At 39.8% G+C, this 72089-nt stretch overlaps 1 protein-coding gene across 1 annotated transcript; it reads left to right on the top strand.

Moving 5' to 3' along the window:
- The first annotated feature begins 33804 nt into the window (after positions 1–33804).
- LOC104244550 (protein DAMAGED DNA-BINDING 2) lies at positions 33805–41363 on the top strand. The gene is made up of 11 exons (XM_009799997.2): positions 33805–34177; positions 34267–34357; positions 34621–34748; positions 35390–35512; positions 35624–35712; positions 35835–35955; positions 36516–36607; positions 37998–38127; positions 38295–38543; positions 38658–38854; positions 40783–41363. The coding sequence occupies exons 1-11, from the start codon at positions 33959–33961 to the stop codon at positions 41006–41008; spliced, it is 1665 nt and encodes a 554-aa protein (XP_009798299.1). The 5' UTR covers positions 33805–33958; the 3' UTR covers positions 41009–41363.
- Positions 41364–72089: the final 30726 nt, after the last annotated feature.

The raw sequence follows: 72089 nt of genomic DNA on the forward strand, positions 1-72089 counted from the left end.
GGGAATTATGTAAAGATCATAGATTTATTAATCGTAATTGGTTTTTCTTGCATTATTTGATAATATTAAGTCATTTTTTGTTAGATTTGAGCTGTGCGGAAGCGAATATTAAGAAAAAGGCTATTTTTGAGTGTTGATTTGGCCTAGTTGAGGTAAGTATCTTCTCTACCTTTGTGTGGAGGAACTACCCTTTAAGATTTGGGTTGATTGTGCCAATTGAAGTATGCAAAAAATGTGTACACGAGGTGACGAGTGTGTACACATGCTTATATGTAGTATTTGACCGGTTTAGACTCTTAGGTTACTTATAAAAACTTAATTGAAGTTAATATTAATTGTTCTATGTTTTGTTGCCAATTTCATTCTTACATGCATTAATTGAAGTTATTATTATATGTTCTAGTTCCCATTGTCAAAGTTACTCCTATATGCACTTATTGTAGTTGTTGTTACATGCTATTCTTTCCATTATTGAGTTATTCTCATGCATTTAGATGTAGTTTCTATTCTATGATATCACTTTCATTGTTTAGCTTATGTTATGCACTTGGAGTGAAAGTTGCCATTTCTTAGAAATACCTTCTTTTGTGAGCTATTGAAATTGTAGTTGTGAAAGTTAATAATACATTGAGTTTGAAGTTATCAAGATATCTTTCCTTGTTGAGTTATTTTTTATTCATTTTGTTATTATGGAGATTTTTGTACACATTGTCATTGAGCCGTAGACTATATGTTGTGGTAATATCGCTATTGTTGATTTTTGGCAATGTTGTGGCATATGGGCACGTGTGGTGCAAGTTGATTATTTTTTTGTGATATTGATGCGCATACGGCCGTATAAGGATAGGGGTTGATGTGCATGCGGCGAGATAAAGTGGGATTTATACGTATGTTGCTAGTAAGGGATTTACTTGATGCCATGCGGTAAGATAAAGGGGTTAAAGCGCGTGTAGCTATTTCAGAAAAAATGTTTTAAAAAAAATTAAATGCAAGGCTCACGCGGTGATATAAGGGAGCTTGTCATTATGACTTGTGAAGTGTGAATATGAGGCGTGGTACCTCAGTATGATTCTTATTGTACATTCTAAGTTGGAAAGGCTTGATGATTTGAATAGTTGTCGTTCTTGTTTCCTTATTATTCCATTAGTATTTTGATTGTAATTGGTTACTTGTTGTGTTATCACATGTACTCTCTTATTTCCATTTGTTGTTTCATTCCTATTGTTATCCCTGTATTGATAAATTACTTTATTGTCCTTTAAATGGCTTTATCTCCCGTTATTGGATTTTGAGATCAAACTGGGTATGTTGTTGTTGTATCTCCCGTTATTGGATTATATTATATTTTGTTCAAATTTCTTTTGTCTAGTAGGTATCTTGACCTGGCCTCTTCACTAATCTACCGAGGTTAGACTTGATACTTATTGGATACCATTGTGGTGTACTCATACTACACTTCTGCACATTTTTGTGCAGATCCAGGTACATCCACTCGAGCCGTATGCTAGTGATTTGATTAGTTACTTTGGAGACTTCAAGGTATATATGCTTGACGCTCGCATGCCTCAAAGTCACCTTCTGCCTTTGGCAGTATTACTGTTTATTTTCAGTTCAAAACAATATAGTATTTAGAGATTCTACGTGTACTTCTGTTATAGCTTATGACTCAGCTCTATTGGTTTTGGGAGATATTTGATAGTTGTATCGTTTTGGTTTTATTATGATAGTTTAATAGTTTAATTTGGTATTTAAGTTGTTATTTCTGCTAATTTTTAATGTATATTAAGCTTACCTAGTCTTGGAGACTAGGTTCCATCATGACATTCAAAGGTGGAAATTTGGGATCGTGACACACCTTCCCCTTGAGATAACTTGAACCCTTACCTAGAATCTCAACTATTTCGCAGACCATAATTACAGTGTACATTACATAGTGTAGTATAGGTGTCCTAGTATACCTTAAATACTAGGTGACGACTCTAAACCTTAAATAACATTGTAGAGTACTATAAGTTGCATTTTGTTTTGACTCGTGCAAAATGGAGTGCAACAGTTACTATTGGTAATGATGGGGTATTGAGGCTACATGGTTGGATCTGTGTTTCAAATATGGATGAGTTGTGAGAGTTGATTTTTGAGGAGGCCCAAAGTTTGTGGTATTTCATTCATTCAGGGGCCGCGAAGATGTACCATGATTTGAGGCATCACTATTGATGGCAGAGGATGAAGAATGATATTGTTGGGTATGTTGCTCGGTGTTTGAACTATTAGCAGGTGAAGTAAGAGCATCAGTGACCTGATGGTTTGCTTCAGAGGCTTGATATTCCGGAGTGGAAGTTGGAGCATATCACTATGGATTTTATAGTTGGACTTTTACGGACCTTGAGGAAATTCGATATAGTATGGGTCATTGTGGACAGACTGACTAAGTCTGAACACTTCATTCTAGTCATGACTACATATTCTTCAAAGCAACTGGCTCGAATTTATATTTGGGAGATTGTTTGACTTCATGATGTGCTTGTGTCTATTATCTCGGATCGAGGCACTCAGTTCATATGGCATTTGTGGAGAGCAGTGCAATGAGAGTTAAGCACATAGGTCGAGCTGAGTAAGACATTTCATCCAGATACGGACGGGCAGTCCAAGTACACTATTCAGATTTTGAAGGACATGTTACTTGCCTGTGTCATTGATTTCAGAGGTTCATGGGATCACTTATACCACTAGCAGAATACGCCTACAACAACAGCTATCAGTTGAATATCCAGATGGCTCCTTATGAGGCCTTATATAGGAGACAGTGTCGTTCTTCAGTTGGTTGGTTTGAGCCTGGGGAGGTGTCACGACAAAACTCTCGCCGGAGCCGCGATGACGCGTAACGCCACATACCAGGCCAGCCAACAGTTCACATAATAGCTAAGAATTTTGATAAACATGGTTTAATAAACTTAACAGCGGAAATATTATAATTATCTAATGAAAACAATAACAATACTGATATAACCATCCCCAAAATATGGTGCCAAGGAGTACATGAGCACTATTGAGTATCAAAATATAAATCAAATCCTTAGTACAACTGTTTGGACAATAGAACAGTAATGAGAAAAATGAAGGAAAGAGAATCAAGGTCAGCGGGTGGCATAAAAACTACCTCGAAGTCTCCAAGCACAGTTACTAGCACGACTATAGCAATCACCGCGTCCAAATGTACCTGAATCTGTATACGAAGTGCAGAGTGTAGTATGAGTATAATCGACCCTATGTACTTAATAAGTAACAGAACTAACCTTGGGCTGAAAGTAGTGACGAGCTCAAAAGAAGACAGTCAAAACCAATATAAATGACAACACGATGAGAATAGCAATAAGTAACTCAAAGTAATCAATTATCAAAATCTGCTCGTCCATATTACAGGAATTTAGACATACTTTCAAGTATAATAATTAAATCCCAACACTGATAAGAACATGTCAGTTATAGCTAGCATGAGAAATGATACATCTCTAAGCCTACATGTCAAATAGGCATGTCAAGTGAATTGTTTCAAGGTAGTATCCTTAAGTACTCTCACTCACATCACTCTCTAGCTGTTTATCTCAAATGCCCACCTCATCACACACATACACAATCACTCAGCATTGTATGGGTGCCTGGCATCAATGCCCCTCACCAAAGCACATGTATATATATATCATTGTGTCAGCGCTCACTACTGGTATGTCAGATTCCGGAGGAGAGGATCCTACACAAGCTTTAATCAAAGCCTATAAGGCCTGCTGCAACGTGCAACCCGATCCACATAATAATAATAATAATAAATAAAAAGCCAATATGGCCGACTGCAGCATGTAGCCCAATCCACAATGACACTCTCAACACGAATCTAAGTCCCACCTCAGCCATCAACCTCTCAAGTCTTAAAGGCTCACAATCTCATACTCACTCAGCCTAACAACACCACATATGGTAAAAATAATGATAACATGCACTATAACAATGAATGAAGAGCAGAGACTATGATATGCAAATAAAGAATAATGACTGATTGTATAATTAAAGTTTAATCAGATGACCTAAAACAACAGAAATAGCCTCATCAGGTCTTAATCGAATAACTACATAGCCTAATATGATTTCTAACACGAATCATGGCTCAATTAATCTAACAAGTAGGGAAAATATGGATTAAACAAGACATGATAGAAACATAATACAAAAGTCAACCTGGATCATGATTACCCCGGTGCATGCCCACATGCACGTCACCTAGGATGTGTGTCACCTCCACATATCACAAATAACATGGTTCCCAGGTACAAATACCTTCAATTCCAAGTTTAGAAATGTGAATTACTTCAAAATGCGCAAATCAATACTCCAACAAGCCTTTCATATGCGAGTCGGCCTCCGAACGACTCGAATCTAGTCACAAATAACTTAATATCATGAAATAATGCCGTAGGAAACAACTTCAAACAATAAAGTTTCAATTTTTTCCAAATCAAAAGGTCAACCCCGGGCCAGCACCCTAAAGCCCGATTAAACTCACAAAACCAAACACTCATTCAATTACGAGGTCAACCATACCAATTTCATCTAATTCAGACTTCGATTCGACCTTCAAATCCTCAATTTTCACTTTAGGAAGTTTTTACTAAAGTCCCCATTTCTTCACTTTAATTAGCCATTTAAATGCTAAAAACAAATATGGAATCATGAAATAATATAAAATCAAAGTCAAAAACATTATCCGATCCAAATCTTGAAAATGCCCTCCAAAACCGAGCTCTCTAATTCAAAATGTGATATAATAACTCTAACCCTCGAAATGGAATTTAAACATTTTGTCCATGTGTTTCCCTTTCGCGACACGATCGTGAAATACAAAGTTCACCAACTACTCAATCCTCTTGCACAAACGTGATAGATTCACTGTGAATGTGATGCCCAATACCCCAAAGCTACGCGATCGCAGACCTAACCACGCGATCGGGAAGAATAAACGTGTGAAATCCTTAGGCTCTCCTTTACTTCTATGCAAACGTATCTCCTCACTCTCGTTTGTGATGAACAAACACTCCCAGGCTTCACGAACGCATCCTCCTTTTTGCAAACGTGAAGTACAAAGACCCACCTGGCAGCAATAACTCTACGCGATCGAGATCGCGACCCACTCTTCGCGATCGCAAAGAAGGAAACTAGAAGTACAGATTCACCAGTTCCTCGAGTCCAAAACATGGTCCGACAACCATCTGAAACACCACTGGGCCCCCGTGACCCTATCCAAACATACCAACAAGTCCTAAAACATGATAAGAACTTACTTGAGGCCTCAAATCTCATCAAACAACATCAAACTTACGAATCGCACCCCAATTCAAGCTTAATGAAATAATGAACTTCCAACTTCTAAAACTAATGCCGAACCATATCAAATCAACTCCAAAATGACTCAAATCTTGCAGGAAAGTCCCAAATGAGACAACGGACCTATTCCAACTCCCGAAACCAAAATTTGAACCCATTATCAATAAAGTCAACTCTCGGTCAAACCTCTCAATCTTCCAAACTTTCCAACTTTTGCCAATTCAAGCCAAAACAGCCTGCGGACCTCCAAATCCAAATCCGGACATACACCTAAGTCCAAAATTACCATACAAAGCTGTTGGAACAATCAAAACTCCATTCCTTAGTCGTCTACATAAAAATCAAACTCCGGTCAACTCTTTTAACTTAAGCCTTCAACCTTGGGACTAAGTATCCTAATTTAGTCCAAAACTTCCCCAAAATCAATCCAACCACCCCGGAAAGTCACGTAACCACAAAGAAATATAGAAGAGGCAATAAATAGGGGAGAACAAGGCTACAATACACTAAATAACTGGTCGGGTCATTATAGGAGGCTAGGTTGTTGGGAACTTATTTGGTCCACTACTTTGGGGAAGGTGAAGTTGATTCAGGAGCGACTTTGTACCGCGTAGTCCAGGCAGAAGAGTTATACTGACAGAAAGGCTTGTGATACTACATATACGGTGGGTGAGAAGGTTCTACTTAGAGTTTCGCCCATGAAAGGTGTGATGAGGTTCAGAAAGAAGGCAAGTTGAGCCCTAGGTATATTGGACCTTTTGAGGTGCTTGAGAGAGAGGGAGAGGTAGTTTACAACCTTACCTTGACACCATTCTCTCGGGATTTCACCTAGTGTTTCATGTTTCTATGCTCCAAAAGTATTATGGGGACCCGTCACATGAATTGGACTTTATCGCAGTGCAGTTTGACGAGGATTTGACTTATGATGTGGAGTTGGTGGCCATTTTGGATCGGTAGGTGAAAGTTAAGGTTGAAGAATATAACATCGGTGAAGGTTCATTGGAGAGGTCAGCCGCTCGAGGAGGCTACCTAGGACACCAAGTAGGAGATGCGGAGCAGATATCCTCACCTTTATGAGACTCTAGGTATGATTTTAGACTCGTTCGAGGATGAACGTTTGTTTAAGAGAGGGAGAATGTAAGGACCAAACCAGTTATTTTGAGTATTTCATCCATGTTTCCCCTATTTGATGTTTTATATATATGTATTTATAGTTACGTGACTTTTCGGGGAGGTTGATTTAGTTCCAGAGAAGTTTTAGGGTGAATTGAGACACTTAGTCCCAAGGTTCGAAGCTTAAGTTGTTAAAGTTGATCGGAGTTTGACTTTTGTATAGACAACTCCGGAATGGAGTTTTGATGGCTCAAATAGCTTCTTATGGTGAGTTTGTACTTATATGTATGCTCGAATTTAGATTTGGAGGTCCGTAGCTGAGTTTGGTAATTTTTGGCAAAAGTTGAAGGTTAATAGGTTTGACCCAGGGTTGACCTATGGATATCGGGTTTGGATGTTGGTTCCAGGAGTCAGAATAGGCCTCTTATGTCATTTGTGACTTGCATACAAAATTTGAGGTTATTCAGAGTTGTTTAGGCTTGTTCGGCGTTAGTTTTGAATTTGGAAATTTGGATTAGTTCCTTAGGCTTGAATTGAGGTGTGCGTCATGTTTTTTATGTTGTTTGGTGTGATTTGAGGACTTGAGTAGGTCCGTGTTATATTTTGGGATTAGTAGGTATGATTAGACGAGGTCCCGGGGACCCCGTGGGTGTTTCAGATTGAGTTCAAGCCATTTTTGGATTGGTTGTATTGTAGAAGGTTAATATTTCTAGTGTTTTCGCATTTGGGGGGGGGGGGGGGTTATCCGCAGATGCGGTCGTTTGAGTGTAGATGCGAAGGGGGATGCTGGTAGAGGAAGTCCGCAGGTGCGGACTATGGGGCGCAGGTGTGCAGCCGCTAATGCGGCCAGTTGTTCACAAAAGCGTACTCGCAGGTGCAAAGGAACGATCTACAAAAGCGGATGGTCGGGGGATCAGGTTTTTGAAGATGCGGCGTCGCAGGTGAGACTATATGGACCACAAGTGCTATTTTGTTGGAGAATCTTTATATTCGAATGGTTTGGTTAGTTCTCTCATTTTTGGAGTTGTAAAGCTCGGTATACGACAATTTTTGTATTGCTTTTCATCACAATTGAATGGGTAAGCAATCTCTACTTAATTTTGGTGTTAGTTATTGATTACACATTGATTTACACCTAATTTATACGAATTTAAGGTGGGATTTAGGGGGTATTTGAACTATGTTATTGGAGAGTGAGATTTGATAATTTGATTTGTGGTTGGAATTGGATACACATATATTTAGACTCATATCGGAATGGGTGATCAGAATTTGTGAGTTTGGTCGGGTTTTGGAATGCGAGCCTGGGATTGAGTTTTTGGGTTGACTTTTTGATTTTAGTTAAAGATCTTAGCTTTATTATTTGAATTTGTTTTCTATGGCTTTTATTAATGTTATTACGTTATTTTGGCTAGATTCGACTCGTTCCGAGGTTGATTCACGCGGGAAGGGCTTCCTAGAGTACTGATTTAGCTTGCTTGAGGTAAGTATCTTACCTAAACTTGGTTGAGGCACTAGTTGCCCGAGTTATTTCTGATAGCTTCGTGTTATATGTAGTGCACGTGTGTGTGGATTGATCCCATGTATGTGCACCGGGGTATTATTCATGCTCGAGTTAGTGCTTAGGCTATGATATGCCTTGATTTGATTGTTAAGCCTCATGCTATGATGTTCCTCCTATTTGTACGCCTTTTGTGAGCTATTTGTACCATATTTGAGGTTACATTGAGGTTACTCTCCTAATTGAACCTGACAATTGCTACTCTCGTAATGTATTTGTCAGATTGAGCTATGATAGCACACTTTGCATATCCATACACCTTATAATATCATTTATACTAGTCCAGGAGTATGAAATTTGATATTCATTAATCAGGTACATGTATTCTTGTATATTCGCTTTCTATGTGATATGATCTGGATAATAGCATGTGATCATGCTGGACGAATTGTGATTACTGGCACGCAAGTTGTTCGTGCGATTGATATTTTTGGCACGTGAGTTGTCCGTATGGTTGATATTATTAGCACGTGAGCTGTCCATGCATCACGTGAGTTGCCCCTGCAATGTGTGGGTATGGATCCATCCTCCTAAGGTTACCCTCTCATGTTCCTTCTTGATGGTGTACACATGGTTATTGAGGAAAACATATCAATGGTTTGGTACGGCTATGGAAATTCTGAGGAAAAGCTGGACAATGTTTGATTTGGTTATTTCATTTCATCTTTACTTGCAATTTTCTTAGTTGTTTACCTGATTTATTTGCAGAGGATGTTAGGAGATTATGTGCACCAAGGTGGTTCTTTCTGAGATTTATAACCTACTCTTATTACTGTTCTGTACTTTTTGAATTCATAAAATGTATAGGTGATTAGTAAGTATCACTTATAATTCTTGTTTCTTTTACCTCGCCTATGTTAGTTATGATACTTGTTGAGTATACGAGGTCAGTTATGCTCATACTACACTATGCAGTTAATTGTGTAGATCCAGGTGTTAGACCTAGTTATCAGTAGCGGAGTTTGCTTGCTGAGTTACCCGAGAGACGAGGTAGAGCTGCATTTCGACAGTAGTCTTGGCATGTCTTTTCTCTTATATTTGTGAGCACGTGATTTTTGTTTCGCGCGACAATCGCTCCAAAAGAAATAAAAAATAATAACAATTGGTCCTGCTGTACAATTTTTGGATTTTTACATGGCACTTTGTTAATTATTTATGATTTTTGCCCATTTTATTTTTATTAAAACAAAATACAAAAAAAATGTATGTGTCATGCATAATTTGAACCGTAATCCGGTTGTTAAATAGAAAATCATAAATAGGCATCTTTGTCCGTGATTTTGTTTTGTTTGATTTTACCTGTTTTAAAATATTTTAATGTGTGTGCAAATAATTGTATTAAGTGTTTATTTAATTTTAATTTGATTTACTTAGGTTTTGTTTTTAAAATAAAGAAGAAAATAAAATAATAAAAAAAAATCTTTTTCGGACTTGGGCCAATTTTAAACAAATTGGCCCAAACAAACTCAGCCCAAAAACCAGGCTTGCCCGGTCCGTGACCTGCCTACCCCTAGCCATCCAAACGACACCGTATAATCCAGTATGATCTGGGCCGTTGATCTCAGATTGATCAACGGCCAAGATCTCACACCTCATAACCCACTAATGAACCCGACCCGTTCCACCCGAACCAACCTCGACCCCTACTAAGCCAAACGACACCGTTCCACTTAAGCCCTCAGTTCCAGACCGTAGATCTAGATTGATCTAACGGTTGAGATCAAGCCATCCACCCCGTATAAAAACCCTTCCCCCTTCACCCCGCGCCCTAATCCAAACCCCCCTACCTTAGGTCGTCTTCACCAGACCCCAACCCTCCAAACCCTAGCCGCCCCTGCATACCTTCGCCATGAAAGCCGGCAGCATGGACGCCGGTGACCCTGCCCTTAACACCATAGATGCTCCTCATCGTCCTGAACCCAAATCCACCAACCACACACCTCGAATCCCATCCCACCTTCTCGAATCTTCATTTGAAGATTCGAGTCAAAACTCGATCTACCCCGATCTGCCCTAAATTCATACCAGGCAGTCCCCGGACCCCCCTCGTGACCAAACCATGCTTGGTTTGGTCCGAATCTGACCAGGGAAGCATGAATCCCAGATCTAATCTTTGAAACCTTAGGGTTCCTTGTCACTGGTCCGTATCTCGTTTAAACCAAAAGATTAAGGTCTAATGGACCTTAATCGAAGTGTTTCTCATCTGAGAAACACTTCGATTCAGACTAATCGAAACACTTCGATTAAAGTCCGTTCAGCCTTAAGAAAGGTCTGTCCGAATCCAAGTTAAGGCTTTTGATTTTTCGAGATTTAAGGTGAGTTTTGCTTTTCTTTTCTTATTTCTGTTAGTCCATGTTCGTTTAAAAGGTCTGTTCATGTTTTGTTTTAATCTGTGTTTTGAGTTTTATCAACTGTGTCCTGTCCACCTTGCCTGAACCTTTGTTGTTTGATTGAGTTTCTTCTTCTACTTGTTCTGATAATGTGTATGTATGTATTTGTTGTGCAATTAGTTGAATTTCAAATTTGAACTGATTAACTGATTCCTCGGGTACAATTCTGCTTAGTCAATACAATTCGAATCATGTGTCCTATACTGTTAAATGTCTGATTTTGGTTTCGATTGTATGTGTTATAACTAATATAGTCGAGTCGACATGTGTCGTCAATTAGTTTCAGATGTTTGAACAATAAACAAATCGATCTGCTTCTGTTGAGCATTGTCTGAATCAGTTAGGAATTGAATTTAGCTACTTATAGTTGTTAATCTGAATCAGAAATATAAAAAGATTGGTTTTGTTTAGTTGCAGTCAGAATTGGAGGGCATGTGCACTTGTGCACAACATGGGCATAAAGGCCTTTATTACATTTAAAATAGTTTGACAGCATATGCTGTCAGATTATACCATGCTGCCCACATCCTGCTTTAGTTTAGAAATATTAAACCTCACTTAAAAGGAAAGTCTGCCAGGGAATATCATGGGAGTTTGTTCTTATTTAAATAGTAAGTGGAATCTGAAAATAGGAGAGCACATGGGAGGATGTTCTGATTTGTGTAAAACAGGCTGTTAAAGGGGTGATGGGAGGCTTATAAGAGGGGGGATACAGACATAAGAGGAAAAAGAGAGAGTGGAACTGGACATTTTTGAGAACTAAGTTCTGAAAGACAGAAAACTGGAAAAGAATTCTCTTTGATAACACAGACAGGCAGAATTAGAAATTACATTTTTTTATTTGCTGTTTTGATTTCACTAAATCTTGACTTGTTTGTGCAACACTGATTCTTCTCAAATCCCAACTGAGTCTGCTTGGTTGTTGTTGTTTTACTCGGGAACTTGGTCTAGTTGGGGTCTTGATCCCACTCCAATTGTTTCGTGAGTTGTTGCTGCTGCTATTCTGTTTCCTGTTGCTGCTGCTATTCTGTGTCCTGCTGCTACTGCTAATTCTGTTTCTTGCTGCTGCTGATTTCCCTATCTTCTTCCTCTTCTCCTTTGCATTTTCAGTATTTCCAGGTACACATCTCGAGTCTCACATTGGTGTAGCTGATTGTAACATTGAAAAGCATGAATAGAAAGATTTGAAGGAGTTACAATCACCTGTTATTTACTGACTGCCTCTTCATAAATGTTGTTAAGTTGTGTAAATTTTAGTTTATAGCTAATAGAGAATACATTGGTAAGTTTGTACTTAAGTAAAGTTTATGTTAATCTGAAACTGCGGTATTTGATTCGTTTAGTTAGCATACAGGATGTAAATACGATCCATGGAATGTGACACTATTTATACAATTGTTAAACTTAAACTCATTCTTTTAGCATGTTTGAATAGGTAGGGGCAAATGGCTGTTAAATCTAGCCAAATATAATACAGTTTTGAATCATCCAGTTTCGATTTCTTTAGGCAGTTTATAGGACTAGTTTTGAACATCATCAGTAACATCTTTTAATAAGGAACTCTATTAATCCTGTTTAAGCAATTTGATTTAGATTCAACTTAAGGATGTTGTCGGATTAAGTATTGCATTTCATCAATCTCATATGTAATTTCTTTGTTCAACTAAAGCATTTTCGTAAGGTATGACGTCTTTTCACTTTATAAGTAACTAATCAGAAATTGATAGGAGTCCGGTTTAGGCCAAAGCATATACTTCGATTAGCATACATCTTTCTTTCTTCTATTTCTGGAAACAAAATAATAGAAATGTAGTCACTTTAGGATATCCTCTTCTAAAATAATGAGACGAGCCTCGCTAAATAAAAAATGCAAATTGCGGGGCCCTCAACAACTAATCATAATATTTAGAATTCAGGCTAGGCCGTTTAGTGAATCTCATGGCCTTCTCAAAAAATAATAACGCGTTAGACTCTTTAGGCGCGGCTTAATTAAATCATATTCTTAAATTCGGGTGCACATTGATGTGACCCAAATCCAAATCTCAACGAAGTCAAAATGTGTTGACGATCACGGGCGCATTGATTGTGACGTGGTTCGAGATGCATTTTCACGACGTTGCAATTCTATAAAAATAAGTGATAATGATAAAAGCGGTTTAAACTTAATAAAAGCACGTAAGTCATAACATGTATTTAAATCAGATATTTAGCCATTATAACAATTTAAGCGACCGTGCTAGAACCACGGGATTCGAGGGTGCCTAACACCTTCCCTCGGGTCAACAGAATTCCTTACTTAGAATTTCTGGTTCGCAGACTTCATTTGGAAAAGTCGAAAATTTCCTCGATTTGGGATTCAAGATAAACCGGTGACTTGGGACACCAAAAGCCAAACCTTTCCCAAGTGGCGACTCTGAATTAAATAAATAATCTCATTTCGAATATTGTCACTTAAATTGGAAAAACTCCCCTCGCGCATTTATCCTTCGGGGCGGGCGCGCAAAAAGGAGGTGTGACAGCTCTGGCGACTCTGCTGGGGACGATTTACCCAGAACCACTGGTTCAGGGTTCAAGAATTCGAGCTTAGAATAATTGTTATATTTGGCTTTATTATCTGATCTTTATTACATGTTTTTGCATAACATGCTAAATGTTGTCTTTTACCGCTTTGATATTATCTGAACTGTATATAAACTGTGCCGAAACCCTTCTCTTCTTACCTCCGGGGAGAAGCTCGCTGGTCGAGACTCCCTATTCTGTTAGTGTCAATACCTGAAATAAGAAAGAGGTCGGACAAGTTACAAAGCCGGACGATCTCGCGGGTCCCTGGTACGTAGCCCCCTCCTCGACTCGAGTTGTCCGCTCGGGTACACAGTCTAGAACAAATACCCAGGTTATAAACCTAGTATAACGTAAACTTCATGCCGGATCCCTAGTAGGAACGTTTATTTGCATCATGTTGCATTTTACTTAGGGGGCTCAACACAGGGGTTGGGTCCGTCTAGGACAGGCAACCTGAAATGAGAAGACCATCCTGCTGCATTCCTACCTGTTTTGCGCATTTATTTGCTTCAGTTCCGCATGCTGACCGGTTTCTAAAAAACGAAAAATAGCAGCGTAGAGAGATAATTACTTATTTTGGAAAAATAAAACCAATGTCCAAGTAGTGTCGAAACCTCGCCGGAATTTTTCTAAAAAAAAAGAATAAAAACAAAATTTGTCTTCTTAGTTTGAGTTATTAAAAAAAAAATATAATTTTTTTTATTTTTTATCACTTCCAAAATCAAAAAAAAAAGAAGGTATTTATTTAAAAGTAAAAAAAAAACGAAAATTCATAATTCAAAAAAAAATGTTGTCTCTTTCGTAGTACCCCTTTTATAAATTCAGACTAATAGTCCAAATATTTCCTAAAAAAAAAAATATTTTCTTTAGTCTTTATCTCTTTGCAAAAGAAAAAAATATAATAAAATACGTATTCTTGATTTCTAGGTTTATTTGATTTTTTCTATTTACGAAATTCCAGAACTACGCCGGTTTGATTCTCACCGGATGTGAGATACGTAGGCAACCCTCGTCGTGTTCAACCCCATTTCGCTAAAATAGCCATAATCAATAAATAAATAAAATAAAAAAAAGAAAAAAAGAAGATGTGTCAATTTTTAAAAGAGTCATAAATAAGTCAGGTGATGCTGTTTTGTCATAAATAGCCGAATGTTTCCGAAAAAGGGACGCCGGAAGGCTGACTTTGCATAAACAGCCACCTTTGGGTCTTGTTTAGTATTTTTGTCCAGTTGACCCGCACGGCCTTAAAATCTTCGTCCTCAAAGTGTTTAAAAGCCGTGTTCAAAACTTGATCCCCTTTGTAAAATATTTTTGAGTCAAAGTCATTTTTGTTGAAATCACCTTAATAAATGTGCAGGATGAGCACGATGCAAAATGAACATTTTTCAATAATGACCAAAATCCCTGTCAAGTTACGGCTATGGTGGAATGATCTAGGTGCTGAAGGACAAAATGAGGTCAAGAAATATCTGAAAGGTCTTGTGGGTTTGTTGGAAATCCAGCCTCGGGGAGATATCATAAGAGCTTTGGTTACCTATTGGGACCCGGCGCACAATGTTTTCCATTTCTCTGATTTTGAACTCACCCCGACTTTGGAAGAAATGGCCGGATACATCGGGAATACTGAACTTCCCTTGAGGCAAAAATACTTGGTCGCCCCAAGAGTTGTCACGGTACATAGGTTCCTAGATTCATTGAAGATACCTAGAACAGTCCACAACCCGGATCTGGCAGCCGGATTTTGTACTCCATGCTTCATATATGATAGGTACGGTCATGAGGGGGGATTCAATAATCCAATCAACAAACTGTGCAGCAAAGGAGTTCGTCAGAAGTGGGACAAGCACAGACGGGTAGCGTTCATGATGATGTTCCTGGGCCTTCTGGTATTTCCAAGGAAAGACGGAAACATTGATTTGAAGATATCCGGGGTCGTCAGCACTTTACTCACGCAAAGTGACAGTACTCTCGCGCCTATGGTGGTATCTGACATCTTTCGAGCTCTTACAGCTTGTAAAGCTGGGGGAAATTTCTTCGAAGGTTGTAACTTGCTCCTACAGATATGGATGACCGAGCACCTCTGCCATCATTCCGAGATTTTGAGCCATGGTTCCCCGGAAAAGACTTGCATAGAAGAATCTTACACGAGAACCAAAGAGATCAGTTTGCCCAAAGGAGTCCTGGCATGGACCTCGTTCTTTCAAGCTCTTACTGCCAGCCAAATACAATGGACGCTAGGATGGTTGCCTGTTGATGAGATCCTATATATGTCGGCAGCTAAAACTTATTTCTTACTGATGGGGCTTAAGAGCATTCAACCTTACGCACCCTGCCGAGTTTTGAGACAGTTCGGAAGATGCCAGACAGTACCTCATGAGGAAGATCTTAGCACTCAAGCAATTGAGATAAGTCCTAACGGACAATTCCCAGAAGCAAAGATTCGCCAAATCTGGAGTGAGTGTCAATATTTGAAATCAGATACTTGCGTGCGGGATCGAGCCAAAGGAGAGACAGCGCCAGGTTACCTTGCATGGTATAGAAGGGAATTTGAGCATGAAAGGCCGGCTAAGAGACCCCACATCCGAAATTTCACCGAATCATCGCAAAGGCAGTGGGATTGGTTAGCAAAGGAAAGAGGCTATTGCGCCGAAATCAGCAGGTTAAAGCAATAAGTAGAAGGCTTGAAATATGAGCACAACGTGCAAGCTGCTACCAATCTGGGAGAGCGGAACAGGTTAATTCAGGAAAACGAAATGCTCAGAGCCCAGATCAAACAGATAAGGGTGAATGCAGATAAGCAGCCAAGGCGTCGATCAGACGAGCAGCTGATAAAAAGGTTAAAAAGTGAAATCAGGGAATGGCAAGATGGTTTGGAGAAATATGAAAACGTCATAGCGGAGCTCAGGGCACAGTGGGATACAAGAACAGATAAGCATCGCCGATATTTGAATCAATTGGAAGGCGACCACGAGAAAACTGTTGCTAAAATAAAGAGAGAGATGGCTGCACTTGAGATCAAAGCAGCTAATCAGGCCAAGGATTTCCAAATTGAGAGCAGATACTGGTACGACTCAATAGCCCAGATGAAGTTGGAAGTACGGCGACTGAAGCATCAGCATATACAGGATACTCAAGTATTCAAGATATGTAGCGATCAGATAAAACGCCTACTCGTAGAGAAGAAGCAAACCAGAGATAGGATCAAGGCCATTGCCCATGCCATCACCAGACGATGTCTACGATGTGAGAACATGTCCAGCGTTACCGTCCTCTCGGCAGTGATGGGTTATGTCAAGCAGACTATGCATGAGCTGGAGCAACTTGAGAGGGATATCACGCCTAGGACCGCGGCGAGGCCGAACGATGCCCCGCGGACACCAATTTTCAAAACCATAATGCACTCATAAGTCAAGCCTGTATCTTAGCATCTTCTGCCTGTTTTTCCATCAGGGTGATTTTTAGTCTATTTTGAGTCTAGGTTTATTTTCAAAGTTTGCTCTTTCTTTTGCAAAATGTAGTTTGTAATAGAACATTTCAACAATAAAGAGGTTGCTTCTTTTACGCTCATTTGTGTTTTTCGAACTACGTAATGATCTGATTCACGTAGGCATCGTGATACGTAGGCAATCCTCATCGGATCCGGTCGCATTTCTTTTACTGCAAAATAATAAAAATAATAATAAAAAAAAAGGAGAAAAAAAAGGGAAAACTAATAAGAAGAAAATGCCGGAATGAAGCATGCTCTCATAGCAAACATGTAGTAATCCACTTAACTGTATAGGTGCATCATGCCCAACGTGAGATTGACTATATGTTATTTGCTGCAAATTAACAGTGCGTTTGTCGTTGAGTATTTCCAGGGTTTTTTGGAAAGACGGTTGGTTTGGTGAAAGTCTGGCCTTGCACTCATACTTCACGAGGTCAAAGAGAAGTGTTCAACTACCTTTTGTTAAGACCAGAAGCAGTACTCACGCTTACTTCACCAGGTCAAAAGGAAGTGTGGAAATGTCTTCAGAAATTCCATTGCAAACAATCCCTGTTTCCGAGGAGAGCTCGATCTCAGCCGTCCTCACACCTGAATCCGCAACTGCGGAGGAAAATAGAATCCTACGGCTCCGCATGTTGGAAATGCTGGACGACTGGAATAATGGGAAAGAGCCGCCAAGTGTCGTCCCCGGATTCCCTGAATTATTCTCCAGGTCAAGTGGGACTTCTAATGTCCCCATAAATTATCCTGCTACCCCATTCGGGTACCCAGCCACCTCAGCCTTCTCTGCTGGATCGCCTTCTGAGCCTCATCCCCGAATGTCATCCACTGATGCAAGCATGAACATCTTTACTGCATCGCCTTGCCCGATTACGGCACAGCCTACCACGTACAAGCCAAGCTTTGACTCATCCTCTTTTACATTCCAAGCACCATCGTTCTCAATGGAACCAACTAGGTTCGCTACCAGCACTAATCCTCTACCGCCTCAGTGTGAGCTTGCACCCGGGCAAGATCAGAACCCCAGAATTGCAGAACAAAATGAGATTGCCAAGAGAATGAGAAGCCTTGAACAAAGTTTGAAGAATATGCAAGGATTGAGCGGACAGAAGAGCGTCTCTTACGCCGACCTATGCATGTTCCCTCACGTGCACCTGCCAGCGGGTTTCAAGACCCCGAAGTTCGAGAAATACGATGGGCACGGTGACCCCATTGCACATCTTAAGAAATACTGCAACCAATTGCGGGGAGCCGGCGGGAAAAGAAGAACTGCTAATGGCATATTTTGGGGAAAGTCTAGTAGGGATAGCCTCAGAATGGTATATGGACCAGGAAATGTCTCGATGGCATATATGGGATGATCTCGCCAGAGATTTTGTGAAACAATTCCAGTATAACATCGACATTGCGCCAGACCGAAATTCGCTGTCGAATTTGAAGAAGAAACCTTCAGAAAGCTTCAGGGAATATGCTATTAAGTGGCGTGAACAGGCGTCAAGAGTGAAGCCTCCCATGGATGAAGTGGAAATGGTCACTACTTTTCTCCAGGCTCAAGAGTCTGACTATTTCCAAAACATGATGTCAGCCATGGGTAAGCCATTCGCGGAAGCGATCAAGATTGGAGAGATGGTAGAAAGTGGTCTGAAAACAGGTAGGATTCTGAGTCAAGCAGCCATAAGGGCAACCTCCCAGGCCGTCCAAAGCGGGTCCGGAGGAATGACCAGAGGGAAGAAGAAAGAAGAAACGACTATGGCAGCCTCGGAAGCAAGGGAGTATCGTCATCCCAAGACCCGTTTTCCGGAAAGAACCCCACGACACTACTACCCCCACTCCAATTTGGCATATGCTCATCAACCTTATATGGTCATGAATGCCCAACCTTATGCCCATCCACCACAACAAGCCAACCGAGGCCCAGCTCCACCTCCCAGAAATCAGCCTCCTTACCGCAACCACTATAACCCACAACCCTCACAGAATAACTTCCGCCCTCAAGAGCCACCTCGACGGCGGACTTTCACGCCCATCGGTGAACCATACTCAACTTTGTTCCCAAAGCTGGTCCAGTTGGGTTTCTTGCAACCAATCCCTCAAACAAGGCAAAACCCGACGTCACCTTCTTACAAAGCTGGAGTCAGATGCGCCTATCATTCAGGGGCCGAGGGACATGATACAAATGACTGCTGGTCGTTGAAAAGAGTGGTCGAAAATTTGATAGAGCAAGGGAAAATAGTGCTAAGGGACGAGGAGATCCCGAATGTAACTAACAATCCATTACCTGCTCACAATAATGGGCCGCTGATCGGAATGATTTGTGAAGACAAAGAGTTCGACCCTGCTCTGAAAGCCATAATTGCCATTGTCGACACGAGAAAGAGGCCCGAAACGGACCAAAAACCAGAAAAAGGGGAAGAGGCCAAAGCTATAAAGAAAGTGCCTGAAAAGAAGGTGGAGAAGAAAGGGGTACCGGTAAAGGATGGAGTTCTTTACATACCACGAAGTCGAGCTGAGAAGACGCAAAACTTCGGAATCAAAAAGACAAAACCTATTTACGTGCCAAAAGGGGCCTATGTGGTCCGGGGGATGATTCAACCACCTCGGCTGAATGAGCCAGTGGTTATCGGACGCGTGCCACAAAAGCCAATGACCGACCCATCCACAGTGCCGTGGAATTATCAAAAGACTTTGGTAATGTACAAAGGTAAAGAGGTCATGGGAGAACTTCCAGAAAATACTGTCATTAGAAGGTATTCAAACACCCAAGAACTAAACGACGCCACACAAAGGCGCTTCCCGCCAAAGAAGCCCGTGAGTGTTGAAGAAGCGGAAGTGTTCTTCCAACAAATGAAAATGCCGGATTACGAAGTGATAGATCAACTGCGCAAGTACCCCGAGCAAGTGTCCATGCTGTCATTGTTAATGAGGTCGACCGAGCATCAAAAGATCTTACTGAAGACCCTGAATGAAGCATATGTGCCAGTTGAAACCTCGGTAGAACAATTAGAGTGGATGACAGAAAGATTCTTCGCCGTCAACCAAATCTCTTTCAGCAAGAACGATCTACCCCCGGAAGAAGCGGCACACAACAAGGCTTTGCATCTAACAGTTAAATGTGAAGACTATTATGTCAAGCGGGTAATGTTAGATGGGGGCTCAGGCGTTGACATTTGCCCGCTCTCCACGCTACAAAGAATGGAAATTGGGACCGGAAGAATCCGACCCAACAATGTCTGCGTAAGGGCTTTCGACGGCATCAAGAGAGATACCATGGGAGAAATAGACCTATTGTTGGTCATAGGACCAGTCGAATTTCAAGTAACCTTCCAGGTGCTCGACATGGATACATCCTACAATTTTCTCCTTGGCAGACCTTGGATCCATGCGGCAGGAGCCGTGCCTTCCACTCTTCACCAGATGGTGAAGTTCGAGTACGAAGACCGAGAAATCGTGGTCCATGGGGAAGATGAGCATGCTATTTACCGGGACCCATCCATTCCATATCTGGAACCGAGAGAAGGGAGCGAACACACGGTCTATCAAGCTTTTGAGATTGTACTGGCAGAGCAGCACGAAGAGGGAATACCCTGCCCCTAGCCTTTCTTGTCTAACGCCTCGGTTATGGTGGCCAAAGAGATGATCCGGCACGGATTTAGGCCAGGGAAGGGGCTTGGACGAACCCTTCAGGGAATAACAGAACCCATTACCTTGCCAGTCATCAAGAAACCTTTTGGACTAGGTTTCAAACCTACTTCAGCAGACGAAGAGTGGGCAAAGAAAAGAAAAAATGAGGGTTGGAAGTTACCTCGACCACTGCCAGATTTATATGCAACTTTCATCAGGCCAAGGTACGCCGAAGAAGAAGATGATGAGGTCTTCACAGCTGAGGAAATCGAGGAGATATGTGGAGCGATGAGAGAGATGCTCTACGAGCTCCACATGGTTCAACCAGGTGAAGGCACAAGCACTGCTGAGATGATGTACGTGGGGCCGAACGCCGAACTTCAAAACTGGGAGGCCACGCCATTCCCGACTAGACGGAAGTCCGGGTAGACCTGTCCTGCCGCCTTTCCTGTGTCACAAGTTATCTCCAAGACATAAATTGAACGTTTTCTTCCTTTCCATTGTTTGTTTTGTACTCCTAAGTTGTAAACATTGTTGTCTTCCAACTTTCCAAAGAAAATAAAAAAAAATCATCATTGCTTTCCCATTCTTTCTTTTGTTCTGATTTTTGTTATTTTTCCTTTTATCTTTCTTTTCAGTTATAATAATGCGGCTTTAAATATGACATGCTTGCGGACTTCACGCCCAGATCACAATGAGCTATTTAACTGCGAATTAATGAACCCAGAACCAGAATATGATGCGGAAGAAGCTTTTAGGGAAATAAACCGAGAGTTGGAATATTTTGAGAATAAACCTAAGCCAAATCTGAATGACACCGAACCGGTTAATTTAGGAACTCCTGAAGAAATCCGGGAGACCAAAATAAGCATTCACACGGACAAGAAAACGCGAGAGGCGATAATTCAACTTCTTTTTGAATTTAAAGACGTGTTTGCTTGGTCATATGATGACATGCCGGGACTAGGTGTTGATCTAGTGGTTCATAAATTGCCGATTCATCCTGATTGTCCTCCAGTTCAACAAAAGCAACGAAAGTTCAAAACTGAGGTCAGCGACAAGATTAAAGAGGAGATCACTAAACAACTGAAAACGGGAGTGATTCGGGTAGTCCAATATACAACATGGTTGGCGAATGTGGTTCCGGTACCGAAAAAGGACGGGAAGACTCGGGTATGTGTAGATTACCGAGATTTGAATAGAGCAAGTCCCAAAGATAATTTCCCACTTCCCAACATCCACATCCTCGTTGATAACTGCGCCAAACACGAGATACAGTCTTTCGTGGATTGTTACGCCGGGTATCATCAGGTACTGATGGATGAAGAAGATGCTGAGAAAACTGCTTTCACCACGCCTTGGGGCACCTACTATTATCGGGTCATGCCATTTGGGTTGAAGAATGCTGGGGCTACTTACATGAGGGCCATGACTGCCATTTTTCATGACATGATGCATCAGGAAATAGAGGTGTACGTGGATGACGTGATAGTCAAGTCCAGGACGCAGGATAATCACATCCAAGACTTGAGGAAATTCTTCGAGAGGCTAAGGAAGTATGACTTGAAGCTAAACCCAGCCAAATGTGCTTTCGGAGTTCCGTCGGGCAAACTTTTGGGCTTCATCGTAAGCAGGAGAGGTATCGAGCTAGATCCAACTAAGATAAAATCCATCAGAGATCTGCCTCCCCCAAGAACAAAGAAAGACGTGATGAGTCTTTTGGGCAGGTTGAACTACATCAGTCGGTTTATTGCCCAGCTGACAAGCACGTGTGAGCCCATATTCAAGCTGTTAAGGAAAGATGCGGCGATTAAATGGACAACTGAGTGTCAAGAAGCCTTTGATAAAGTCAAAGAATACCTTTCGAATCCCCCAGTCTTGGTCCCTCCAGAACCAGGGAGGCCACTTTTCTTGTATCTAACAGTCCTGGAGAACTCTTTCGGTTGCGTCCTCGGGCAACACGACATAACCGGAAAGAAGGAGCAAGAAATCTACTACTTGAGCAAGAAATTCACCGGCTACGAGGCCAAATACACTCTGCTGGAAAGGACATGCTGCGCTCTCACATGGGTTGCTCAAAAGCTGAGACATTATCTCCAAGCCCACACTACGTTCCTCATAAGCAGGTTGGATCCTTTGAAGTATATATTTCAGAAACCAATGCCTACTGGGAGACTGGCTAAATGGCAAATCTTGCTTACGGAATTCGACATAGTCTATGTCACTCGCACGGCAATGAAAGCCCAGGCGTTAGCAGATCATTTGGCCGAAAATCCGGTCGATGAGGAATACCAGCCATTGGATACCTACTTTCCAGATGAAGAAGTAAACACCGTAGAAGTGGTCTCGGAGGAAGCTCATGTTTGGAAGATGTTCTTTGATGGAGCCGTGAACGCCAAGGGTGTAGGGATTGGGGCAATTTTGATCTCGCCTTCTGGTCAGCATTATCCCGCCACAGCTAGACTTCGTTTCTTTTGCACAAATAATACAGCTGAGTATGAAGCCTGCATCATGGGCATGCATATGGCAATCGATCAGGATGTCGAAGACTTACTGATTATGGGAGATTCTGACCTGATTATCCGGCAAGCTCAAGGCGAATGGGAAACTCGGGATGTCAAACTTATCCCTTACCGACAGCATGTGGAGGACCTCAGCAAGCGCTTTACATCAATAGAGTTCAGGTATATCCCGAGGTGTCACAATGAACTGGCAGATGCACTTGCTACTTTGGCTTCAATGCTACCCTACCCGGGCAACGCCCACGTCGATCCTTTGGAAATCCAAATCAAGGAAAGACACGGTTACTGCAATGTAATCGAGGCGGGATCAAATACGCAGCCTTGGTACCATGACATCAAGAGGTTCCTGAAGACACAAGAATACCCCGAGCACGCTACTGGAGATCAAAAGAGGACCATTAGGCGACATGCAAGTGGTTTCTTTCTGAGCGGTGAATTGTTATATAAGAGGACCCCGGACCTCAATCTCCTAAGATGTGTCGATATCGAGGAAGCGAGAAAGATCATGCACGAAGTACACGCAGGTGTGTGCGGACCTCACATGAACGGGTATGTCTTAGCGAAGAAAATCCTTCGAGCAGGTTATTACTGGATGACCATGGAAAAGGATTGCTTTAGCTTCGTTCGGAAGTGTCATCAGTGTCAGGTGCACGGTGATTTGATTCATGCACCTCCCACGGAGCTGCATCCCATGTCTGCACCTTGGCCATTTGTCGCCTGGGGCATGGACGTCATTGGACCAATCGAACCAAAGGCTTCGAATGGACACAGGTTTATACTGGTTGCCATCGATTACTTCACAAAATGGGTAGAAGTTGTCACTCTCAAGTCGGTCACTAAAAAAGCTGTAGTGGACTTTGTACACTCAAATCTTATCTGTCGTTTCGGTATTCCTGCTACTATCATTACAGATAACGCAGCAAATTTGAACAGTCACTTGATGGGAGATATATGCGAGCAATTCAAGATAACGCATAGGAATTCTACTCCTTATCGGCCGAAAGCCAATGGTGCTGTGGAAGCGGCGAACAAAAACATCAAGAAGATTTTGAGAAAAACAATCCAAGGTTCCCGACAGTGGCATGAGCAGTTACCATTTGCGTTGTTGGGATATCGTACTACAGTACGCACGTCAGTAGGAGCGACTCCTTATCTTTTGGTTTATGGGACCGAGGCTGTAATACCGGCAGAGGTAGAAATTCCTTCGCTTCAAACCATTGTCGAAGCAGAAATCGAAGACAGCGAGTGGGTCAAGACTCGGTTAGAGCAATTGACTTTGATTGATGAAAAGCGAATGGCCGCAGTTTGTCACGGACAGTTATACCAACGAAGGATGGCCCGTGCTTACAACAAGAAAGTCCGACCCAGGAATTTCGAAATAGGTCAGCTGGTACTGAGGCGTATTCTGCCGCATCATGAGGAAGCAAAAGGGAAGTTTGCTCCAAATTGGAAAGGCCCATACATCATAAGGAAGATATTGCCGAGAGGAGCATTGTATTTAGGTGATATCGAAGGAAATGACCCCGACACAGCAGTAAATGCGGATGCAGTCAAGAGATACTACGTCTGAATTATACTTCATTAGTCTTGACGCATTTGAAATGATGAAGGTTTTATTCCCCACTACTCCCCAAACACTACCCAATTCTCTCTACAAACCTTTGAGCCGCTTACAAAAAAAAAAAGAAAACAAAACAAAACATTGATAGAGGCCTGAACTACGTTTGACTTGATTCCGAAAGGATACGTAGGCAGCCTCTCCCTGAGGTTCAGTCACACCAACAATGAAATCCCATCCGCCCTGAAATTGAAACTGGGGAACGTTGAACAGTTGGGAAGTTAGTATCATCCACCTCTCTTTACCAAGCACAAGCCTTCAAATCAATTACCAAAGATGGCGGGGAACCAATAAGCGTCACAAATGGAGACCGGCACACTCTGAATTGAGAGAGATAAAATGAGAGAGTCTCGTCGGTGAAAACCTTCGGGCACCACGAGGCGACGGGAGTAGAGAAACCAAAATGAGAGAGCTTGTTTAGTAAAAACTCACAAAGAGTGCTATCAAGCGATGACAGGAAGAGAAATGAGAGAGGTCAGCCGGCGAAAACCCGCAAAGGGCGTTGTTGGCCGAAAAGAATGACTCCACCCCAAGGAGGTCTCGGCAAAGCTCCACCGGTTTGGAATCACAGATCCGTTCTGGTTCAGGGAAACGCAAGTCTATGGAAGGTCAGGCGTCCAGTCCAAAGAGCATGTCATGTCCTTAAAGCTAGCATTATCTTCCTCAGATAAGTCTTTCTCGTCCCGAAGTGGGCACTCCTTTTCTGAAATTCGTTTTATCTTTTCTTTGTTTTTCTTCGAATCTCTTTTATGTTTAAGCCCAAGTTCTAGATGTACCGGAAAGGACAGGTGGCAGGTTTGGTTGCACGAAATTCCGTTTCATGAAGGAAAACGCCTCATTTCGTTGGTACGATTGCCCAAGCCTGATGAATCATAATGTTTGATGGTGTTTAAAGTAAAGAGGAAAGAGAGAAATCTCCCCCAGCAAGTCCGCCTTCAGACGAATCCCCGCAGAGTCTCCCTCTGTACAAATCCCCACAGAGTCTCTCCTTGTACAATCTCCCACAGAGTCTCCCAAAAAAAAAATGGAATCTCCCCAGCACATCCCCAGCGAGTCCCTTTGTAAAAATTCCCCAAAGATCTTACCCCAACAAATCCTAGGAAGCCCGCTTTGAAACAAATACCCAGCATGCCCCATTGTACAAAATCCGCACAAAGAATCCACTTTGTAAATATTCCCCCTCAGAGCTTCCTTTTGTACAAATCCCCACCGTATACCTCCAATAAAACCCCCGTTGAGAACCTCCAAGCAAAACGGGACAAAAAAAAAAAAGAGAAAAGAAAAAGAGCCTTGTGAGGCGAATCATCATGGAATCTGGAAATACAAGCCTGAGCAGTCTAAAAGGTTCCGACATATGAATCAAATCAATGGCGGGACTTTGCAACAGAAATGAAGACGCAACAAAGCAACCGGGAACGATCAAGGTCACCAAACCGACCGTCATTTCCGAACTAACAAATGTTCTTTGTCTGAAAAGTTGAAACAGGTTTAATCCAAGACAACCGTGCAAGAAGCAGGTGTCGCCCAAAGAAGAAGGTACATGGGTACAAGAAACATTTCGGCAATAAGGAATTCACTCGAAAGGTAAGTTTCCACGAAACTCCCTTTTATCTTCTACTAAAACAAGAAAATTCAAAAAAAGAAAAGAGGTCAGTTGTTGTTCTCGAATTTTGCCCCCAGCCATCAGCATTAGGGTTTTAAACCCAGAACTGAATTTTTCTTTTAGTCAGTATTAGGGTTTTAAACCCTAAACTGAACTTTTTCATTCAGCCAGCATTAGGGTTTTAAACCCTAAACTGAGCTCTCCATGCAATCAGCATTAGAGTTTTAAACCCTAAACTGAATTTTCTTTTAGTCAGCATTAGGGTTTTAAACCCTAAACTGAACTTTTTTCATTCAGCCAGCATTAGGGTTTTAAACCCTAAACTGAGCTTTTCCATGCAATCAGCATTAGGGTTTTAAACCCTAAACTGAATTTTTCCCTTTAGTCAGCATTAGGGTTTTAAACCCTAAACTGAACTCTTTCCTTTCAGCCAGCATTAGGGTTTTAAACCCTAAACTGAGCTTTTCCATGCAATCAGCATTAGGGTTTTAAACCCTAAACTGAATTTTTCCCTTTAGTCATCATTAGGGTTTTAAACCCTAAACTGAATTTTTCCCTTTAGTCAGCATTAGGGTTTTAAACCCTAAACTGAACTCTTTCCTTTCAGCCAGCATTAGGGTTTTAAACCCTAAACCGAGCTTTTCCATGCAATCAGCATTAGGGTTTTAAACCCTAAACTGAATTTTTCCCTTTAGTCAGCATTAGGGTTTTAAACCCTAAACTGAACTCTTTCCTTTCAGTCAGCATTAGGGTTTTAAACCCTAAACTGAGCTTTTCCATGCAGTCAGCATTAGGGTTTTAAACCCTAAACTGAGTTTTTCCATTTAGTCAGCATTAGGGTTTTAAACCCTAAACTGAACTTTTTCCATTCAGCCAGCATTAGGGTTTTAAACCCTAAACTGAGCTTTTCCATACAATCAGCATTAGGGTTTTAAACCCTAAACTGAGTTTTTCCATTTAGTCAGCATTAGGGTTTTAAACCCTAAACTGAACTTTTTCCATTCAGCCAGCATTAGGGTTTTAAACCCTAAACTGAGCTTTTCCATGCAATCAGCATTAGGGTTTTAAACCCTAAACTCAATTTTTCCCTTTAGTCAGCATTAGGGTTTTAAACCCTAAACTGAACTCTTTCCTTTCAACCAGCATTAGGGTTTTAAACCCTAAACCGAGCTTTTCCATGCAATCAGCATTAGGGTTTTAAACCCTAAACTGAGTTTTTCCATTTAGTCAGCATTAGGGTTTTAAACCCTAAACTGAACTTTTTCCATTTAGGCAGCATTAGGGTTTTAAACCCTAAACTGAGCTTTTCCATGCAATCAGCATTTAGGGTTTTAAAACCCTAAACTGAACTTTTTCCTTTAGTCAGCATTAGGGTTTAACCCTAAACTGAACTTTTTCCTTTCAGCCAGCATTAGGGTTTTAAACCCTAAACTGAGCTTTTCCATGCAGTTAGCATTAGGGTTTTAAACCCTAAACTGAATTTTTCTTTAGTCAGCATTAGGGTTTTAAACCCTAAACTGAACTCCTTTCATTCAGCCAGCATTAGGGTTTTAAACCCTAAACTGAGTTTTTTCCTTCAGCCAGCATTAGGGTTTTAAACCCTATACTGAACTGTTTCCTGTAATCAGCGTTAGGGTTTTAAACCCTAAACTGAAATTTTCCTTTAGTCAGCATTAGGGTTTTAAACCCTAAGCTGAACTTTTCCCCAGTTGGCCAGTATTAGAGTTTCAACTCTAAAACTGAACTTCTCCCCAGCTAGTCGGTATTAGGGCTCCAACCCTGAACTGAGCATTTTTATCTTCCTTCATCAATTTTATGAACTTCCTAGCGAATAATTCACGAAATTTTTCTAGTAAAACTGGGGCAGAAAATTTCGTTCGTTTGTTTGTTTTCTCCCGCAGGTCTAACCTCGAGCCACACGATTCGAAATGACCCACGAGATGAGTCTCAACTCAGAATCAAAGAAGAAGAAAAGACAAAAAGAAGATGTCCCGAGAATATCAGAGTAAATGGAAGGCGGATCTACTCCAACATTTGACTAAGGTCCTGAACTCTGCCAGTCGCGTTTCACTCAGTATCCCAAAGATTGAACAAGTCGCCGCAACTCGCAAGCATCAAGATTCGGATCAAAGTCTCAAAGCACAATCAGCTAAGACCCAAGATCAAGTCGCAAAAGAATCATAGATAGGAATCTTGTAACTCGCAGTTGACATGCATATAAGTAGTTAGTTCAGTTCCAATTTTCCTTTGGTTGTAATAAGGCGGTCAGTGACGCAGCAGTGACAACAGCAACAGCAGTAACAGCAAGCATTGCAATCCCATGGTAGTCCCAGCTACCAAAGCTTCCCGAACTACATTGACCTGATTCCTGTTTAGCCCAGGATATGTAGGAAATCTTTGAAGCAAGATTCGGTCAGATCTTTCAAAAACATGCTTCACACGGAGTAGTCCATAGGCAAAAATCGCTCATACACGCTCACTTTATCTTTGCACGAAAACTCTTCGTGTTTCCGAACAAAGAGGGGCAGCTGTGAGCACGTGATTTTTGTTTCGCGCGACAATCGCTCCAAAAGAAATAAAAAATAATAACAATTGGTCCTGCTGTACAATTTTTGGATTTTTACATGGCACTTTGTTAATTATTTATGATTTTTGCCCATTTTATTTTATTAAAACAAAATACAAAAAAAATGTATGTGTCATGCATAATTTGAACCGTAATCCGGTTGTTAAATAGAAAATCATAAATAGGCATCTTTGTCCGTGATTTTGTTTTTGTTTGATTTTACCTGTTTTAAAATATTTTAATGTGTGTGCAAATAATTGTATTAAGTGTTTATTTAATTTTAATTTGATTTACTTAGGTTTTGTTTTTAAAATAAAGAAGAAAATAAAATAATAATAAAAAAAAATCTTTTTCGGACTTGGGCCAATTTTAAACAAATTGGCCCAAACAAACTCAGCCCAAAAACCAGGCTTGCCCGGTCCGTGACCTGCCTACCCCTAGCCATCCAAACAACACCGTTTAATCCAGTATGATCTGGGCCGTTGATCTCAGATTGATCAATGGCCAAGATCTCACACCCCATAACCCACTAATGAACCCGACCCGTTCCACCCGAACCAACCTCGACCCCTACTAAGCCAAACGACACCGTTCCACTTAAGCCCTCAGATCCAGACCATAGATCTAGATTGATCTAACGGTTGAGATCAAGCCATCCACCCCGTATTAAAACCCTTCCCCCTTCACCCCGCGCCCTAATCCAAACCCCCCTGCCTTAGGTCGTCTTCACCAGACCCCAACCCTCCAAACCCTAGCCGCCCCTGCATATATTTGCCATGAAAGCCGGCGGCATGGACGCTGGTGACCCTACCCTTAACACCATAGATGCTCCTCACCGTCCTGAACCCAAATCCACCAACCACACACCTCGAATCCCATCCCACCTTCTCGAATCTTCATTTGAAGATTCGAGTCAAAACTCGATCTACCCCGATCTGCCCTAAATTCATACCAGGCAGTCCCCGGACCCCCCTCGTGACCAAACCATGCTTGGTTTGGTCCGAATCTGACCAGGGAAGCATGAATCCCAGATCTAATCTTTGAAACCTTAGGGTTCCTTGTCACTGGTCCGTATCTCGTTTAAACCAAAAGATTAAGGTCTAATGGACCTTAATCGAAGTGTTTCTCATCTGAGAAACACTTCGATTCAGACTAATCGAAACACTTCGATTAAAGTCCGTTCAGCCTTAAGAAAGGTCTGTCCGAATCCAAGTTAAGGCTTTTGATTTTTCGAGATTTAAGGTGAGTTTTGCTTTTCTTTTCTTATTTCTGTTAGTCCATGTTCGTTTAAAAGGTCTGTTCATGTTTTGTTTTAATCTGTGTTTTGAGTTTTATCAACTGTGTCCTGTCCACCTTGCCTGAACCTTTGTTGTTTGATTGAGTTTCTTCTTCTACTTGTTCTGATAATGTGTATGTATGTATTTGTTGTGCAATTAGTTGAATTTCAAATTTGAACTGATTAACTGATTCCTCGGGTACAATTCTGCTTAGTCAATACAATTCGAATCATGTGTCCTATACTGTTAAATGTCTGATTTTGGTTTCGATTGTATGTGTTATAACTAATATAGTCGAGTCGACATGTGTCGTCAATTAGTTTCAGATGTTTGAACAATAAACAAATCGATCTGCTTCTGTTGAGCATTGTCTGAATCAGTTAGGAAGTGAATTTAGCTACTTATAGTTGTTAATCTGAATCAGAAATATAAAAAGATTGGTTTTGTTTAGTTGCAGTCAGAATTGGAGGGCATGTGCACTTGTGCACAACATGTGCACTTGTGCACAACATGGGCATAAAGGCCTTTATTACATTTAAAATAGTTTGACAGCATATGTTGTCAGATTATACCATGCTGCCCACATCCTGCTTTAGTTTAGAAATATTAAACCTCACTTAAAAGGAAAGTCTGCCAGGGAATATCATGGGAGTTTGTTCTTATTTAAATAGTAAGTGGAATCTGAAAATAGGAGAGCACATGGGAGGATGTTCTGATTTGTGTAAAACAGGCTGTTAAAGGGGTGATGGGAGGCTTATAAGAGGGGGATACAGACATAAGAGGAAAAAGAGAGAGTGGAACTGGACATTTTTGAGAACTAAGTTTTGAAAGACAGAAAACTGGAAAAGAATTCTCTTTGATAACACAGACAGGCAGAATTAGAAATTACATTTTTTGATTTGCTGTTTTGATTTCACTAAATCTTGACCTGTTTGTGCAACACTGATTTCTCTCAAATCCCAACTGAGTCTGCTTGGTTGTTGTTGTTTTACTCGGGAACTTGGTCTAGTTGGGGTCTTGATCCCACTCCAATTGTTTCGTGAGTTGTTGCTGCTGCTATTCTGTTTCCTGTTGCTGCTGCTATTCTGTGTCCTGCTGCTACTGCTAATTCTGTTTCTTGCTGCTGCTGATTTCCCTATCTTCTTCCTCTTCTCCTTTGCATTTTCAGTATTTCCAGGTACACATCTCGAGTCTCACATTGGTGTAGCTGATTGTAACATTGAAAAGCATGAATAGAAAGATTTGAAGGAGTTACAATCACCTGTTATTTACTGACTGCCTCTTCATAAATGTTGTTAAGTTGTGTAAATTTTAGTTTATAGCTAATAGAGAATACATTGGTAAGTTTGTACTTAAGTAAAGTTTATGTTAATCTGAAACTGCGGTATTTGATTCGTTTAGTTAGCATACAGGATGTAAATACGATCCATGGAATGTGACACTATTTATACAATTGTTAAACTTAAACTCATTCTTTTAGCATGTTTGAATAGGTAGGGGCAAATGGCTGTTAAATCTAGCCAAATATAATACAGTTTTGAATCATCCAGTTTCGATTTCTTTAGGCAATTTATAGGACTAGTTTTGAACATCATCAGTAACATCTTTTAATAAGGAACTCTATTAATCCTGTTTAAGCAATTTGATTTAGATTCGACTTAAGGATGTTGTCGGATTAAGTATTGCATTTCATCAATCTCATATGTAATTTCTTTGTTCAACCAAAGCATTTTCGTAAGGTATGACGTCTTTTCACTTTATAAGTAATTAATCAGAAATTGATAGGAGTCCGGTTTAGGCCAAAGCATATACTTCAATTAGCATACATTTTTCTTTCTTCTATTTCTGGAAACAAAATAATAGAAATGTAGTCACTTTAGGATATCCTCTTCTAAAATAATGAGACGAGCCTCGCTAAATAAAAAATGCAAATTGCGGGGCCCTCAACAACTAATCATAATATTTAGAATTCAGGCTAGGCCGTTTAGTGAATCTCATGGCCTTCTCAAAAAATAATAACGCGTTAGACTCTTTAGGCGCGGCTTAATTAAATCATATTCTTAAATTCGGGTGCACATTGATGTGACCCAAATCCAAATCTCAACGAAGTCAAAATGTGTTGACGATCACGGGCGCATTGATTGTGACGTGGTTCGAGATGCATTTTCACGACGTTGCAATTCTATAAAAATAAGTGATAATGATAAAAGCGGTTTAAACTTAATAAAAGCACGTAAGTCATAACATGTATTTAAATCAGATATTTAGCCATTATAACAATTTAAGCGACCGTGCTAGAACCACGGGATTCGAGGGTGCCTAACACCTTCCCTCGGGTCAACAGAATTCCTTACTTAGAATTTCTGGTTCGCAGACTTCATTTGGAAAAGTCGAAAATTTCCTCGATTTGGGATTCAAGATAAACCGGTGACTTGGGACACCAAAAGCCAAACCTTTCCCAAGTGGCGACTCTGAATTAAATAAATAATCCCATTTCGAATATTGTCACTTAAATTGGAAAAACTCCCTCGCGCATTTATCCTTCGGGGCGGGCGCGCAAAAAGGAGGTGTGACAATATTGTTGTCTTTATTTTAGACAGTATTGCTATTTCGCTTTTCAAGCTTGTATTTCCTTTTTAGAGCTCATGACTCAGTATTTACCAGTTATAGGGGAGATGTTTTGTAGCCACACTGTTATTTATGTTAATCGGCCGTAGACTTGTATTCTTTTTGTTAAATTCAGTAATTATATTTTGTTATCATTATGTTTGGCTTGTCTAGCTAGTGGATTAGGCGTCATCACGACTGGTTAGTGATTTTGAGGTGGTGACAAGATAATGCAATTGTAAGACCTTTTCACATTTTAATTAAATACTACATTTATAATTTTTTTTGCAATAAAACAATTACTAGAACAAACTAGAGAAAGAACTATTAAAGTAGACCCAACACTAAATATGATTAATAATTAGTATTAGTTTTTACGAATTTTAAATTTTATAACATAATACATCTTTTAAATATTATTTATATTAATATAAAATTAATTATTTTCACTAATATAGAATATACGCGTATCATAAGACTAGTCATCAGTTAAATAATAAGGACTTGTTCAAAACAGGAGATGTGACAATATAAAGTACTGTAAGGGGTCGTTTGGTATGAGGTATAAGAAGGTATAAGGGTGGTATAAAAATTTAAAACCACCTTAATACTTTATTTGGTTAGCAAACCAGGTATAAGTTACCCCAGTGTTAATTTTAACACCGAGATAACTTATACCTTATAGATAGTATGGTAATTAGCACCAGTATAACTTATACATTCTTCTTATAAATTATACAATTGTCATGCTTAATACAACATACCAAACAATGAATAAACAATAATTCCAGCATAACTAATCCTTATATAACTTATCCCAACATAACTTATACCGGCATAAGCCTTATTCCAACCAAACGACCCCTAAGAGTTTTATTAGGACTCGCAAATTAGTTGTTACTAGGAGTGGCAAACGAGCGAGTCGAATATGCTTCGGGTCGAAAATGGGTAATAAAAATGAATAAATTATTCGAACCGACCCATATTTAATACAGATAAAAAAGGGTTTACCGGTGGATAATATGGGTAACAATATTATCCATGACTTCTTGCATATGATCACTTTTGGAAGAATTCTTAGTCTCTCTAACTTGAGGAACCCCCAATTTGAGGCTTTACAAATTTAAAAGTTAGAGTCATTAGTTATCCATTGGTCACCTATTGATTATCCATTTTTGAAAGGATAATATGATTTTTATCCATATTTAATTCATTTTTAAAAAGTTCATTATCCAACCTATTTTTAGTGGATAATATGAATAGTTAATTATTTTTCTTTTAATCATTTTGCGAACCCTAGTTGTTACTAGCGGAATGAACAGGAGTACGTTAAGAAATTATACCCCTAAGCTATATTCAAATTTAAAAATGATCATTCACTGCAGATAAAATACGGATCCATCTTTTTTTTTTTTTTTTTCCGGGGTACAACGATATCCTTAACGGCTAAAAGCAGACGACGTAGCCTCCCGCCAATAAAGAGAAACACTAACGTCGGGAAAAAGACAGAAAACTCCTCAACTGACCTAGGTAATTGAAATTCTTCGAATTTCCTCCTTTGACAAGTCGGTGTGGTTAACCGCTGGCTTTCTATTCCTATTTTCTGGCCCCCCAAATTCAAATCAGTATCTCTACTCCTAAGTGTAACTGTGTCCAAAATGCCTCCACAAACCAGAAGAAGTTCGTTTCCGAAAGTGGTGATCGAAAGAGACACCGAGTCCGAGGAAAGCTCGTCGGAGGATGAGGCTGTTGAAGAAGAAGAAGAAGAAGAAGAAGCTAATGTGGTTGTACCTGAAGAGACAATAGAAGAAGAGGCGTCGGAGTCGAAAAAGAAAGGGAAAACACCCATCACTATTACTCTCAAGAAAGTTTGCAAAGTATATACCCCACCCCCTTTTCTTCTTTTTCAGATTTATGCTCTTTCGGGGTGCGGAATAGTGGGATTTTCATCTTTTTTTTTTTCCAGGTTTGCAAGAAAACAGGTCATGAAGCAGGGTTTAGGGGTGCCACTTACATTGATTGCCCAATGAAACCATGTTTTCTCTGCAAAATGCCTGGTAATTTCTGAAGCTTTTAGTTAAGACTCTGTGTACAAGTATTTAGGTAGCTTGTATTTTTCTCTTTGTAACTTTTTCTAGTTAGTTCTGGTAAAATATTATCACTGTTTCTGCTCGTCTTATGTTAATATATTTTTTCTAATTTATTCCTTTGCATATCTCCTGAATATAATAGTTGTCTGTTTGATGATTCTTTTTATACTTTACACGAACATCTTAAATTTTGTTTTGTTTATTTTTTTTTTTTTTGGTGGGGGTTGAAGGGCACACCACAATGACTTGCCCTCACCGAGTAGCTACAGAATATGGAATAGTCCCAGCGCCACGCAAGAACACGACTACTTCTTTGGAATTTGTTTTCCAACGCCAGCTTCAACCACGGCTTCCTCCCGTAAGCTTTCTCTTACTGTGCAAAAGATTTCCATAGTTATTGGAGATGCTATCCTGACATATAATTCCATCTTGGATGTTGTGTCTCAAAACTAATCTCCTGTAGTATATAATTAACGTTAGAGGTATTGTTGTTTGTCATTAGACATGAATGTTCATACTTTATTGGCATTATTCAGAGAATCATGGATAATAGTAGTTTGTGAGAAAGCTTTACAGTTTGACTAGAAGGTTTCTGTTTCTGTTTTGGGTTATATACTTATCTTACAGATACTAGATTGATATTCTAGTTGCCGGTGATGTACTTTTGTCTCATTTGGATCATGGTTCTATTCATTTATACTCCTTCTGTGCCGTTTTTTGTTGCATTCTTTCCTTTTTAGTCTGTTCCAAAAAAATATACACCTTTCTATATTTAGAAACTTTTAACTTTAGACTTCCTATTTTGCAATGTGTTCATGGTTATTATTTTTCATACACGAAATTTATTTTCTACCTTGGTCTATGGTTATACCTTGTAAGCTTAAAGAATCAAATTCTTGTTTACTAATGTGCAACATTTTCTCTTCAAGTAGTAGATGTCCAAAATCTGTATCTTCAGTAAAGCTGCTTCATATTTTGCTGATTTGGTTTCTTTAATAGATCAAGCCAGCTTATGTGATCCCAGATCAAGTCCACTGTGCAGTTATCAGGTACCACAGTAGGCGAGTCACTTGCTTGGAGTTTCATCCTACAAACAACAATATTCTTTTATCTGGTGATAAGGTGCGGGTTCTTTCTGCGATATAGCTGTAAAGTGTGACTGTGAATTGAGGTCACTGTTGCAAGGATCACATAAATTTCTGGAGGGTAATGCAATATTAATTTATTTTACAGAAAGGGCAACTTGGTATCTGGGATTTTGGTAAAGTACATGAAAAGACAATATATGGGAACATACACAATTGTATACTTAACAACATGAAGTGAGTATTTATCTCTCTTGTTGTTGCATCTTTTGATAGTCTTTAATGTTTGCAGCTACTTATAGATTTCACCTGCATTACTATGTCCTCAATCAATAAATGAGTTATTTTAACTCGTGTAGGTTCAACCCGACAAATGGTGGTTCAATTTATGCTGCTTCATCAGATGGGACAATAAGTTGCACTGACCTGGAGACTGGGATTTCCTTGTCACTAATGAACCTTAATCCAAATGGGTGGGAGGTGATTTTCCAAATAGAAGCTGTTGTGTGAATTGATTATCTGTTATTTCTGATATTGTGCTTGGACGAGCCTATGGCACATTTTTGAACTACCGTGTCCCCTTTTAGGGAGTGTAGATACTTTTCAGCTGCAAGGACACAAATCATTTCGGGAAATTTCAGCCTTGCTGATACACAGAAAACCTATCACATTTACAAATTTGATTCATTTTTACTCTCAAGTTCGGTCTTCCTCTTTGGTTTCCAGTTAGGCTTGTTGTTTTAATCAGCTTGAGTTTTCGCCTGTAGTTTAGCTGAATACTTTGAATCGATGAATACATGAGATTAAGTGTATTCCCTGACTGTGGGTCAAGGTAAACGACATCTTGATGCACCGATTGTGTTTCTAAAAATGCTATTGATGAGATTCTAGGTTCTCGCTAATTACATCACTGAAACTATTGCTTTCAGTTGGGGATAGCAAAGAAAAGGAGACTGAAATACATGACGCCAACAAGTAGGTTATCATGAAGTGGTTATATGGTTCTATTGGAGTTTAAGTTACAGATGATTTTTCTGTAGGGACCAAGCCGTTGGAGGATGCTTTATGGGTTGGATGTTAACTCAGATAAAAGTGTTGTCCTTGTTGCTGATAATTTTGGATATCTGTACATGTAAGTGTCTTTTGAACTTATTGGGGAGGTCAATGTTTATGCAAGTATTGAAGATTAGAATTTCTTTCCCTAAAAAGTTTTGTAGATATGAAATTCTCTTTTCGTATCTCTCAAAATGACTGGTTTGATGATACTTTGTCATGTGCATTAGGTTAATGTATGTCTCATATATCCGTAACAGAAAATTTTAACCTGATTTTCTGGGCAGCTGGAAATTATTAAGGATTGTTTACTTGTCCTTTGAAAAGATATTTTCATTAGGTTAGCTGTCACAGTAATTCAAGCAGACTTTTGTGCAGTCTGATTATCATTTGGGCTGTAGCCTTAAAAATTATGTTAATCCTTTTTCTTTTACTATATTTGAGGCGGAAAGGATTTTTTTTGGGGGGGTGGGGTGGGGGTGGGAGGGTAAGGGGGTTCTGGGGATGAATGGGAACTGGATAAAAGATAAGGTTTTCTTATGGGGTAAAGATGATAATGCCGCACTTCTTTTTTGCTGAATGTTGCTTTCTGAACTGAGTTATTTTCAGTTCATGTGACAACAACAACAACAACAACAAAAAATCCAATGAATTCCACAAGTGGGGTCTAGGGAGAGTGAGATGTACGCAGCCTTACCCCTACCCTGGAAGGCAGAGAGGCTATTTCCGAAAGACCCTCGGCTAAAGAAAAGATAAAAAGCAGTGGCAACAAGTATAAACAACAATAAGATAAAAAGAGGACCGAAACCAAGGTAGCAAATAAACGGTAGTAATAGCAATCTAAGAATAAATGGATAACAAACTAACACTAATGCTACGAACTGAGGAAGACAAAGGGAGATACTCGACTACCTATTAACCTTATACCCTAATCCTCGGCCTCCATACCATCCTATCAAGAGTCGTGTCCTTTCAGTTCATGTGAATATTATAGAATAATTAAGTAGTATTTAAAATGACCAACAACTACAGATAAATGGTTGCTATAAGACACGTCAAGTTTTAAGCTAAATTCGTATGTATAGACTTCTATTGAGTGTTGAATCCTTTACATGGAATATCTGCACAGTGTGGTTCATCTTTTAATTCCAAGCCCTTTGGCAAAAGTAATTTGTTATCTTTCAGTTGCATATTGTTTGCAATTGAACTTTGAAAACATTTACTGGAAGACTAAGTAAAATTTCAGCCTAGAGGATTGAAAGTAGAAATGTTTGAGGAGAGTTGGTAGCTTCGAAGAAAGATTCTAATTGATGGAACTTCTGTTCCATTTCCTACAACATTGCTTGTCAAAGCAAGAACAGACTTTGCTGTTGACTGTATTCCACTACCTACACCATCTTTTTATGTGTTTGATCCCATTATGGTTTTGTATTTGGTTGCATTTGTTTTTATTTGGTGCACATGTACAGGGCTGATATGCGGAGCAATAACATAATAAGCAAACCTACTTTGATTCACAAGAAAGGAACTAAAGTTGTTGGTCTAAACTGCAATCCTCTTCAACCAGATCTATTTCTGAGCTGTGGGAATGATCACTTTGTAAGTTCCATTTACTTGATCAGTCTATATGATCTGGCACTTGATTTTCATTTTTGAGTCGTGTAAATAGCATAAGAGCTTGTTGCAGAAAATACCTCTTTTCCTTCTTTATATGCGTTAAATCAGTGGTGATACTTTTTATCAAGTGAAATATTTTGTTGCCACAGGCTCGAATATGGGATATGCGCCACTTGGAAGCTGGGTCTTCTCTTTATAATCTTGAACATAAACGTGTTGTTAGTTCTGCATATTTTTCTCCACAAAGTGGCAGCAAAATACTTACTACTTCGCTGGATAATCGGATCCGTGTGTGGGATTCAATCTTTGGCAACCTTGATTATCCAAGCCGAGAAATTGTTCACAGTCACGATTTTAACCGATATCTTACAGCATTCCGAGCAGAATGGGATCCAAAGGTAAGCATGTGCAGAACTAATTTGATAATTGCAGAATTCACCATTTAATTCCTGATTGATTTCAAAGTAGAAAAAGTGGAGCAGGTCTATATCAATGAATATTACTTTGTGCAGGACTCATCAGAGTCTCTTGTTGTCATCGGGCGATACATTAGTGAAAATTATGATGGAGCTGCTTTGCATCCCATTGACTTTATCAACATCAGTACTGGGCAGTTGGTTGCCGAGGTCATGGACCCAAACATAACAACTATTAGTCCGGTGAACAAGCTACATCCACGTGAAGATATTCTGGCATCTGGTAGTTCAAGGTTTGAACAATGATCATATTTATGTGTCTTATGCGGTGATAACCGACAAGTAGTGAACGTACTGTTTTGGTTGTTTGTGGCATATGGATGCCACTTTGCTTACAACAACAACAACGACCCAGTGAAATCCCACTAGTGGGGTGTGGGGAGGGTAGTGTGTATGCAGACCTTACCCCTACCCCAAAGGGTAGAGAGGCTGTTTCAGAAAGACCCTCGGCTCAAGAGGACAAAAAGACAAAAGGAGACAATATCGGTATCACCACAAAAATCAAAAGAAAAATAGGAATATCATGTGATCCAGAAGAAAAATGCAAAGCAAAAGCGATAGCTAGTAAATAGGTCCGGCACTGAAAAGCGAAATAATAAGACGCGATATTGCCACTAGCTATCTTAGACAAAAACCCTACCAGACTAGTCTAACAACGGTACGAAGTAAGGCAAGACTCAACTACCTCCTAACCTACAACCTTAATACTCGACCTTCACATCTTACTATCAAGTGCCATGTCCTCGGATATCTGAAGCCTCACCATGTCCTGCCTGATCACCTCTCCCCAATACTTCTTAGGCCGCACTTTACCTCTTCTCATTCCCTCCACAATCAGCCGCTCACACCTCCTTACCGGAGCATCTGGGATTCTACTCTATACATGCCCGAGCCATCTGAGCTTCGCTTCCCGCATCTTGTCATCAATGGGAGCCACGCGCACCTTCTTCCGAATATCATCATTTCTAATCTTATCCATCCTAGTATGCCCGCACATCTACCTCAACATCCTTATTTTTGCCACTTTCATCTTCTGGATATGTGAGTTCTTAACAGGCCAACATTCAGCCCCGTACATCATGGCCGATCTAACCACCGCTTTATAGAGCTTACCTTTGAGTATCGGTGGCACTCTCTTGTCACACAGAACTCCAAATGCTAACCTCCACTTCATCCATCCTACCCGAATACGGTATGTGACATCCTCGTCGATCTCCCCCCGGATAACCGACCCAAGGTACTTGAAGCCGCCTCTACTTGGGATGACCTGTGAGTCAAGCCTCACATCCACGCCCACTTCCCCTGTCTCAGCGCTGAACTTACACTCCAGGTATTCTGTCTTCGTCCTGCTCAGCTTGAAACCCTTAGACTCAAGAGTCTGTCTCCAAACCTCCAGCCTCTCGTTAACACCGGCTCACGACTCATCAATCAGAACTATGTCGTCGGCGAATAACATGCACCATGGCACCTCCCCTTGAATATGGTGTGTTAATGCGTCCATCACCAGGGCGAATAAGAACGGGCTGAGCGCAGAGCCTTGGTGTAACCCCATAACAACCGGAAAATGCTCAGAGTCGCTTCCTACTGTCCTTACTCGAGTCTTAGCCCCATCGTACATGTCCTTAATCGCCGTAATGTAGGGAACCGACACACCTTTTGCGTCCAAGCATCTCTTCTCTAGGATGTCACTTTGCTTACATAGAATTATATTATGACTGTTCTCAATTAAACAACAATAAATTGACCCTTTCTCTGATTGAAATCTTCCTACTGTTTGAAGCATGTTAATGCAGAACATGATTCAAGGTTGATTTGTTGCCGATTATCTTTTCAGATTCTCACATCTTGTTATTATACTTTGCACCCAACATCGTAATTTAAGGTTTCTAACAATTACTTTTCCCATCAATCACATTGATCCTTCCAGAGTTGCATGCTCTATTGTCAATAGACATCCCATTGTCAGTTATTTGAAAAGGAGCCCCTTCAACAATCTAACTGCGGTTTTCATAGTTTACTTTGATTTGGATTAGATTTCACTAGCTATTTGTAAGGGAATATGAGGGATTGTGTGTTTGGCCTGCCTTGTGATATATACCTCTGTCGGTTTCTCATTCTAGTAAGCATTTAATATGTACTATTGATTATTTTTGTATTTCAGATCTCTTTTCATTTGGAGGCCTAAGAAGCTGTCTAACATTGCACAACCTAGAGAAGAAAAGAGAATTTTATTATGTGGGGAGGCCAGTAAGAAACATACCAAGAAGCATGATCATAACAGTGATGATGATTCTGACAATGATATATTTAGAGGCAAGAATAAGGGCCTCAAGCAGAAGAAACTTCCATTAAAATCGTCTTCATATAGTTCACGGAAAAGCCGTTAACTTTTGCAACCGAATGACAACTCTGCCAACGATTAAGTGCATTTCTGTCAAGAAAACCCCGCTTCATATTTGGGAGGAATGTGTCTTAACTGTGCTGTAGTGTTGGAGTACGACGCAGTATCTTGCTGTGCATGTCCCCTTTTGGTTTGTATAATTCCCGTCTATGCTCCTCGAAACAGCTAATGTTTTTGATTAGTTTAGAGTGTGTGGTTGGTGATTTAGTGTCTGTAAGTAGTACTGCAAATGTGATCCGTCGGAATTGGAAATGGCCTTTTTTGGGGTTCCTTTGCGTATATGTAGCTAGTGAATTTGTCCGCGCTTTGCGCGATCATATAAAAAATATAGAAACAATACATTTTTAAATGTAATCGACATAGAAGGAAATAAAAATTTCATGCGTATGTATACAAAAAATATCGGAAAGAATAAACAAGAAAAACCAATATAACTCCCATAATAGTCTAACAAAATAATAATCTTGAGGTTCCATTGCTCGAGGCTTTATTTGAAGGCACAAGCTAACTTTCATGAAGCATAAATAAAAAATTAAAAAAAGTTTCCGAGATGGCAATGTTAGATAATAGGAAGTTCTCCTAACGACAACCAAAACGACAATGATAACGGTCAACTCATAAATGTTCGGTTTATCTTTTGAAAATTATCACTATCACCCTAATACATCTTCTCAAATTGTACTATGGGTGAAGTCAACAAATTAAAATTAACTAAACATTAAAAAAATATATACTTTATATATATACAACTCAAAGAAAAAAAGTAAAAAAAATTTTACTGGGGAAAATAGGTATGGAATGAAATGCGATGCAAAGTTTAAAAAGAAAAAATGGTTGGATTCTTATTTGAAGACAATACATATCAAATTTATTTAAAATGGACTTGGTCCTCTACATGTTTGTACTCGTACTCTGACGATCTCATTCTCAGGTTTTTGGCGCAACTAAGAAGTTGTGAATTTCACTCATTGTTCTTGCTAATTCTCTCTAGCCTCTCTCTCTTTCTCTTTCTCTGTTCCTCTCCAGAATTCCTTTTCTCACTTTAAAAAAGTGGCAGAACAAAAATGGCAGCAAGCGAAAAGTTGAAGCCAATTCTCTCGGACTTCAGTTAAATCGCAGATAAATTTTATTTGGACTGAAAACATTACGATGATAGCTCTTCAATTTAAAGTGAAGACCTTATTAAATGTAAAAAGGCGTGGAGAGGTAACCCGAAATGATTGCTCTTTGCCGTCCTTATTTGCATAGATGGAGTTGTTACCATCAGACTCACCATGCTTGGATAAGAAGCGGTGTGGACCGATGATATTTAAACCCAAAATTCTTGAAGACCACCCTTTTTCTTCATTTAAGGGGTAAATAAAAGGGCAGAGCTATGAAAAATGAACCATTATTGGAAAATTAAAGGCTTTGAAAACGAAAAGACTTCAGTTTCTTTAACGTTTTTCTCTTTTAATTGAGCAATGAACGCAAATACAGTAAATTTTTTAATTGAGTGACTTCATTTTTCAGTAAATATTTAAGGGCAAAATAAAAGAAAATGTCAAAAATCTGACAAAAAAGATAAATACTAATGCTAAACATAGGAAGGTGCCATATCATATTTCACATTCACAACTTTATATATATAGATAGATAGATATTCAACCAATGAGGGCTGACGTTTGTTGTTGCATCAACTCCGCCTTTTTACTTATAAATCATCACAATGAACTAATATTTTAAAAGGCGGGTGTATGAGGTGGGATGTTTTACCTAATATGAGGCGAGGCGTAAGCCTTGAGATGTGAGGAGTAAGCCTCACATATCTTTAAAATTTTTAATTTATTAATTAATAAATTAATGTAATAACTCAAAAAAGTAAAAAATGTATTAAAATTTTAAGAAAATTTAAAAGGATCAAAGTAACTTATAGAAAATAAAGTATCTAACATGCTAACTTTCAAATAATTTAAAGATCACAATCTTTAAAAAAATATATATATTCAAACTACATCCTTAAAAGTAAATAATTAATAAATTCTATACGTATTACAATTTAAAGGTCACTCTTTTATGAATAATAAAAAATTACTTTCAAATAATTCAGCAAAACAATAAAATTCAGATAATTTTGAGAGACATAGAACTAACGCATGAAGACTAGTATCAAGTGAAGATATATATTTCAACTATTTATTTTCAGAAGTGATATTCAAATGATATTCACCCTCACAATATTCTCAATTGTTAATTAGATATGCAACACTATTGTTAATTGAATTAAGGAATTTGACATATGATTTTCAAAGAGCTGTTGAGCGACATTAGCATTAAGCATTAGGCATGTCTAGGGCATAGAGTTGGGTGGTTAGAGCGTAAGCCTTGCAAAACCAAGCGCCATACATAAGCCCCTCCCTCCGGGATGAGTCCCAAAAAAATATTTTGAAACACTATAATAAACTAGCATGTCTTTGCTCTATTCAAAATAAGGTAGTTATTTTGCGTCTAGGTGCCGCGTGTTGTTTCTGAAGGAATTATTGTAGAGATAAATGAGATTTTGTCATAATGGTGAGAATGAAGTGAAAAAATAAAATGACCAAGTGTAATGTCTTGAATTCTTATTTTAAAAGACCTATCTAGATATTCTAGAACTTTGTTGGTAGATAAAGTTACTAGATATTTCTTATATATGGTTCTAGAATAATGTGTAAAACTATTGTTTGACAAGTATAAATAGGGAAAGTCTTGACCATTTGTAACCAAGTCAATTCAAGAAGTCTTCTTCAATAACAAAATTCCCTTTTCCAAAATCTTTCTTTCTCCTTTTATAGCTTCCTCTTCTTTAGTTGAATCTTTTAACTTTAGTTATTGATCTTGGGCTAGCAAAAGGTCTTCAAATAATATTTTCTAATTATTCTCTACATGATATCAGAACCATAGGTTGACTTCTGAATATATTTACAAGGGCAGATTATTAATTAACTCAATGAATATCTTTGAATGAATTTGGGTGGTTATGCTAATGGACTGGGATGTAATTGTTGAAATTAAGAGCTACAAAGAGTTATACATTTCTGTATTTAACTTGTACTCTTCTAGAAGGTAGTTAGTTATTCATTTTTTCTGTTAGTCGGTTAGTAGATCTGTTAAGTGTTAGGATAAATACACAGTGTAGAACATCATTTTGCAAGCAAGACAATTAATCGATGATTTGATTTCATCTCTCTACAATTATTCTCTGCCTTCTCTATAGAATTGCATCTCCTTTTTCTCATCTTCAGTAAGCTCATTAATGACGGAACCTAGGGCTGGAATTTAACATAGTATTAGAGCCATGGTTCTTTGCGATTCTAGTAGCGAGCTTCTAGATTGATCGAGTATATTCATTTCTCCCCTCTTCTACCCAGTTTTGGGTCTTCGATTTCTCGCTGTTGAATTTTCCTAATTCATCAAAATTGTTAGTTTTTTGCACATATGACGATCGATTCACCTCAAATCACAGCTGGATCTTCACATGCAAACACTTAACAGATCGATTGCAATGATCCGTTGTATGTTCATCCCTCGGATAAACCAGGATTGTCACTCGTTCCTCAATTGTTGATTAGAACTGAGAACTACTCAGACTGTAGACGATCTATGGAAATGTTACTCCTAGTGAAGAATAAACTAGGATTTGTTGATGGAACTTGTGCGAGAGAGTTATATGAAAAAAATGCCTTTCAATTACGTTAACGGGATTATTGTAATTCAATAGTCCAGTCTTGGATCCAGAGCTCAGTGGTGAAGGAGCTTAGAAAAGGAATTGTCTATTCCTCAAATGCATAGAAAGTCTAGAAAGCACTTAAGGATCTTTTTAATAAGGTAAATGCGACTTAGGTTTAACATATAAATAGGGAAATCAGTTGTTTGATGCAGGGGATTTCAAGTGTATCCGTATACTTTTCTAATTTGAATGACCTTTGGGATGAATTTGAGTCGATAGTTCCTCAACCCTGTGACTATGAAACCCTGTGATTGTGAGAATTCCAAACATTTTGTTGAGTTTCTCCGTCAACAGAAACTTATGAAGTTCTTAATGGATTTAAATGATACATATGCACCACAAAGAAGCCAAATATTGATGATGCAACCGACGCATTCTTTGGACCAAGCCTACTCGATGATAATTCAAGAGGAAAGCAGAGGCTAAGCAATGGTTATGGTGCACAAACTGGAGTTTTGGGAAGTGGACCTGTAAACACTAAGAGTAACTCTTTTGTTTAAGCAAATAGCTTGAGTGTAAAGTACAACAAGAATGCAAATATGCAATGTGATTACTGCAAATTGAAAGGACACCAAAAGGATACATGTTATAAACTGGCAGGCTATCCACCAGGATTTAAATTCAACAACAAAAGGAGAGGTAGTTATGACAATCACACATCAGTGGAACATAATGTGAGTGTAAGGAAATGCTTGAAATGGGATGACAAATTGTATGGTTAATGCAACAACTCTAATCTTCACACCTGAGCAATATCAACAGATTCTCAGAATGCTAATCAAGGAGAAAGGACCAGCAGAAGAAAAGGGATCAACAGAAGTAGCCAACATGGCAGGTAATTCAATTACTGACCAAGTTAAGTGGATTATTGATACTGGAGCCTCCAATCATATTGCTTCCTCCTTAGATATGTTATCCTGTCGTAAGCCTATACCTCCCTTCAAGTCTACTTCAGTACATTTACCAAATGGAGATAGTACTAAAATTACACACACAGGGTCTTATGCTTTATCCACTACTCAAACACTACATGATGTGCTTTATATGCCTAAATTCCAGTATAACTTGTTGTTTGTGTCCAAATATACAAGAGAATTAAAGTGTGTAGTCACTTTTTATCCTATTTTTGTCTCTTTCAGAACTTCTTCAGTGGAAAGGTAAGGGGGATTGGTAGCCTTAAGGATGGACTCTACATCCTTAATCCTTCAAAGCTTGTTGCTCTTCTTGTCTCGATCCGACCCATATTTAATACGGATAAAAAATGGGTTAATTGGCAATAATATGTGTAACCATATTATTCATGACTTCTTGCATATGATCACTTTTGGGGAAATTCTTAGTCTCCCTAACTTGAGGAACCCCCAATTTGAGGCTTTACAAATGTGAAAGTTAGACTCATTGGTTATCCATTGGTTACCCATTGATTATCCATTTTCTAAATGAATAATATAGTTCTTATACATATTTGACCCGTTTTTAAAAAGTTCATTATCCAACCCATTTATTGTGGATAATATGGGTGGTTAACTATTTTCTTTAACCATTTTGCCACCCCTATTGTGTACCTACGATAGCTATAGATACTTTCTTACTTTTGTTGTTGATTTTTCAACGATGACTTGGACTTTTCTCTTGAGAATGAAAAGTGATGTGTATGTAGTTCTGTCCAATTTCCTTCACTTAGTAGAAAATAGGTTTTCTTCTGCTATCAAGACTTTTAGATCCAATAATGACTATGAATTTCTTAATTCTCTTTGTTCTACTCTATTTAAAGCCAAATGAATTATCTATCAAAGCAGTTGTGTCTACACCCCTCAACAAAATGGAGTTATAGAAAGGAAGTATAGACACCTCCTTGAAGTAGGTAATGCCCTGAGATTTCACGTTGCACTCCCATTGAAACTCTGGGGTGACTGTATTTTACCAAATACCTATATCATTAATAGATTGCCTAGCAATGTTTTACATGAGAAATCTCCCTATGAACTATTTCATGGTTCTTCTCCAAAACTTGATCACATGAGGACAATACATTGTCTTTTTTGTGCCAAATAACTTGATCTTCATGATAACTTTTCCCCAAAATCTTTACAAGTTGTCCTCTTACATGATCGCAATTGTACCCTCGCGATCGCGATGCAAAAAAATACACCGCCACAATTTTCTGTACGCGTTTACGACACTCCCCTCGCAAACGCGATGAACACCTCTATCAGACCTTCGCGAACGCACTTCAACATGTGCGAACGCGAAAAAGAACTCATAGAGAAGGCCCAACCCATCTAAACATTTCGCGAACGCAGAGACCTGGATGCGAACGCCAAGAAGGCCAGCCTCTAACACTATGCGATCGCGAAGAACAAACGAAAAACCAGAAAATAGCAGAAACCAGCAGTGCCAAAATGTTCCGAAACCCGTCTGAAACTCACCCAAGCCCTTTAGGACCCTGTCCGAATATGCCAACAAGTCCCAAAGTATAACACGGACCTACTAGAGGCATCAAATCACACATAATAACGTCAAAATCATGAGTCATTGATCAAGATCAATCTTTTAAGTTCACAAATTTTGAACCCAACGTCCGATTCAAGCTTAACAAATCCGGAATGAACCCAAATTTTTCATACAAATTCCAAATGACATATAGAACCTATTTCAACCCCCGTAACAACAATCTAAACCTGATAACATCGAATTCAACTTTAATCAAACATGTGAACTTTTCAAACCTTCAAATTGCTAACTTTTGCCAAATAGTGTCGAAACCTTCTAGAAACATCCAAATGAAAATTCTGGCATACGCCCAAGTTCAAAATCACCATTCGGACATAACGAAACAATAAAAACTCCGATTTGGGGTCAAATTAACAAAAATCAAACTCGGTCAACTCTTCTAACTTAAAACTTCTAAAATGATAATCATTCTTCCAATTCAATTTTGAATCACCCAAAAAATAAAACCGGCGATACACACAAGTCATAATACATCATACAAAGCTACTCATGACCTCGAAGATATTTTATGCAAGAGCGATGGTTGGGTTTCAGTGGTATTTTGCAAAAGCTAGTTTTTGGTCGCAAAGGAGACGCCACAAAAGCGACTAATGTTTTGCAAATGTGAAAGGGTCTGGGCAGAAGAATATATTCGAGGGTTTGATGATTTATTCACATTTTTGTGTTTGGGACCTTGTTTTTGGGCAATTTTAAAGGGTTTCTTCACGTGTTGGTTTAGGGTAAGTGTTTGTTTTATCCAAAATTGATTATATTTCATGATTCTATAATTATTTTTATCATTATATTAGTGAATTGAATGGAAGAAAATGAGAATTTTTGTAAAATCTTTTAAAAATGTAAAATGAGGAATTTGAAGGAAGATTTAATATCAAAATTTGATAATTTTGGTATGGTTGGACTCGTATCGGAGTAAGTGTTCGGATTTTGTGAATTCGTCGGGTTTCGAGGCGTGGGCCCGGGGTTGAATTTTTAGTTTTCTTTAAAGATCGAAGCTTTATTATCTGGAACTGTTTTCTATGGTTTTTATTTATGATATTAAGTTATTTTGACTAGATTGAGTCGTCCTGAGGTTATTTCACACGAGAAGGTCATTTTAGAGTATCGGTTTAGCTTCTTTGAGGTAAGTATCTTGCCTAACTTTGTGTGGGGGAATTACCCCTTAAAATTTGAGTTGTTTGTGAAATTTTTGTCATGTAAAAGCCGTGTACGTGAGGTAACGAGTACATACTCAGACTTATATGTGGAAATTTACCGATCTAGACTCATGGACATCTATTATGTACTTATTTGGAATTGTTAGCACATGTTATATCTTTTATTCATCATGTCTACTATCACATGCTTTATTTGAAGTTGCTGTTACATGTCACATTCTTTTCTTGTAAAGTTTTCTCTTATATGCTTTATTTGGAGTTGTTACCACTTTTACCATTACGTGATTTCTTTTATTGTTGAGATGCTCTTCGTTGATATTATTGTTACATGATATCCTTTGTTGCCAGTTTATTCTCATGTCTTTAGACGTAGTACTAGCTCGTGTCATTTCTTTCATTATTAGTTAAATTCTCAAACCTGGCATAACTAACGTCATTGTCTTGGTGTGACAATCAAGAATATCATGATGGGGCAACAACTGGTCCATGCCTAAAATAATATCAAAATCTACCATACTACGCAATAATAGATTGGATTTGGTCTCAAAACCATCAAGAACAACTAAACACGACCGATACACATGGTCAAAAATAATGGAATCTCCCACAAGTGTGGACACATAGACATGAGAACTCAAAAAATCACGGAATATACCCAAATATGAAGCAAAGTAAGATGATACATAGGAATAAATGGAGCCTGGATCAAATAAGACTGATGGATCTCTATGGCCGAAATAATACCTATGATAATTGAGTCGAATGCAACCGCCTCCATCCTAGTCAGAAGAGCATAATATCTGGCCTGGCCTGACCATATAGACTGGTGGAAACTGGTGCGGTAACCACGACCTGGGAAGTTTGGGGACCATAAGGAATACGAGGAGTTTAGGTAGTTTGTGGAGGTACACCCCTCCTCAGTCTAGGCAGTCCCTCCTTATATGAAGAGTGTTACCACACTCAAAACATGCTCTCGGAGGGCGTGGCTATTGAAACTAGCTCAAGTCTGGTCGGTTGGACTGTCAGCTGAAAGCATCCCGTGCAAGAGGTGGACTAGATAGTGGTGGTTCATAATGGGCAACCTGAGGCCTAGGAGTAGCCAGAATATCGCTAGAATCCGGGAGTGCTGAATGAATAGGGCGGCTCACATAGCCTCTACCATGAGGGGATGCAACTGGGGCACATGCACCACTATATGTGCCATAATCTCGAGGCCTCTTGGCCTCCCTCTCATCTCTCTCTCGGCCCCACACACCCTCCAATCTTTGAGTGATCTCCACCACCTACTGGCATGGGGTACAGTCTCCAACTTTCGAGCCATACTGAATCTAATACCGTGGTTGAGCCCCTCGATAAATCGATGGACTTGCTCTTTGACTATGTAAACTAAGGTTGGTGCATGTCTGGACAACTCGCTGAACTTAACAGCATACTCTGATACGGTCATAACATCCTGGCACAACTGCTCAAACTCTGCACGCCATACATCCCAAAGACTCTGGGGAACAAACTCTCTCATGAATATCTTTGAAAACTGAGCCCATGTGAGTGAAGCTGCCTCAGCCGGACTACCCAACTCATACGCTCGCCACAATTGATAAGCCGCACCTTTAAGATGGAACGTAGTGAAAACAACCCCACTCGACTCCACAATACCTATAGTATAGAGGATATAGTGGCACTCCTCAAGAAAACCCTGTGCATCATCTGAAGCTAAACCACTAAAAGTAGGAAGGTGGTACCGCTACCCTGACCTCAGGTTGAGCTGGGACGATCGACTGCCCTAGTATGACCTCTGGGACCTGGTCAACCAGAACCCGCTGCTCTGGGGTATGGGAGACCGGAGTCTGTGCCTCTCCCCCCACTTGAGATGTGGCAGGAGCAAGTGGAATCAACCCTGCCTGAGTTAAAGTGCCAAACATGCCCAAAAACTAGGCGAGGGTCTTTTGAAGTGCAGGGGCAGTAACAGGCATCTCAGGTGCCTGCCCTCCAACTGGATCTACTGGGGGATCCTTTACAGCAGCCTGGGAAGGTGCTCTGGCTGCACCACGTACTCCTCCTCGCCATCTACCCCGGCCCCGACCTCTCGCGGCTCTAGCAGAGGGCGCAAGTGTCTGATCATCCAATCCAGTTGTGTGTGTCCTCTCCATCTGTGAGAGAATAGAAAGATAGAGATTTAGAATTTTAAAGTTAATAAATTCGTACGATAAGGAATCAAAGAAGTAAAGCTTTCCCTAATAGTTCAATAGCCTCCCGAAGATAAGTACAAACATTTTCGTACTGATCCGCGAGACTATACTAAACCTGTTTGTAACTCATAACAACTGTGAACCTAAAGCTCTGATACCAACTTGTCACGACCCTAATTTCCCTATATAGGATGTTGTTATGTCACCTAGTCTCTAAAACTAGATAAGCCTAACATACATGCGGAATATAACTGAAATAATGAATAAACTATCAAATACTCAACCACTATTATAAATAAAACACCGCAACTCAACTTAAACGGACTTTCTAAAATTTGGTGAATAACAAGTCACATGCTCTATAAGATGGTACTGAACATCCCTATACATTAGTGTCTAGTAAAGGATAAGAAAAGAAAATAGACTAGATAGAGGGTAACTCTGAGGCTTGCGGACGCCGGCTAGTATACCTTGAAGTCGCCGAAACCAGGCTCGTCTCACTGGTGCCTGGACTGGTAGGAGGTACCTGGATCTGCACAAAAAGATGTTCAGAAGCATAGCATGAGTACACCACAACAGTACCTAAAAAGTACCAAGCCTAACCTCGGTAGAGTAGTGACGAGGTCAGGTCAAGGCCCTACTGGAATAAATAAGAAACTGAATAGGTATATAACATTGTAAGAGTGATAACAATAGAAATGAGATGATAAAGAAATATACCGAGAATAGATACATTGAACTAAGGCAAATAATGCATCAAACAAGAAATGCTATGACACGGAACAAAGCAACAAAACACAAGTGAAGAAATAAAAAGTATCAACAAGAATCACTACTGAGGTGCCGCCTCGTAGTCTCAAATCACAAAGCATTTCACAATCTTTCCTCATATCACCGGGGGAGCCTTGCATTTAATTTTGAAAATTATTTTTCCCAAAATATCTTCCCGTATTTTAGCCCACCTTATCACACCGTGTGTGTTCAGATAGTTCCCCTACTAGCAACACACGTATCAAGCCCACCTTATCTCATCGCATGTGTTTCAACCCCAAAACCTTATACCATATCATGCATATCAATAACACAACATATCACAAATCACACCTCAAGTGCCCAATATCACAACTTGCCAAAGAAATCAACAATGACAGTGTTTTCACATAGCCCATGGCTCAACCACAATATGCGCATAAGTCTCAACAATAACAATCAAAGGTGAATAACTCAACAAGAATGGTATTTCACAACTTTACAACTTTGCCTCAATATGAATCATGGCCTTCATAACTCAACACCAATTTCAACAACAAGATATCCCAAGAATAACAACTTCAAGTAAAGAATTCTATAGGTTAATAATGAATAAGGAATAGAGGAAACGTTATTTCGACTAAACATTTAAATACAATTAGCAAGTAAGAGATAAGACAACTAGAACATGTGAAGATACACTAATGATGATGAATATAACATGTTAAGGTAACTCAACTAAGGCATGAAAGGAATCTATATAGCTAAAACCGATCAATTTCCACATTTAACCCATGTATACACTCGTCATCTTGCGTACACTACTTTCATATATCACAATTAATCCTAAGGGGTAATTCCCCCCCACACAAAGTTAGGAAAGACACTTACCTCAAAATACGCTAACAATCCACTAGTATGCCTTTCCCTCGATTATCCAACTTGGAACGGCTCAAATCTAGCCAAAACAACTTCATACCATAAATATAAACTATACAAACTATTCCAAACAATAAAGTTACTATCTTTAAGGATAAATAAAAAATCAAATCAAAAAGTCAACCTCGGTCCCACGTCTCGGAACCCGACCAAAATTGCAAAACCCAAACACCCGTTCGACAAGTCCAACCATACAAGAATTACTCAAATTCGACCTCAAATCGTCTTTCAAAACCAAAAAATTTAGTCTAAGAAGTTTTCACAATTTCCCCCAAAACTTCCAACACAAATCACCAATTAGATGATGAAAATAACAATATATTCATTAAATATAGTCAAATACGGGTTAGAATTTCTTATCCTGATGAATTGCTTGAAAATCTCTCGAAACATCACCACAAATCGAGCTTTATAGGTCTAAAAATGGATAATGAAATCAAACCTTCGAAGAATCCCTATTCCAGCAAAGGGATTTCGTTTTTGCAGGCCAATAGCCGCTTTTGCGGTTCCGCACCTGCAAAAATTCCATCGCAGGTGCGTCAATGACTTAAGTCCTAAAAATGCGCCTCTGCGAACACCCAAGCGCACCTACGCGCATGCTGCTGCGGACAATGCCTCGCTTCTATAAGCTCGCATCTGCGGAGCTTCGACCTTATCTGCGGTCCTTCCCCAGCACACCCAAATCTGCTCCTGTGACACCCCCTCCACATCTGCGCCCACTTTTGCGGATAGATCACCTGCAGTCCCAGCTGGGAAGGTCTAGCCTTGCTTTTGCTACTTGTGGGACACTTCTATGGCTTCTGGGCCGCTTCTGCGGTTCCGCACCTGCGACCCAAAATTTGCAGGTGCGATCGCACCTGACACAATAGAGGTTCAGCAATGCACAAGTCCAAAATTTGATTCGGATTCAATCCAATTCACGCCCCGGCCCACCGGGACCCTGTCTGAATATACCAACAAATTCCAAAATACATAATGGACATATTCGAGAACCATATCAACCAACATCGATTCTATGAATCACAACCCAATTCAAGCTTATTGAAACTATGAACTTTCGAATTCTAAAACTAATGCCGATTCATACCAAAATAACCCCGATTGACTTCAAATTTTGCACCAAGTCATAAATGACATGACAGACTATTTCCACTTTCGGAATCGGAATCCGACCCTAATATCAATAAGATCAACTCCAGATCAAACTTTCCAACCTTCCAAACCTTTAACTTTCTAACTTTCGCCAATTCAAGCTGAAACGACCTACGGACCTCCAAATCAACATCTGGACACGTTCCTAAATCTAAAATCAGCATAAGGAGCTTTTGGAACCGTCAAAATTCCATTCCAGATCCATCTACACAAAAGTCAAACTATGGTCCACTATTTCAACTTAAGCCTCCGACTCAGGGACTATATGTCCCATTTCACTCTAAAACTCACCCGAGCCAAAACCAAACACCCCCGACAAATCACATAACCACAATATAACATAGATGAGGCAATAAATAGGGGATCAGAGCTAAAATACTCAAATTCACTGGCCAGTCATTACACGTACGACTTTGAAATCAAGCATCGGGCCACCTTGTTTTCTTTAGTCTATGAAGCCGAAGCCTTAATACCAGTTGAGATGGGAGAACCAAGCCTCAAGTTCTAGTAAGTGACCAAAGAGCCAAATGGCGAGGCCATGATCACGAGCCTGAAACTATTGGATGAAAGACGGAGGCTTCCCTGGCCCGGTTGGCTCCCTAGAAGTAACGAATAGAAAGGTTTTACAATCGAAGAGCCAGCCTCCGCCACTTTCAAGTTGGGGACTTGGTGTTGAGAAAAGTAACACTACACACCAGGAACCCGAATGAACCAAATTTAGAAGGACCATATCGAGTTGTCGGAATAACCGAAAAGTGCTCATATAAACTCGAAGTAGGAACTGACGTACAACTATCAAACAACTGGATCGTGACATACTTAAAGAGGTACTAATACTAAGGTACAAACTCAATTACTTTTTAATCATGTTATAAATTATACTAACGTATGCAGGTAATCAACTAAGGATAGATGTTGCTATTAGGTCTGAAAGCACATACTGCACTTTTTTTTTGTTAAACCGGTTTTGTCCCGAAGTGGGTTTTTAGGCAAGGTTTTTATCGAGGTAATAATAAAGAATGCTACCCTAGATTTGAAGACAGGTTTCAAACTAAAATCAATGGTGTTTGCTTCGGATCAACAGTATCCGAGCCCTCATAAGTTTGACCTCGAATACTAGGGGCCATTACCCTTGGATTAAGATCTTTAGCAAGGGAAAAAGAAAATTTTATGTGTTAAAAGCTAAGGCTTAGTTGTTAGGATTCATTGTAAAGGCCAAACAATAGTATGCACCTTGCCAACATAGTCCCCTCTAGCCGTAGCATAACTTTTTTATGCTCCATCAATCGTGTACCTTGCATACTAAGCAATGAAATAATTTCTACTTCCCCTACGCTTTGTTACTGCGCATTTTGCTTTTTCGATCCTGGATACTAAAGCCCACGGGTTACCCCTACTCGGGGACCATCAAGCCCATGGGCTACCCCTACTCGGGCACTATCGTCTGATGAAAATTTGAATGACCCGTTCTACCAATGACTCGAAGATGTCTGAAGTCCATAACTAGAAAGTAAGACCCTTACGAAAATTTAAAACCTACTAAATGATTACCCATGACAAAATAATTGTCTAAAAACACTTAAGCATCTTAAAAACCTTCGATTTCACCGAGGGTTCGAAGCCACAAGTAAACCAAAGTTGTCAATGAAGTCAGGCTCCGTTCGAACCTCCAAAAAATGGATGCTCCAGAACCACATCTGATTTTATGCTAAGGCATAAAAAAGAATACGCAAATAAAAATACTCACTCTGTTCCAGTTTATGTGAACCTATTTCTTTTTTGGTCCATTCCTAAATTAATGACCCTTTTCTAAATTTGGTAACAATTTTGCTTAAACTTATAATTCCACCCATAATAAGAAGCTTTTATACCCACACAAATACTCTGGGCCTCTTTTTGACTTGTTTAGGACCACAAATTCCAAAAGTCTTTATTTTTTCTTAAACTCCGTGCCCAATCAAACATATTCACATAAATTGGAACGGAGGGAGTACAAGAAGATGCTAGAAAAGTAAAAGACATGGTATTGCCAAAATGGGAAAATTTTTATACACTCCAAAATATATTTACAAGGCCCAATAGAACGGCCTCAAATAAACAAAAGAATATATATAAATAAGGAAAAACTAAAAAGAAAAACTAAGGCATCTACGCCTGGTCTTTACTAGGGCCCTACTCGTCGCCAGAACCGTCGGAGCCCTCATAGCCCTCGGAGCCTTTGAGACCCTCAAGCTCGTAGAGCTCCTTTGCCTCGGCCTCGAGCTTCCTAACTTCTTCAATCTTGGCTGATAGGTCAAAACCTCGGGCATACATCTCTTCGAGGGTCTCTCTCTATGATATCACTTTATGTACTCAGTCTTCATCTTTAGGCGGGTCTCGGCTACCTCCACATCGGCCTTGTATTGGACCACCATTTCCTCAGCATCAACAAAGGTTGTGTCCAATCTGGACCTCAGTTCCGTATATTTTTGTTCAAGAGCATCCCGTTCCATGACGCCTGAGCTCAACTGTGCCTGGAGATCATCATTCAGCCGAGACCACTTATCGGTTTTCTCCTTCACCACCCAAAGTTGGTTCTCAACAGATGCCAGCTCTGCTTTCGCAATTTCCTTATCTGAAGCTAGCAGTTCCATCTTGCCCTTCCACACTTCGGTTGTGGCCTTGACCTCATCTATATAAACACTTAGCTGGTCGATCAAGTCTATCTTTTGTTGGACCTGCGAAGATGTGTTGTTAGTCACCACGACTAGCTTCTCATTTTTAGCCTTAAAGATCTTTACCTTCTCAACCAGGTCAGTGTGTTCCTACTTCAGAGTCGAGGCCTCTTTTTGACGTTTTTCCAGATCGGCCTAGAGAATCGGAGGTCTTTGAGGGCCTCGTACTGCTACTCACTAAGAGCCCTGTACATTTCCTTCTTCCAGACCTACTCTTTGAGCTCGAACTTGAGCTGGCTAACCTCCAAACCGGAGGAAGCTTTCATGGTGAAGCATTGAAGCTTGTAAAACAATGAAGTTATTAGAGGACATCAAAAACCAATGTGAGATTCACAAAGGAGTACAAAAGGGTTGATTCCTTACCTAATTCGACGCCTGTTGCGCCTCATTGAAGAGGCTCGACGTGCCCAATTCGTTCATCTTTACCTGGTCCTCCATGATCACCAAACATCGGAGGTAGTTGGCTATGCCCACGGGAGTAGACAGGACCTGGGCATCCTCCAAGTTTGTGAGAACAACCGTTCTCTTGCGCTCAGGGTCTACACACGAAGTAGGGAATTAATTCACTAGTCTTGGGCTCGAATTCAGACCGCTCGTGCCCGAGGGCACATCCTTCTTTGGGACCTCCAGGTTACCAAACCCGGAAAAATCTTCTAGCGCGGCCATATCCATTCCATAAAAGAACGTGTTGAGGGTGTCATCTGGGCCCTATGACATCTTGCCTGACTTCTCTTTGCCTGCTTAGGCCTCTTAAAGCATGGACTCAGTATAAGAGGGTGTCTCCACGATGTCAATGACAATGGTTGCCTTCTTCGGAACATGATCGGCTTCTTGGGAGGTTTCAACCTCCGTCTCTCCCTCTGGTTCCCGAGTTAGAGGAGGATCAAGCTTATGGTCCTCTTTATTGGACGTCGCCTGCTCCCCCTCATTAAGGGTCAACCTATGAGTAATGAAAATGTCGTCATCTTCGGGCTTATTTCTGAGCAAGTAGAGAGAATAGGGGTCCGGTACCTTGGACTTGGTGCTCTTTTTGAGATTTCGGACCCGGATGATCACCTTCTTCTTCTTCTTCACCTCGGCATCCGGGGAACCCGGAGACTTTCTCCTCTTCTTCTTCACCTCCTTTACGAAAGCCCCGGGCTACCCCAAACTTGAGGGCTTGGCAAGAAAGGACAGATACCTGTCCTCATCCAACAGCCTAACTTTGGTGGCCTTAGGAACATGTAAGAAAAAGAGAAAGGGCTATCACTATGTAAGTTAAGAGCATGGTGATAATTATTTATGGAAGAACCTCACCATGAGAATGGGCCTCCCATTTTCCCTTCGATAGATTGTGGCATACGCGCTCGGAGTAAAGCATCTGCTTGTAGATTCCCTCGATTCTGCTCTTTGAATAGGAGGATTGCATCAGGAACTTGGGAAATAACTACACAACCACAAACACAGGAAATGAGAGAAAGAAAAAAAAGAAAGGAATAATTAAGAAAGACAATACTTACGGGATGTGTTCCACTCCTCGGGGAATGACAGAAACTCGGGAGGGATCATGTCTTCGGTTTTCACCAAAACGAACCTCCCCTGCCAGCCTCGATCTTAGTCCTCGTCGATGCTCGAGAAAGGATCCGTACTTGCTCGGCGAACGAGCTTGATCAGTCCCCCTCTAAAGATTCGAGGATTGTATTGGCAAAGTAGATAATTGAGGGTGAACCGAGGGGCTTCAGTATTATTCATGAAATGGTGTAAGAGGATCACGATCCTCCAGAAGGACGGTGGATTTTTCCAAGGCACACCTCGTACCTTTTGCAGAAAGCAACGACTACGGGGGGCAAGCATGAAGGGGTAAGTACACAAATACCCCTTCACGTGAGTAGTAATATCGTCATTAGGCTTGGGAACGACCATGTCCTTACCCTCCCATTTACATTCCGTTCGAACTATGGTAGGGTTTCTTCAATGACGGAGCATATGTACCTCCATGCTCCCTGGCCTTGGTCTTGTTGAATAGAGGCCTTCTCGACCTTGAAGTCATCCCCGATAGAGCAGCCCCCGGGTATGAAGCTTTTCATGGGAGGCTCCTGAGCCACTTTAGGAATGGCCACCTCGACATCTGCGGTCGGGTGGGAAGATGAAGTAGTAGCCTGCTGAGGCACTGACTTAAAGGTTTTTTTCCATTGTGATCTAGTAAATATAAAGGTATGAAGATTTGAAGATGGTATGAAGGTATGACTATTACACCCCGATTGTTTTTCTTTTCGACTTTATTTATTCTATGCAAGAAGTGGAAAGTATGATTTAAAAGGATTTCACGTGTTTAGAAATTTATTTTACATGCCATATATACTTTACTTGAATTATACGTTATGTATATAATCCAAACATGTCGTATTAGAAAAGTTGCTGCAATTTCGGTTAAGATACGGCATGTAACTAGATCACTTTGCGACCAGATTTTCTCCTAGCATATGGAGCCTTTTGGGGATAAATTATATATGAAATCGAAGGCCTATATATGTAGTTTCCATTGCTTCAGATCGTATATCAATATGACATCGGAGTGAAAAGTTATGAGCGTCCAAAGTAGGGCTGCCACAACGTCAGTAGAGTATTACGGCAAAAGCAGACAGGTTACTTGGCCAACTTGCGGGCCAGTTTTATCCCAATCCATAAGGAATTTGAAGAAGATTCAAACATGAAAGTTGGAGGTTATTGAATCTAGTTTCTAGAATATCAAGCCTTTTGTTGATACGACGTCTGAGTAGAGAGAAACAAGAGTTCAAACTAGGGTCACCAAGCTGCCAAAAAACAGCTTTGTCACCTACTAGTTTAGTGAGGTGGTGGCTTTTTATATGTGTTTGTTCTCAAGTTTTGCAGAACATATCTATCACCTATTGAGACAAACAAGTCCCCAAATATTATCTCATGTTCTCCTTGTAAATTATCCAAACAATTCAATAACTTTGGGTAGAATAATTCACACAAAACTTGAGAGGTGTGGGGGTGTTCATGTTATATCTCCTACTTGAGTTTTAAGGAGCTTTCCTTGTTGAAGCCAATATTAATTTGAAGAAAATCTTGCTATAAGATTTCAAGAATTACTTTTGATGAGGATTTGAATCAAAGAAAGTGTAAGGTATGTGAGGTTTAACTTCTTTCTTCATAGGCATGGGTTTTGTCAAGTTACAATTTATTTGCTTCATATAATTCTTGAGAAAATATTATTCAAGTATGAATCCTTTCTTGTCTTTATTAAGATATAAGCCTTGAAATTCAGCCATAATCCATTTATAAATCTCAATTTCAAGACTTTTTTGTGTGTAAGATTCACCTTTCTTCTTTAGAGACATGTACTTGCCAAATACGGTAAAATTGATCCATATGAATCCGATTGTGAGTTTTTCCTTGTTTCTGGCTGAGTTGTGAGCTTTTAAACTCATTTATAATCTATTTTAGAATCTCAATTTCATGTCTTGGTTGTGTTTGAATGGCCTATGCTTTGTTGTAAGTTCAATACCCAGTTCACTGGAAATTCCACGTACTTGAGCTATGAGGTTCACAATTGAGTGGGTGATGGCCATTGCTTGAGGTGTGCAACCAATTGTGGAGTGTAATGGAGCCTTTTAGGTCCGCAATTTTCTCTGGCCAGTAGTGAGTTTGAGGTTTGAAAAGGCTGTTTATGTACCATGATCAGCCCACAAGTCCACGATAGTTTTGTTAACCGACAATTATGTATATATATATGTGTGCATGGATAGTATGGATGTGTAAATGTTTAGACACATGTAGATGGTGAATGTAGCATGTTCCATATATTGGTTCAACACTCTATCATTATACATGAGATAGATATTTAAACTTTTAGATGCATATAAATATAGATGGTAACCGTTCAGACGGTAGTGTTCGGACGTATAACATTCAGATACATAGCGTTCAGACGCATGAGTGTTCAGACACATAACGTTTAGATGTATTCAGACCGTTCAGACGGCCATACATGTTTGGGCGTGCATACGCCATTAAGTGAGATAGCGTTCATACACTTATATACATTATTATAGTATGTATATTGATATGAGAGACACCACAAAAATAGATCTGGTATTACTAGTATGATAACAGATTAAAAAGTAAGTAATGCACTTCAACTATATTTTGAGTTTCTTTATGTTACTCTTCATTTCAGTAAGGATGGCAGTTCCGGAGTATGCCATATATTTCATATGCATTCTCAACCCTTCTAATATACTTCAGTTACCTTTTTGTTTCTTGTGTTGTCTTTCTAAGCTAACATATAGGCAATTCAGATAAGGGCTTGTTTTTGAGTTACATTATTACTGTCCATGACATTACTTAGTTTCCTTATGATTGTATTTCTACCTTACATACTCAGTATATCAGTCGTACTAATGTCCCTTTCTGTTGGGGGACGTTGCGTTTTCATGCCCGCAGGTATAGGTTGTTCGAGAAAAGACAGACACCAGTAGGACAACAGGTAGTAAATTTGAAGGCACTCCTTTGTTCCAGGGTTGCGAGTACAGGGGTAGGTTTAGTTTTATATATGGGTATGGCAGGGCCTTATCCCGTTCTTATGTTTAGTTAAGCATTTATTCTTAGAAGGCTTGTAGACATGAATCCTGTGGTTTAGATATAGTTTGTATAGCAGTCATGTTAGGTCTTATCGGCCAACCAGTTGTATGAAATACCTATGTATAGTATGGTTCCCCTTTAAAGCTTTATTTATCCTTTTAGTAGTTTATGTATGAGTATGAGATACCAGGATAGCGGTAACCGATAGTTAGAGACAATTGCCCGTCGCGTCCCTAGGATGGGGTCATGACAATGACGGTCTAGGTTGAAGGTTCAAAGAAGTTGTATAGGGTTTAAAGATGAAAATATGAAGGCTCAAAGAACAATGTATGAAGATTTGGAGAAGATAAAAGCTATTAGGGAGTTCGAGGGTAAAGTTTGGAAACGAAAAATGGAAGAAGTGAAAAAGGTTGAGGCTTTTATATGGAAAAAACAATCAATGTTCGACATTTCACATTCGAAAGTAGCCATCCGATGGATGACATGTGTCCGAAGTCAGAATGATGCGACTGATGGGACGTTTCGATTTACCCGTCATCTCAGTTGTAACGTACGAAGGAAGGAACCGGGGTTCATCTATCGTTTTCCAATGTTTCATCAAACCTACTATCCGAAAAATGAGGGGACTATCTGTACACGGGTGAAATCGGGGATAGTGCACACCCCGATTTTCAGGTGAAGAAAACAGAAGAAGGGCATAGACGCACGAGACTGAAATTAAGGTTGGGAACCGTTCGTATCGAGACCCATGAAAGGTGAACGATGTGTTCATCATCGCACATGATAAAACGACGCTCCCTGGACCCTGAACGGTTTCTAAAACCTCGGAAACACGATAAACGGTTACACACGACAGATAAAGGGCCGTGATATTTATATCTGATAGGGTATCACGGCGCAGATCTCACTCGATGTAACACGCGAACCAAAGCGATACAAATTTATTTGCCGCTTTCTAGCTACTGGAAAAGTTCTTATTTAATTCTTCTATTCTTTATTCACAACTGGGCTTGAACCAAGAGTCCAATCGAGGGCAAAAATTACTGTTCAACCTAGGTTCGAGCTAAGCCATAACATTACAACTGGTTCGATCGTTTATTTTGTCTTTAACTCGTTTATCTAATATTCTTGATTATTTGTGTTGAATCAATCCACTTATCCTTAAACCCGCGTACAAATTTAATAGTTATCTGATTTAAGGTTAAACAATATTTTTTACATGTTCTGTAGATATACTATGAATGTTTGCTACATAAAATGCATAAATAAAAACATATATATTATACCATTATTATATTTGTATGATTAAATATTTTTAATTAATTTTTGCAATTAGCTAAATTTATCTCAGACCAAGAAAATAGGAAATAATACATTTAATAGTGTTTTATGGTAATAGGAAATTTAGGAATTGACATATTTAATGAAGTGATTTATGGAAAGATGGAATCCCGTTGAGGATTGGTTGGGGTCAGTTTCTATTATGGAATGTAAAAATTTTGCTGCCATGTTTCTTATAAATTGATTAGTATGGCTTGGATTTTGTAAAAAAAAAAAAAGGAAAAATCCTTTCGGCCAGATTGGCCCAAATGTGGTCATTTAGGTAATTTTACTCCCTAATTAAGGTTTCAGGCATATTTTTATACCCAAAGTGCCCTTTCAGTAACCTTTTGAATATTTCTCTCCCACCATTAAACTTTTATCTTCCCAATACATGGAAGATCTCACGGGTTCAAACCCTATTTTTCATAAAGTTTTTTTTTTTTTACGTATTTCCATCCTTTTTTTGTAGTATACACCCATATAATTCGAAATAATTCATCTATATACATGTATTTAATTGTGCATTTTGTATATGTTTAATATTTGAGTGTGTATTTCGTATATTTTTTAGTAGGTCTTCAAAGCCCTACTATTTAAACACATGATACCCTACTTAAACAAACCCTAGATGGCCGAAACCCATACTTAAACAAACCTTCATTTAAAACTCCTATGTTCTTCTAAGTTTTAGATGGTCGAAACCCATACTTAAGCAAACCTTTATTTAAACTCCTATGTTTTTCTAAGTTTTAGTTAATAGATTAAGGATGCATTCGAAGAAGAATAATGCTTCCAAAGTATATGTTGTATTTTCTGGTAAAAGGCTAGGAATCTACTACTCATGGAGTGAATGTTCTCCTATGGTTATCGGGGTTAAGCGTAGCATCTTCCAGTCTTTCAAGTCTCACGATGCGGCCATATCGGCGTTCGATGAATTTGAAAAATCTGCTGAAGGTAAATAAAAGTAAAATCTATGGTGTTTGTTGTTTTTTGTTGTAAGAAGCCGGGAATCTACAAAAGTTGGTCTGAGTGTGTTAAAATGCTTGTTGGAGTCGAGGGTAGCTACTTGCATGCTTTCCAATATTATGATGAAGCTTTAGGAGCCTTCAACAAATTTAAAAAAAAACAAGTTTTTCACAAGAGCCTTCTTCAAGCTCGGTCGTTGAAGAAAGTGAAGAAGTGGTAACAAATGAAAGTGCATCAAATGCTATTTCATCTTCTATGTTAGCGGGCATATTTATTAGGTTGAAGCTACCTGAAATTGTTGGAAAGTAATTATGTCAATTTTAGTTCATATGTTATCTTGTGTTTGAAAAGTGTTTGTTATTTCTATTTGGTGTGCAATAGTTGATGACTTTGTTTTTACTTTTGAATATCAAGTGTTGTAATGAAGTTGGGCATGATTATTTTATGTTTAATTTCTTCATTAATTCATTATCTATGAAGTTTGAATTTTGTGACTTCTTTAGCATTTCGATCATGTTTAACCTTTGGTGTGATCTTTGTCCGGTTAATATGTGGTTTATGATTTATGTAGATTTCAAAAATGTAATAATAAACAACATTTATGTATTAAATATTTGCAGCAATCAGCTTAAGTGACACTTGGAATGCTTGTTGATTAAGCTTTCTGGATTAGTTTTTTGAGAAAAAAAATTATTTTAGAATGAATTTTGGATAACATTATTTTAGTTTCACTAGAATTAAAACCGGACTTTGTGTTATTTAATTTTCTGATATATTCTGGTCTGATTTTTGTAAATAAACTCTGTATTAATTAAAGAAAATACTATTCAATTACATGCAAATAGTTCCAACTTGTGTAACGCCCCGACCGATCGTTTTGCTTTTTAGAACCCCGTTCCCCTAAATAAAACTTCATGCGCTTGCTTTAACTGATTTACGACCTACGGGGATGGTTGGTTTGGGTTTTGAAAGAGTTTGGGTTGAGATAGGCTCACTTGATTCCTTAAGATTTTCTTAAAAGGATAAGTTTGACTTTGGTCAATATTTATAGCGAGGTCCCTAGCCCGAGTAATGAGTTTTTATTGGAAATTATTAAACTGAAATTCTAGGGATTTAAAGAAACTAAATAATGACTGATCACATTGGTATCGGGCATGTATGTTGGTTCCGGAGCCCGGTACAGGTCCAATATAACATTTAAGACTTGCCCGCAAAATTTAGTGTCAATCCGAGTAGTTTAAGTGCGTTTCAGCTCGTTAGAGGCGAATTAATAACTTGAAGTTTATAAGTTTGATTCAATTGGTTTTACAGAGTGATTCTTAGATTTAACATTGTTTCGGGCGTTCCGAAGGTTCAAGCTGGTCCATTTCATGATTTCAGACTTGTCGGTATGTTCGGGCGGGTCCCGGGAGTCCCGAGCGTCAATCAGACGAGGCTCAAGTGAAGTTGGAAAATTGGAGAAGGGCAAAAGCTTCAGTTGCTGCATAACCACACCTACGGTTGGCCAGCCACAGGTGCGAGACCGCAGAAGCGGTCAATCTCACACAGATGCGGCCAAGCCAGACCAGGCCCAAAGCTCATTGCTTCACTTGCAGATGCGGCCTAGCGGCCCAGGTGAAATTTTGTAGAAGCAGGCTCCCTTCTGCAGATACGGTGGCCGCAGGTGCGGCCCAGGACCGCAGATGCGGAAATCGCTGAAGCAATGAGCTTCATTTAATACGGGTTGTAAGTTATTTTTGCCATTTTTTACTCCTCCATTGGGCGATTTTGGAGCTTTTGAGGGAAGACTTCCACCTATTATTTTGAGTTAAGTTTATACCACCTATTCCTAGATTAATACTTGTGTCTTAGGTAGATTAAATGCTAAGATTACGGTAAAATCATGGGGTTAGAGCAAAACCTATGGTTTTGATAAAACTTAGATTTTTCCACGAAATTGGTTATAAAGCGAAGTAAAAATCATATTGATCCTTAGGTTACAAAGAACAGCTTTCTTCGAAAAAATTCGGAATCCGGGCACGTAGGCCCGGGGTCGGATTTTAGGAAACGTGTTTAAGGTTGGGAAATTGCTTTTGTTGATACCCAATTTTCCCTATATATTTTAAACATGCATAAATACCTTCAAAATAGCATATATATATATATATATATATATATATATATATATATATATATATATATATAAGCATGCCCAAGGTTTTTATTATTTTTCCCATAATTTTTAAGGGTTTAAATTGGTTTATTTTCTCCCTTTTTATTCATAAAATCCCTAATAATTATTTTCAAATTATTGTTTTGATAATTCATCTATTTAATTTCTATATTTATGCCAAAATATGGCTAATATAATTTTTATGTATTTTTACAATTACATTTGGTATTTTTAAGTTAAATTCATATAATTGCAATGTTAGCCCATTTTAAGATTTAATTATGTTTTATGTGCATAAAATTGGAGCTTATATTTTTAAATTGTTAATTATGTATTTTAAATCATTTTTGTACCTTAAATTATTTTCCAAAAATTATCTATTATTTTTTATAAATTAAAATAGGGAAAAACTGGCTATTTAAATTATAGCCAAATTGGCTTTCAATTATAGCCAAATCGGACCCCAATTCTGTGACGACCCGACCAGTCGTCTCATCAGTTACCGCTCCGTTTTCCCCATTTCTGCTTCTTTATGCTTTATTTATCCGTGTTATGTGGTATCGGGTTGGTCAGATCGAATCCGGAATAATTTTGGTAAGGTTTGAAATACTTAGTCTCTTTTAAGGTAGCTTAAGATGGAAAAGTCAACTGGATATTGACCTATGTGTTAGAGGGCTCGGATGTGAGTTCCTAAGGTTCAGTTAGCTTCAGGAGGTGATTTATGACTTAGGAGAGTGATCGGAATGAGTTTCGGAGGTTCGGAGTAGATTTAGACTTGAATTGGCAATGTTGTATTTTGGTGATTTCCAGTTGGTAGGCGAGATTTTGATAAAGAGGTCGGAATGGAATTCCGAGAGTTGCAGTAGTTCCGTTGTGTCATTTGGGATGTGTGTGCAAAATATCAGGTCATTCGGACATGGTTTGGTTGGGTTTTTGATCAAAAACGGAATTTGGAAGATTTTAGAAAATTTGGCTTGAATCCGATGTGTTTTGGTTGATTTGATGTTGTTTGAGGTGTTTTGAAGATTGGTACAGATTTGAATAAGGTATTAGGATATGTTTGTACTTTTGGTTGAGGTCCCGAGGGCCTCGGGGTGATTTTGGATGGTTAACAGAAAAGTTTGGACTTTGTTGCAGCTGCTGAAGTTGCTGATTCTGGTATTTCCGCACCTGCGGATTGGGGACCGCAGGTGCGGCGCCGCATAAGCTGAAGGTTGGCCGCAAAAGCGAAATTTGGAGAAGTTGTTAGGAACTGCAGAAGTGGTTGGAATACCACATCTGCGATGGCGCATATGCGGAAAGTTGACCGCAGATGCGGAAAGGGGAGCTTAAGTGATTTCTGTAGAAGCCGAGGACGAACCGCATATGCGGTACCGCAAAAGCGGAAATATAGGCGCAGATGCAAAAATCCTTGGCCAGAAGGTATATATTGCCTTCTTCGCGAAATTTTGCTAAGTTCATCATTTTTGAAGACGGGAAAGAGGCTAAGGCATAGCATTTCAAGAGAAATCAAAGGATATCAGTTGGGTAAGTTCCCTAAGCTTTATTACTTGGGTTTAAGATAATTTTTTCACTGTTTAATCATGGTTTTAGTGGAGATTAAGGAAGGAAAATTGGGGATTAGGGCTTGAGATTAAGAGACCTTTAAATGGGGATTTAAGGGGTCATTTGGACTTCGATTTCAGTGTTCTTGATATGTATAGACTCGTGGGAAGATAAGGATTCCGTTGATGTGATTTTTATCAAGTTCTGAGATGTGGGCCCGGGGGTCAGGTTTTGGCCAATTTCGAAATTTTTGGTATTATTTGATTATTTTCGCTTGGGCTTCGTTCCTTTAGCATATTTTGACGCCGTGATTCTGATTTTGGATAGATTCGATGCGAGTGGAGGCTGATTCGAGGGGAAAAGGTTTCACAGAGTAGTATTTTCATCGGTTTTGAGGTAAGTAACCATTATAAATCTGAAACTAAGGGTATAAACCCCGGTATTTGACTTATTTTGATAAATGAGGTGAAACACATGCTGGGTAACGAGTGTGTGGGTGTGCACCGGTAGGGATTGTAACTTGGTCCGTCCTGTAATGACTATTATGCCACGTATTTGATTTGGAACCTTATGATATTCCGTACTTTAGCTATCTATACTATATTATGGGTTGTATGCCGTGTTTGGGGCCTTGTGCCGACCTGTTGAGACCCTTAGGGGAAGTTTTACTATTTTTCCTCACTTTACTTGTTGAAAGCATATCCTCAGTCATGTTTTACCTGTTTAAATGTTTAAAACAGGTTTTATCACTCCACTTCTAATTGAGAGGACTGTTTGAGCTGAGTTCCCTAATTTCTATTATTGCGCCCGAGAAGCTATGAGATTAATGACTGAGAGAGGTTGAGAACCTAATAGTGAGGATGTTATATGTATATATTATGGATCAGGCTGCACGCCGCAACGATACTTATATGGATTGGACTGCACGCCACAACGATATATATACTGGATTGGGCTACACGCCGTAGCGATATATATATTGGATCGGGCTACGCATCACAGTGATATGACGTTTGTGTTGTAGGAGCCCCTCCGGAGTCTGTACACCCCCCAGTGAGCATAGTCGACTATAAATGATGGATCGGGCTACACGCTACTTCAGTTACTATGATTTCTATTACTATGAGATATTAATGAGCCTGAGTGCTGAGAGCGAGTATTGAGTGACGAGAGTTGAGTCTCGAGTGGCTGAGCGGCTGCACGAGAGGCCATATTCTGAGTGATACCTTGCCCCAGGGGCCTAGTTATGATATTTTTTACTTCACTCTTCTTTTAAAATAAGCCTTTGTTGGAAAATTGCTAAGTATATGATTTCAAGTGTTTAAACTAAAATTTGATGATTTTACGACGAACCTGGTTTTAAACTGTGAAGTTGACAAGTTATCCTGTTGTTTTCTTCAGTTATATGATTTTTAACTGCTCGTCACTACTTTCAGACCTTATTTACTAAAGTTACTTACTAAGTTGGCGTACTCACGTTACTCCCTGCACTTTTATGCAGATCCAGGTGCCTGAGAGATAGAGTGAGGGTCCTCAACATTGTCAGAGTTTGCCGGAGACTACAAGGTAGCTGCATGGCATCCGCAGCCCTGCTTTCTTCCTCTTATCCTTGTTTTCCCTGAATTTTAGACTTATTATGTATTAGATAGTCAGATTTGTTTATTTAGAAGCTCTAGACTCATGACACCAGATTATGGGCTGTGTAGTTTCCCGTTATTTGACTTTCACATATTTTTTGTTGCTTTAAACGTTTATAATGAAATTTGGTATTTAAAACCTGTGTTAGAAGATGGCTTATTGTTAAAGGAAAGAGGGTTGTGATTCATTGATTGGTTGGCTTGCCTAGTAATGTGATAGGCGCCATCACGATTGGCATTTTGGGTCGTGACAAGTTGGTATCAAAGCCTAGGTTACATAGGTCTCACGAGTCATGAGCCGGTTTAGTACAGTCTTGCGGATCGGTACAGAGACGTCTGTATTTATCCTCGAGAGGCTGCTGAACCTTTAGGAAAATCTTCAAATTCTTGAAATTCTTGTCGTGCGAAATTGTTGATCCGAATACTAAACTTCTGTTATTCCATTTTCTCACAGATGGTGAGGACACGTGCTGTCGGGCAGGGTGGACGATCTCCAGTTCCACCAGTTGGGGACACCAAAGGCTGAGGATGCGGTCGAGGCCGTGGTAGGGGCAGGGCAGCTAGGGCAGCACCTGCAGATCCACCAGTTGCCCCAGTTCAGGATCAAGTCCCAGTTGTGGATGCTACAGCAGCACCAGCTCAGGCACCAACTGTCCTATTGTGATTCAGGCCTTTAGGAGGCTTTAGCTCATATCTTATCAGTGTGTACCGGTTTGGCTCAGGCGGTTTCAGTTACTACGGTCGCAACTACTTCTCAGGCCGGGGGAGGCACCCAGACTCCCATTGCTCGCACACCTGAGCAAGTTGTGTAGTGACTCCAGACACCGGGGGCACCTCCAGCCCAGCCGGTTGCACCAGCTTAGGAGTTTGTGGTACCAGTTATGCCGGACGACAAGCAACGTCGACTATAGAGGTTTGGTAGGTTCAAACTTCCAACTTTTTGTGGTGCAGAGGGTGAGGATTCCCAGGGGTTCTTGGATAAGTGCCAGAGGATGCTTCGTACAGCAGGGATCCTAGAGACCAGTGGTGTAGCCTTTACCACCTTTCAGTTTTCCGAGGTTGCCTTCACTTGGTGGGAGGCGTATGAGAGATGTATGCCTGTTGGTGCACCGCCCCTTACTTGGCAGCAGTTCTATGTTCTCTTTCTGGAGAAGTATGTGCCACAGTCTCGCCGAGAGGAGCTGCGTAGACAATTTGAGCAGTTGCGTCAGGGAGAGAGTGAGGTGACGGTACGTACTCGGGCTTATATGTGGAAATTTACCGATCTAGACTCCTGGACATCTTTTATGTACTTATTTGGAATTGTTAGCACATGTTATATCTTTTATTCATCATGTCTACTATCACATGCTTTCTTTGAAGTTGCTGTTACATATCACATTCTTTTCTTGTAGAGTTTGCTCTTATATGCTTTATTTGGAGTTGTTACCACTTTTATCATTACGTGATTTCTTTTATTGTTGAGATGCTCTTCGTTGATATTATTGTTACATGATATCCTTTGTTGCCAGTTTATTCTCATGCCTTTAGACGTAATACTAGCTCGTGTCATTTCTTTCATTGTTAGTTAAATTCTCAAACCTGTCATAACTAATGTCATTGTCTTGGCGTGGCAATCAAGAATATCATGATGGGGCGACAATCAGTCCATGCCCAAAATAACATCAAAATCTACCATATTACGCAATAATAGATTGGATCTGGTCTCAAAACCATCAAGAACAACTAAACACGACCGATACACATGGTCAACAATAATGGAATCTCCCATAGGTGTGGACACATAGACATGAGAACTCAAAGAATCCAGGGATATACCCAAATATGGAGGAAAGTTAGATGATACATAGGAATAAGTGGAGTTTGGATCAAATAAGACTGATGGATCTCTATGGCAAACTGAAATAATACCTGTGATAATTGAGTCGAATGCAACCGCCTCCATCCTAGTCGGAAGAGCATAACATCTAGCCTGGCCTCCCCTTGTAGGGCGACCTCTACCCGCCCGACCTCCACCTCTAGCTGGCTATACATATGGAGTGGAAACTAGTGCGGTAACCACGGCCTGAGAAGTTTGGGGACCATGAGGAATACAGGGAGTTTAGGTAGTCTGTGAAGGTACACCCCTCCTCAGTCTGGGCAGTCCCTCCTTATATGACGAGTGTTACCATACTCAAAACATGCTCTCGGAGGGCGTGGCTATTGAAAATAGCTCAAGTTTGGTTAGTTGGACTGTCAACTGAAAGCACCCCGTGCAGGAGGTGGACTAGATAGTGGTGGTTTATAATAGGCAACCTGAGGCCTGGGAGTACTCGGAATATCGCTAGAATCAAGGAGTGCTGAATGAATAGGGTGGCTCACATAGCCTCTACCATGAGGGGATGCAACTTGGGCACATGCACCACTATATGTGCCAGAATCTCGAGGCCTCTTGGCCTCCCTCTCATCTCTCTCCTGGCCCCAAACACCCTCTAATCTTTGAGTGATCTCCAATACCTACTGGTATAGGGTATCAGTCTCCAACTTTCGAGCTATACTGAATCTAATACCGTGGTTGAGCCCCTCGATAAATCAATGGACTTACTCTCTGACTATGGAAACTAATGTTGGTGCATGTCTGGACAACTCGCTGAACTTAACAGCATACTTTGATACAGTCATAGCACCCTGGTGCAACTGCTCAAACTCTGCACGCCATACATCCCAAAAACTCTGGGGAACAAACTCTCTCATGAATATCTTTGAAAATTGAGCCTATGTGAGTGAAGCTGCCTCAGCCGGACTACCCAACTCATACGCTCGCCACAATTGATAAGCCACTCCTTTAACTGGAACGTAGTGAAAACAACCCCATTTGACTCCACAATACCTATAGTATGGAAGATATAGTGGCATTCTTCAAGAAAACTCTGTGCATCCTCTGAAGCTAAACTACTAAAAGTAGGAGGGTGGTACTTCTTATACCTCTCGAGCTAGAGCTGCTCCCCCTCAGATGTCGCTGCCTGACCTCGGGTTGAGCTGGGACGACCGACTGCACTGGTATGACCTCTGGGACCTGGTCAACCTGAACCCGCTACTCTGGGGTATGGGCGATGGGAGTCTGTGCCCCTGCCCCCACAGGAGATGTGGCAGGAGCAAGTGGAATCAACCCTGCCTGAGTTAGAGTGCCAAACATGCTCAAAACCTAGACGAGGGTCTCTTGAAGTGCAAGGGCAGTAACATACGTCTCAGGTGCCTGCCCTCCAATTGGAGCTACTGGGGGCTCCTCTACAGCAAGCTTGGGAAGGTTCTCTGGCTGCACCACGTACCCCTCCTCGCTATCTACCCCGACCCCGGCCTCTCGCGGCTCTAACAAAGATTGCGGGTGTCTGATCATCCGATCCTGTTGTGTGTGTCCTCTATATCTGTGAAATAATAGAAAGATAGAGATTTAGAATTTTAAAGTCAATAAATTCGTATGATAAGGAATCAAAGAAGTAAAGCTTTTCCTAACAGTTCAATAGCCTCCCAAAGATAAGTACAAACATTTTCGTACTGATCCGCGAGACTCTACTAAACCTGCTTGTGACTCATAACAACTGTGAACCTAAAGCTCTGATACCAACTTGTCACGACCCTAATTTCCCTATGTAGGATGGTGTTATGGAACCTAGTCTCTAAGACTCGATAAGTCTAATATATATGCGGAATATAACTA

Source organism: Nicotiana sylvestris, chromosome 7, assembly GCF_000393655.2.
Source record: "Nicotiana sylvestris chromosome 7, ASM39365v2, whole genome shotgun sequence".
Lineage (NCBI taxonomy): Eukaryota > Viridiplantae > Streptophyta > Magnoliopsida > Solanales > Solanaceae > Nicotiana > Nicotiana sylvestris.

Bases quoted from the DNA above. Each gene is read 5' to 3' on its own strand.
- LOC104244550 (XM_009799997.2), top strand. From the start codon at position 33,959: ATGCCTCCACAAACCAGAAGAAGTTCGTTTCCGAAAGTGGTGATCGAA. The intron at 35,513-35,623 runs GTGCGGGTTCTT...TTTATTTTACAG, and splicing joins TTCTTTTATCTGGTGATAAG to AAAGGGCAACTTGGTATCTG. The intron at 35,713-35,834 runs GTGAGTATTTAT...TAACTCGTGTAG, and splicing joins TGTATACTTAACAACATGAA to GTTCAACCCGACAAATGGTG.